Raw genomic sequence first — 56602 nt, 5'->3', positions numbered from 1 at the left:
ATTTATGTGTTTTTTAATTATTTCTAAATCTTGAAGTTTTAGTACCCAACTGCTAAGTGGGTTTTTTCCCTAAATACTGAATTAGACTTTGTTCAATAGAAACAAATGCTCTAATGAATACTTATTATTCAAAGTAAACTTCTTTAATTTCAAATCTAATTAGTTTATCTCATGTTTGCTATGCTTCAGTAAAATACTTTCAAATAGGGGACCATGATCAGTCATCATATGCAGGTTTATTTATTTAAAGATGACACTTTTGGACTGCTTAGTAGCTAACTCTATCATTAATTAACACAATACTTAATGTGACTGCTGTCAGCTTCTACTTTGACTAAAAAGCTATTAGATGCAATATTCCCCTCAGCTGGGTCATAAATATTATATAGACTAATTGATTTACTATTACTCATTTTTATAACAAAATCAGTTTTTACCTTTCATAGAATCACAGAATCAGTAAGATTGGAAAAGCCCTTGAAGATTGAGTCCAAACTATTTGCTTAATTTATTTACCTGCTTAATTTAATTACCAGCTTCTTTATCAGGCTAGTAAGAAATTCTATTTCTGTACACATCTATTGATCTATGATGCCCACAGCCCCAGAAAATTGAATAGATTTCTTGTGAAATAAATAAATAAATATGAATGAATAAATTTATTGTGAAATAAGCTTCCAAATGCATTGCTGGCAAAGGTTACCTTTCTGAAGAGCAGCTGGACAGCACAAAGCCAGGCATTTCTGCCCCTGACAAAAACAACTAGTTCCCAATCCACTTCACAGGCTACTTCTATCAACTACTCAATACTAACCCTTCCCCACATGTACCACTCCAGTTCTGTACACAATGTTAGCAGGCGACACGAAGCTGCTTTTCTAACTATAAAAGGCCTCAATCACACATTCTTAGGCACTGGTGCATCTTCTTCTGCTCCTTAAACAATTCACATTTGTTTTACATGTTAAGGTCTGCAAATACTTCATGGTCTTTTGAAAACTGCGAATGGTCCTACCTTAAAAACTCTGCAAGGAGGTGTTCCCCTGGCTGTGTCACTGCACATGTCAGGAGCCACCCCAATCACCTTTGGTGCCACTCAGGAAGACCCCAGCTGAAACACAGTCATAAATGAACCAGCTTTATCAAGATTGCAGATGGAGAGATGGATCTCACCACCACTTCCTTCGAATTTCCTGGCTGCATTAAAATCCCCACCTTCCCATATACATCTTACCACTATACAGAATCCAGGGGGTTTTCAGCTTGCCTCTGATAAATCAACGCTTCAAAAATCAACGCTTCAAAAGTTTCGAAGATCTATTGTGCAGGACATTTGCCTTTGGTATTCAAACCCTATTTCTTTTCTTGCACACAGTTCACCAGGTCTAACATTAATGTTTTGAATTGGCTGCAAATTTTCCCCTTCTAAAACGTGTGTTCTTCTCAAAAAGAGCCTCATAATGTCCATACATCAGTGTTTGTTTGCTTTTTTATGTCAAATGTAAATTGGGAAGCTGATATACCATGAGTACTTTGGCCATTCCCAACAATTATATTTGTTATTCCTAACATGCCTTTCCAGTGTGTGTAGAATTTGCCTTTCTTTTTTTACAGGTTACTATTTCTTCTATTCTCTCCCTCCTGTCTGTCTTCTCTCAGTTGCCATCCTTGCACTTTTTAGGGCAGAACTTGTTATCTTCAAACCAATCACCTACATGCTTTTTCTTTTGTGTCCTGCTCTGGCTGCCTGTAGCTTTTTCTGATCTAGTGAGCCACAGGGAGAGGGAAGAAACCCCTTGATACTCTCAGAAGCACCACTGCTTATGCTTGCTGCACTGGGACAAGAGGAGGGACACACCTCCCCTTATGCCCCGCACGGTAACACCACCACCTCCACCTCCTTCTGCAACTTAAGCACAGCTCCAAGAACCAGAGAAGGGCAGGCCTCAGTCAGCCTCACTGCCAGGTCACTGAAGGCAAGAAAGCAACCTTCAGCTCAGTACCAATCAAGTCTCTATTTTTTTAAACTGGAAGGCAGAAGGAAAGCCACCCATGGGGCTGTTTCCAGTGAAAGAGAAAACCCATTTTATTATATTAAGTTCAGGAGACGGGCCAAAGAAGGGGACATGGCTCCTAGGCTGCAGCACTCTCACTGACAATGATGTTCTGCAGGAAAAAACACCTTCAAAACTTCTTTTAATTTTTTCTTTCAGAGACTGAGCAAGAGTGTGTGTATGCACAGATACACATACATGGCTAATGAGCAAGTTCAGGGTAGAAAGGACAGTGGGAATTCCTTTATACACTTTTGTCATTTGCATTCTAAATGAGTGCCAACATAGCTCTAACATGCATTGTATGGGTAATCAACTTTTTCAATTATATAAGAGAAGAGTGTGGCTGAATTGTTTTTTGATTTCTAAGAACTAAAGTTTAACTTCTGAGTAAATTTTTTAATAAAAGATCCTAATATTTCCAATTTGGTTAGTTGTATAATTTCTTTTTATACTAATTATTTAATTAAACAAAACCAAATCTAATGCAAAATGGAAAGTTAACTTTTTACAACCCAGATAGGTGGAATTTTCAGAAACAATTTTATCAGAAGTTATGTTCCCAAGACCCTTTAAAGATTTTCATTACCCTTGATCTTAGAAAACATTTGTTGTCCTGCCCTCTAGTGCTCATGTCTATTTAAGTCTTGTATACAAACCTGGTTTTGGAAACCTACCACCATATAAATGGTCCTATTGAAATAAAATTACTTACTGATTGCAATACTACCAGTGATCTAAACAGTTCCTTCTGTTGCTTCTCAGGTATGTATAACACCCATGCAGTTATCTGAAAGTAAGACTCTTCAGGTTACTTTTCATTTTACCAAACCAATGTAAACAAGTTTTCTTTCTCAGTTCTGGACCATATAATGGAGTTTGAAGTGCACAAATTGTAGCTGACTTCCGGGTTTATTACTAAAACATTTTCACTACTAGCTAAAGCTGTTAGTTAGCCACATATAAAATTACAAGTTTTCACAGTATTTACAGGTTTTCATCCACATTAAAAGCTCTTCTACTTAATGTAATTAATTTTGCCTCCAGTGATGCAGTTTGTTACAGCATTGTGCATGCTTACATTTAAAACAATGGGTTAACATACTACATCTGTAATTACTCCCAAGCTACCAGAAAACCAGTGAATTAAATTTATTTAGTGTTAAATGGATATGGAATGTCATACAAGTACATGTAAAGACACTTCAAGATGAGTAAAGCAGAACTAATTGCACAAGGGATTAAAGGTTCACCTCAACAGTCAGTATTATCAAATCATTACAGCTTCCATCTTCAGAGTGCAAGGTATGTCATGCAAAAAAACAGCTCAAAAAATCCCCAAACAGACAAAACCAACATTGTGGTACCACTTAAAATGCTATCATACCACAATATTTTACAAGACATTAGGTGATCAGTCATATAGAATGAAGCATTTTAGCAATAACAAAAAAGTTTTAAACATAATTAACAGATTTTGCATGAACACAAATTCCAGCATTACTATACCTAAGGAACAGGCAACATGCTGGGAGAAAGTACCTAAAAATCAAAGCCTTTTTTATTCATAGCCAATATTACCTTCTGCAAGAATTCTGCAATCTTATTCAGTTTCCTCACATAACTGGGTAAGGTTCAATACATTTTTACATAGAGCATAATCACATAACCACCACATCAGCAAGAGGATTTCATTATCTTGATCAGTTACTACATTTAAAACCATGGTAAGATAACATGCCCTGCAAACAAATTGTCTTCTGGGACAGTGTTCTGTATGTAGAAATATTAAACAACTAAAATATACTCCTACCCACTTTAACCCCAAGTAACTTATAATTGGTATTTACATATTTTTGAAATATGTAGGTAAAAACTGCAGACGGCAGGAAAGCAGAATACACACGAGAGCTATGACAGTGCGGGTGGGTGCAGCCAGGAGCCCCCAGTGACACCTGGGCAGGGGCTGTACCTTCTGCACTCCTCCTCTGCCCAAGGGGCCTCAGCAGGGCTACCAAAGGCAGCTGCTGCTGTGGCAGAGCTGCTCCTCCTCTCCCAGCTGGCTGAGCTGGGAGCAGAAGGTGCAGCCGCAGCAGTTCCACGCAGCTGAAAGCAGACAAACACACTCCTACACACCTGCTTCAACCACAGCTTGAATGTTAACATGGATGAGACACAGGAGATGAGAGGATGCCTTTTAACATTTCCACCTTGCAATGCTCATATTCTGAGGGCACCAACAGGTAGATTAATCTACCAAAAAAAGCATATAAAAAGACTAAGTTGTTTGCCCTCATATTAGGAATAAACTATTTAACTTCCTGGCTTAAATGTAAGCAAGTGAAACTCAAGAAAGAACTTCTTGAGGTTAATTTTCCATCTACATTCAAAGAAAATAATTTACTAAAACTGTAACTTGCAAGGTCTACTAGCCTTGAAGTGAGGATACAAGTTAACTATACCTATAGTTAAATAAAAAACTTCAAAAGGCATTTTACAGAAATAAAATATGCAACTCTAGGAAGTAGGTGGAAAACCACTTTAGTATTTGTCTGGAACATTCTATTTTCATAGCCCATCATTCTCAGGAATGTATATTTCATAAATAAAAATACAGAACAAAAAATTTGTGTATTCAATCTAAATATTGAATATTGGATATTTCTAAGCCTCTTCAGATAAAATTTGCTTTCTCCCCCACAATTAAGTGATAAAACCTGAAAAAAACCTGACTTTTCAAATCTATCTCGCATGAGAAAACACAGATGAACAAACCAACATCTGGAAAGAACATTTTGTACAAGATTGCAATTCTAAAACACCTATATTACAAAGCAATGTAAATAAATACCAGGCTAGTACAAAAGCTCTTATTTACAGTTTTACAAATGAAAACGTTTTCAGTGTAAATGCAGTGTTTTAAAGAACACAATATTAGTAAAATGAGTTCCTGTATAGACCATTACAATTTCTGCTAGGTTTGAATGCAGTATTGTATAAAACCATTGTTTCAAGTTAATTTTTGTTTATAATTTAGTACAGCCAAACCCCAGTTTATGCCTGGAATGGTATCTGTTAAAGTGCTGAAAAAGAGGACATTTCTGAAATTTTAGAAAAACATACTGTACATTATTAAAGCTTTATCAAGTCAAAACTGGTATATTTTGTTCACATTTGCTACCACACCACCTGGGAATGGGAAGTTTTTGTTGAAAAACTTGTTATTATTGGGATGGCAGCCATTGGTATCTTCACATCCAAAGTCTGATGGTTTCCCATGAGTAACTTGTCTTAAGCTTCAGTGGTGGCTTCAGGTTTCATAATCTGGTAAGTAATCAAGTATTCTGGATAAGCCTGGAAAAGTGACACACACATTGTTTATTATTATTTGATTCTCTGGATGAATTAATAATGTTTGTTAAGGAGGAGAAAAAATTAATGCCAAAGGGAAAAAGGGCAAAACACCAAAGGTAAAAATCCCTGGATCATTCAGGAAACATGCATCCTTCACCTGCAACCACAGCTGGAGTTTGTTCAAAAACAAAATCAAGCCCTAGCACCCATAAACCTAGGGAAAAAAACCCCAATGCATGACATGCCTTTGAAAAAGCAAAAGAGAGTCTGTGAAACCAACCCAAAATCTCTTTACCTGCTCTCCTCTGTAAATGACATATTCTGCCAATGCCAATCCATTGACACTGGGCCGCCCGGTCACTGAGTGATGTCCTGGGGGAGAATGAGCCATTTTCATGGCACTGAACTGCAGGAAGGACTTGCCCAATGTTACACGACAGAAGAGCAACTGCCTGTGTTGAAAGGGAAAAAGGACCATGAATGCATAATGCTTATGACTCTGAACCTTGAAGCCACTTCAGTCAGCTTTCATAGCTCAAGTTTCTCAGGTTCTGTTCTGCTGAACAAAAGCTTTCACTTTGGAAAGCTCTAGTCCAAGGAAAGGGTTGGTAGTAATATGGAAAAATGTTTATCTTAGTTACTGGAAACAGCATGCTTAACAATGTACTCAGAGATTGCCACCACCTTTTCTTTGCCTGTTACTTATTTATTTTAAATTTTTTGGGTGTTTTAGGAAGAAGTTTTTTATCCCCTCTACCCATTATTCATCCTGACAACATAATTCACAAGTGTTCTAATGCTAGATTTGTATCCAAAGGCCAAGTCAACATCAAGGCCAAGTGCAAACTCTAGGTCAATGCAAAATACCTCAGACTAGCATTTGTCAGTTTGTCATGCTGTTTTCACTATTAAAAGACTCGACAAGGGCTCTTACTTCTGTATACATGTACCTACTGCAATGACAATGGAATCCTGGCATTTTTATAGACCAAGGTTATGTATCACCCTCACTCTGCCAAAACTTTTGCTTTTATCACTCTTTGCAGAAGACAAACTAAAAATCCCTTCTTATTCAAAACTTTAAAAAGCGTGACAAGACTGACATCCTCTGTAACTCTGGAAGATGATCCCCATTATTTGAGAGTCCCACAGAAGAGTAAGCAACATGAAAAGGGAGAGAGACTCAAAGAAGGATACTGGAAGGATGACTTTACCAATGTAAAACAGCATGCACACAAAAACTAAATATTCTTCTGGTTGAAATGACTGCCACCACCAAAACTGACTCCATGACCTAAGAGTTTATTCTGAACTGATGGTGTTGGTAACAGGTGTTCTTGTTGAAAAGTGGATTCAAGAACTCAGTTAGTGGCAGAATCCACAAATCCACATCTCTGTTTCAGTGTGTGAAAAAGCAGTGATGTGAGTGCTGACTGTACATCCTCCTCAAAGAAATACTGCATCTGAGTATCTCTGAACTTCTCCTTTCCCGGTAACAGACAATGAACTAAACTCTCATATTGCATCTTTCACATAAGCATCTAGCAGATCCTCTTAATTCTCTGGCTTCCTAAGTCTGATTTGTACACTAAGTTAAGGGAAAAGATATGGTAAAATGCATTAAGATGATTGAAGGTTCTTTAGGACTTTGAAATGTCAAAAGTTTTCTGAAAGTTTCTGTTAGGCCCAGCACACAGAGAGTACTGAGAAGGTCTGGTTAGCCAGAAAATCCTTCTTCAGAGAGAGACTGCTGCATTGATAGTCTAGGACACAATATAAAAAAGCAAAACCAGATTCTTTCAAGAGACTTACCTGTGGCAAACATAGCAAGATCTATCTTTGTGGATTGGACATCCAGTGCCACCTCCAATTCCATACACATACTGATTGCTTTTGGAAGAATTTTCAGCAAAATAAATCCCAGCTCCAAACATGCCGCCTATATAGGCATGTCTCTCATCAAAGCCTTTGTGAATGATTGCATTCACAAATGGGGAGCCTAAGAGAAAGAAAGTAAAACACTGAAGAGACAGTACACACATTTTTGTATGTGTCACAATTCAAACACTTGTTCCCAGTGTGTCGGGAACTATGTGGCCTTCCTTGTGAGCATGCACTGTGAACTTCGCTCACCAGGACAAACTCTGTATTTGTGTACAGTAAAGGCTTCAAATGGCTTTACCTTGCTAATGATAAGCTATCTTTGGAATGCTTAACAAAACTAACTTGTCAACTTACAAAACCAAGAAAACAAACAAAAAAAATCCTACCCCAAAACAATCCTTAACAGAATAAAGTCTGACCTTTAATCATTTTGGTCATACAGCTGCCAAAACAGCCTCCTCGAGGAGGCACACTACTTAATCTTCATTCATAATTACTGAAATATTTTCACTTAGACCTTTGAAGTCTCCTTTGGGGAGAGACAAGGAGATGCAAATTTCAGAAGAACAATACAGTACATTGTATCATCCCTTGTGAAATACACAAACACTTGCTCATAAAAAACTCATGTAAAACCTGGAACCTACTTCCACTGAGGAAATTTACTTTGTTTGAGACAGTAGAAACCCTCCAATAAAGAGTGCTGATGATGAAATAAGTTCATTAAGTGCATTTCAAATTCTCACCATGAAACAGCATCCTTTCATTGGCATGGTTATGATTCTCTTCAGAGACCTCTTTCCTTCTGTGTGTGTATCTTTCCCATAGTTTTTTGTTGCACACTTTCTGAATCTGAAACAGTCAAAATAACACCAAAAATCTCAGTTCACTTCACTGGACAGATAATCTATAGCCACTACACTACACTACACTACATTTACACTGCCACTGCAATGAGAATACTTTTCTTAGGCCTCAATGAAACACAAATTGATTGTTGTTTTATGACAAGTAAGTAATAGCTATATACTTAAGAATCAATTCATGTTACAGAGCTCCTTGTTAATAACCCTTAAATTAAATATGCTCTAATTTAAATTTAACAGGCTCAGTCACAATTTTTCTTGATGCTGAATCACTAGTAAAAAGATCAATCCATAAATTAAGAAATGTCTTCCATGAAGATTTGTGAAGCACTTCTAAAAGAAAGTAAATTACATACTCCCTGCAGAGGTATGCTGGGTATTGCAATGTCTTGTGCATGTAGATATAGCATAGCAATTCCACTGTAACTTCAGTTAAGAATTAAACTTAGTAGTACTTACTTGCAAATCAAAATATTTATGATATTAATGAAAATTACCATTACTTCAGAGGGAAAGCCAGATAAATACAAACCAAAATTCCGTTAGATTATTTAAACTCATCTACTGCCTATTTTTTTACACTTGTTTGATGTTAAATCAAGCCAAAATAAGAGTTCAAAAGTTTTGCTTTTTCTTCTTCTCTTTCTTTCCTGCCATTCTCCCTCAAAAGACACCCTCTTCTGTTTCTTATAAAACCTTCTGCCTTTTCCTTCAAAAATTCTCCAGTTTTCAGTGACATCTTTCTATGTCAATTTCTTCCTGACCATTAACCCATAAATAGCTTTTCCATATAAATTAAGTCTTTGAATTTCCCTGGAAAGTGATCTTTATCCTGTGCATGTCTCAGAAAGGCACATCTTGTCACCTTATGGAACTCAAACACGTGTAGAACATTTTATGGATACGTTACTTTAAGACAAAGCTCCAAACATGTAAAACCACTGGCCACAAAAAACTCAAGCACCTTTAAGATGTTGTATCTATTGAAGACTCCACCAGCATGTCCTCCGTCTCTGTGCTCTCGGACAGTACTCTGCATCTGAAAATTGAGAATTTAAAGAGGATGACATTCCCGCACAAGATCTTCAACACGTTTCCCTTTACACAAGTCAAGTAACGAAAATAATGAATCATGTATTATTAACACAATTAAAAATCATAAGAGAAATTTTTAGGTGACTTGTTGTTAAGTAATGCCAGATTTTGTGAATGCACATGAATAGGTTTAATGATTTAAAAAAAATCAAAACAGTATTTTTACTGCTCCATGGTCTAGTCTTCAAACTGGAGAAGATCGTGACTAATCTCTTTAAAATTGTATTTGTTCAGAATTTTGCCTTGTGTGATTACGGCACTTTGAAAGGAAGTGATGTAAAACTGTCTATGACAAACAGGCAATTAATTGGTAGTACAGAATTTATGCTATATTGAAGATATTTGATATATAGTACAGGTTTTAAAAATACTACAAGCAATAATAATGTAAGAAAGAAAAAAGTTACAGACATCATGACCACAGATTATAAGTGGTCCAGTCAAAGTTGGGAGTCTGAAGTATCCTTATGCAGGTTTTACTTAAACTTAGTGACGTTTACTGTACTGTTAAACTGTCCAGCAATGCTTCCTTATCTGATTCTTTAGCAGCAATAGCAAAAATACTGAGAGAATACAAAGAATGGCATTTACCTCTTCTTCTACAGACTGAAATTCCTTGTCTTCGGTGGAAAGGTCTATGAGAATAGTTCCACTAGCAGAAGTATTTAGAGTCAGGTACGGGTTCAGTCCTGTGAATGCAATAAAACACAGCAAAATGCATGTGAATGTAATAAAACACAGTCTCAGAAACCACAGCTGTTTTCTCTGATCTGTGGACACTGATCTTCTCTCGGCAAGAATCATCATTTCAGATGCACTAACCCATTTATTCATGCTTTAGCTCAGTATACTAATACACACAACAGGGGAAATGCTTGTAAACACTTGCTTACTTCAGAGTTCATTTCAACTCTAGGTAAGTGACACAGTGAGCAACCACTCCCTGTACAGAGTCCACAACTACTGGTGGCAGTGGCATCATGAATGGGAAGAGCAACCTGAAGCACTAATTTAGTAGGAGTGTTTTTCCCATGGTCATGCAGAGAGAACTGACAAAGAACTAAGTCTGTCAATCCAAAATGCTTGAGCCTTGTAATGAAAGCTTAAAAGATATGGAATGTTTAAAAGAAAACCTCTCTATCTTTCCAAATATGCAAAAAAATTTGGAATTTTACAAAGAATCCAATGTTAGTTTGCATTGGACAGACTGCACTCTAACTGGCATAACTGGCAAGTAATGGGAGCGTAATTACTGGATATAAGAATATGAAGACTGTGTGCATCAACTAACAGGTGACCAGAATTAAACACTAGGTCTGCCATGAGCTCTTTAAAAGGAATAATCTGGGGAAAGTGGAAATTACAGATTCATGCACAGTCTGGAGCCTCACGTTAGCAGTGTGCAACTGGAACAGTGCTCAGGAGAAACAAAGTGGCAAGAACCAAAATAAAGCTCATCCACTACTAACCTCAAAACAATGGTTATACTTCAGGAAGAGATGCCATATGTACAAATACACATATGTTCAAAAATACATCAGGCCTACTTAAAAGGCAAAGTATACAGTTAGTGGCTATGTAAACTTTGAACTCAAACAAGACACAAGGCTGAAATCACACCTTAAAACTAACTTTTATCCAAATTACTCATGAGTCTGTCCAGAAAGACCTGACAATTACAAGAAAATTATGCAGATTCACTTAAATACTTCATTATCAGGAAAAGAATTATCTTAGGGTTGGTTCTTACTGTTTTAAGGAGCAAAAAGTAATTCAGAGATTGGGATAGTGACTCATTACTATGGAGTGAAAATTTTAGAATGAGATTTCACAAATGGTGAATCAGGAAGGGAAAAAATCCTACCAATTCTAATTTATTTCATTTCTGTGAAACAGAGCAATACAACAGTAAGTGATATTTCAAGGAGTCAAAGAAGAAAAAGAGATTTGGAGGGTTTTATTTGCCTTCTCCACAGCCATAGTTACATGAAGCATACTGAATGATGATGAATTTACAACTGCTGGGACCATGCTGGTATCAACAGTCCTGCACAACTAAAGAGGCTTTAGCAGTAATTTCAATGCAAACTAAAGTTGTTAAACAAAGCAATTAGGTTAATTTTGGTTCACTGAAAGCACACCAATTCTATTTTTAAAGAAAAGTGTAAGAATTTCAGCTGCTCTCTGAGTGAGCAGACAGCATTCTGTGGCAGGACCCAACAAACAGGACGTAACAGGCCTGAACTCATCAACAGAATGTGCTCTGCTTTGATGAAGACAAATATTCCCTATCTCAAAGAGCTTATAAACATTTTGCACTAAGTCAACACTTTACCTAAGTACACAAAAAAAAGTGACCACAGAGGAAAAAAATAAATCAGAGCACTGAAAGTCAAGATTCACAGTAATTCACAACATAAATAAAAGTAAAAAAAATAAAAAAAACCAAGTTTCCAGTCAGAAGACATTCTTACCATTTTCTAGGTCAAGTTTTATTACCCATTCTTTCTAATGAGATACAATTTGGAATAACATAAGTAATTCATAAAAATTGATTATGTAAAGGCAGTATTATGTGATAATTTAAAATAAGCATATACCTTGTTGTCCAGAAATAAGTCTTTCAACTCCTTTGATGATTTTATGCCTATGGCCATAAGCATTAATGCCAATTTCCTTCAATTCTTTGTGTCCCATTTCAACCAATACGTCCAATGTTATCTATAATTAAAGCAAGACCATGGTTTTTGTACCAGAACAAATGCCACTGACAGTGAAAATATACCTCACAATGGCCATGAGAAAAAGCAAGTGTGAAAAGAACAGGAACATTAGAGGCTTCAGTGTATTATTTACATATTTTACTTTTACTCAACTGCTTTCTTCTAACTTTTTGTCTTAAGTAAACATGCTACAAACTACAAATTGTAACTTGCATTGCTTGCACGTGTTATGCATATGTTAATATATATGCATATATTTTAAGATACATTTTTTAATATATCAATTAAAAATCCAGTTACAGTCCTTTCCTTCATCCAACTCATTCTGACTGTCACTCATTGAAAATCTGTCTTATTACATTATACTAACCAGTCACTATTTATTCCATTGCTTTCTAGCCCAGACTATCTGGAAATAAATATAACCACTTACCTGTTCTCTCTCAAATATGTCAATTAGATGTTCAAGGCCCAGGTTCCGCACAAACTGATTAATGCTAAAATCTACACCTGAAACTAAGTAAGAAGAAAAACACAATGTACATTCATACCTGTATTGTAAAATAAGGCATACACATCTGTGGCAGCTATGAGAGAAGCAGAAATTCCTGGTCTTTTGCAGATGTAGATTAAATATTAAATATCACTAACCAGTATAAACTAATCTGCTCTTCTGCATCCCTAAGAGCAGTCTTTGCCACACAACAAGGCAACCAGCTACCAGAAATGTACATTACTACAGAAAATATATTGACAAGTGAAATGTCATAGAAATAACCTTTTTATGATACCTGATCTAAGAACAGCCTCTTAAAAACTAGATAAAGTTTGCAGTAAAATACTGCTTGGTATACAGCCAAATTTCATTTGACTTCTCTTTTAAAACACAATTCACCATATTGGTTCTGTTCAGCAAAAAAACAAATTTAAAGGCTCTGTAAGGGGAAAACAGTATAATCTTATACTGCAAGACTTTCAGACTTCTGTTCCTCATTAATGACATAATAAGGAATCTAACTATTGTGTATGCTATAATACCTCTATGAATGTATGGGAAACTTGACACCTTTGTGTTCACCATTTGTTAAGAAATGCTCCTGAATGCTTCATTTGTTAAGAAATTCACTCCTGAAAAAGCCTCACCTTCTTTTTTCTCCAGAACAGTAGCTCCCTCTGCACAGTTTGTACCAACAACAGAGGGAAGTTCAGAAAAACTACCAGACAAGTTGTCAAGACTACTTGCAGCAGACAGACTGGATGGACTGGATGGAACAGAAGAGAGGGAATCAGCTGCAGAACCTGTAGTCTGAGACACACTTATAACCTGAGGTTTGTAGCAAGTCGGTAAGGCAGAAGGAGGCATTGCCGCAGTCAGTAACGCACTGACATCGTCTGCCTAAAGAGCAGAAAACAACTCATTAAAACAGAGAAACACTTTTGCACAATGTTTTTTCCTAGAATGCACTATCATTATATGAGATTTCTTAAGTACACTGCAAAATAATATTGGGAAAATGCATTTTACAGTGCAGCTTACAAATGGTCTTTTCTGCCAAAAGCATACATCAAATTGCAAAATGTCTATATGTAAAAGCTGTAGAAAGGTAAAGACTTCAGCATTTCTAAAAAAATGTAACGGCAGTTAAACAGAATTAATTTGCTATGAAAAATGAACAGAAGCTTCTACTGGCAACAAGAATTTATGAAACAAAACAGTTTGTCTAAGTGTAGTTTTATTTACATTATAATACTTAGAAAGAACACCCCTAAGAATTTAACAGACAGATAGTTTCTTACATTTATGCTGCTACAAAGTTTGCTTATATTTTATTGTCATAATTTTTGTATTAGTCAAACTATAAGCTCTGAATTCAAAGCATCAGATTAGAGCCATTAATTCACTTTGTTAGCATTCTGAGGTTTTTTTCACCCCTAGTCCATACTGAAATAAGATGCCTAAAGCAAGAAATTATTTAAAGAAAATTTATAAAGCTCTATTGACTTCCCTTGCCAGGCATATACAAACCCCACAGAAACCACAGTATTTTTAATTTTGCAGAAGTGGTTGCATTACTGTTTTTTTAAAGGATAGTTTTAAATGAGGTGTCACACATAAGTAAGTATGGATTTCCCAAGAGGAGCCCCATCACTTACAGTGACCAGGTCCAATGGTGTTTGTCCTTCTTGGTTTTTCAGAGTAGGGTCAGCCCCATGTGCCAGTAACAAGGCACAGAGCTGAGTCCTTCCTTTCTGGGCTGCTTCATGAAGTGGTGTGAAAGCCCATTTGTCTGTAGCATTCACACATGCATTATATTTTATAAGTAAAGCTGCTACATCAACATGCTGGAAAAGTTAAAAACACCTGTTAAATTCCAAGATACCACAGTGTACTAAAATAATTCAGAACTATTACTGTTATTTCTCTGTAATCAGAATAATTCTGAATTTTCTTAGAATGAATTTAATTATTATTTTAGAAAGTATTAAAGCAAGGCGTTTTCTTCCTCATCTATGACATATCAGCAAAAAGATAAGTAAGATTTGTTCTCTTGTGAAAAAAGGATAGAGTAAAACAAAATTCCAAATCCAGAGGAATCTGAAGGAAAAAAAGCCTGATTCTGAACTTCCAGTTTGGAAAGTTCTCCAACTGTTTTGGTTAAAGACTTGATTCAGGGACAAAGATTCAGGAAGTTCACAAAAACAACTGCTGTCTCAACAGCATTCATATAAGTGAAAGTGAGATCTTCTTGATAAAATCTGACTGGCACAGGTAAGGAAAGGCATTTTACAAAACACCTTTCAGCCTGCTGGCTTTTTAGGCATTCATGGTCAGAAAACTCCATTCGTGACTTTACAAATTTATGAGTCTTTACCTACAACATAAGCTGTGATCTAATTATTCATTCTGTGTCTTACAAATAAGATTATACTATAACTCAACAGCAAAAGCATTCTACAGAGGCTCAAAATGCTGTCAATGAAATGTACTTTTAAAAAAAATAAATAAAGTCTTGGAAAGTTTGAGCTATTTACCCCATAAGATGCTGCATTATGCAGAGGAATCAAGCCTCCTTTATCCTGTGCATTCACATCTGCTCCATGCTGCAACAGGTATTCTGCAACCTCCAAATTATTGTAACCAGCTGGAATTGCAGAAGGACAGAATGAATAGAATTAAAATGCCATCCCCAACAGGCTGTGGAGAAGTTAATAATTAACTTAAATTACTTGAAAGTAAATTAAATTGTCAGTCCCAGCGAAGACAGTGCAATACCTACTATGAAGGACAGCATTACCTTAAGAGTATTTGGTTTTAAAACCTGTCAATAAACAATAAAAGACCCCCTCTGGCTAGACAGAACAGGAAAATAATTAAACAGTTTGAAAAGCAACCCAAAATTAATATGCATAAGAATCTAATTTTTTTAAAGAAAAGGTACAGAATCCTCCAGCTTGAGGCTACACTACAACTTGTGTAGACATAGAAAGTTCAGCCACAGTAATTAGTAACCAAGCAAACTAGCTAATTAGAGCACTGACCTGCTAAATGTAGTGGTGTAGAATGCCGTCCTTGTGTGTCCCGACAGTTGACATTGTCAGGTGAACAGAGCTTTTTTACTCGGGCCAAACAACCTTTCTTTGCAGCATCTAGGAGAGCTGCATCTCCTCTAAGCAGGTCTTGAATATCAGTATCACCATCTTTAACAAGGTCTAGAGGAGTATTTCCGTCCCTGTTTTTCTTTGTAGGGTCAGCTCCATGCTGTGCACACCAAAAACAGGTGGTAAGGATGTCAGTAGAATAAACATGATGCATCTTAGGCATCTAATGCCTTGTTGAGCAAGTATTCTGACACATATTGGAATCCTGCAGAGAGCCTTCCAATTGCTGTGTGAAAAAGGCCAACACAGGTACTAACAGTATCCCTTTTACTAAAAACATTTAACTACAATAATTTAGAAACAACAAATCAATTTCTGAAACTTAAATGGACTTTGAAAGTGAACAGGAAAGAAATGTACCTCCCTCCAGCATATGTAATACCTGTAACAGGAGTTTGCAAATCTCGTATTTTCCTTTTGCTGCAGCTTCATGCAAGGGAGTGAATTTCCACAAGTCAGCTACATTGACAACGGCACCATGTTTAACCAACAGCTCTGCAACTTCATAGTGACCATATGAGCAGGCATTATGTAAAGGGACAAGTCCTCTGGAAACAGAAGAAGAGAAAAACTCTCTTTAAAAACAGGGTATTTTTTCAACAACAATATAAACATAAAATAAATGCATCTTTGACCATATCAAACCCTAACAAATTATTTCCCTACCCTCCCCCAACAGTCTAATACAGTAGGAATCCCTACTGCAGTAAAAACTTAATCAGCGAGGCATTAAAGAGAAGTAAGAGCATAAGGTCAGAGAAATTCTTGATGCTCTAATATTAAGTACTGCAAATGCTTTTGGATATTCTTAACATCTTCATTCTAACAGAAGTTTCCATGAAAATAAAAATACGTCTTAAGAAAAACGGGATGCTTATCAGCTAGCAATATTCAAAAGCTGATAGATACAACCAATTACAATTGCCAAGAAAATACATATTCAAGCATTTACCCCTTATCTTTTGCATGTACATCAGCTCCATGCTGAAGAAGATACTCCACAACAGATACTCTGTTGTATCCAGCTGCAAAATGAAGTGGTGTAGACTGACGTCCTTCAATATCTCTGCAGTTCACACTCTGGACTGTACACAGCTTCTGTGAAGTTCCCCAAACAAAACATGTCACTATATGTAGTGTTGACACTTCTAATTTAGTCATAGAATATTGTTATACACATCTAATTTTGCATAACTGTTTTCAATAAAGAAACAGTATTTTTACAGTCTTTACTTTTTACAGATTTCATCCTGAGGAAAAAATCCACCTGCCCCCATATCCACACCTCTAACTTCAATTAATGCTTTTTATATAAGGCATCTGGAGGTGATAAATATTGTATTCTGCAATCTGTAGTAATTGTGCAATACAAAGGTTTTAGGACCAATCATAATTCTAAAGCAGTCAGTGAAGGATTGTTTGATTGCTCGCTTTGAGAAATTATACACTGGCATATAATTCTGTGCTACTTTGGCTGGGGTGGAGTTAATTTTCTTCACAGTGGCTGGTGTGGGGCTGTGTTTTGGATTTGTGCTGCACACAGGGCTGATAATACAGACATGTTGTTGTCATTGCTGAGCAGGGCTCACACAGAGCCAAGGCCTTTTCGTGCTGCTGCACTGGCCAGGAGGCTGGGGGGAGACACAGCCAGGACAGGTGACCCCAACTGACCAAAGGGCTGCTCCAGAGCAGATGGCATCATGCTCAGTACATAAACTGGGGGAACAAGGAGGAAGGAGGGAACATTTGTAGTGATGGAGTTTGTCTTCTGAAGTCACTGTTATCCAAGATGGGGCCCTGCTCTCCTGGGGATGGCTGAACACCTGCCTGCCCAGGGGAAGTAGTGAAATAACTCCTTGTTCTACTTTGCTTGTGCGCGTGGCTTTTGTTTTCTCTATTAAGCTGCCTTAATCACAGCCCACGAGTTTTCCAGCTTTTACCCTTCTGATTCTCTCCTGATCCTGCTGGGGGGAAATTGATCAAGCATCTGTGTGGGGCTCGGTTGCTGGCTGAGGTTAAACCATGACCAATTCCCTCTTCTGTTTAAGGAGAGGTTTAAGCTTACTTTTACGGTATCCACATCTCCAGCCTTTGCAGCCTCCAGCAACTGTCGATCTGCATCAGAATTACCTAATGGGATACCTTCTGCAAAATAAATGAGATTGCATGACAGGTTAAGTGTAGGCAGTTGAAGAAATTTGTTAAGACAGGAAATAACTTGAGCTTTTTTAAAGGGAAATCCTTGAAATAAAGTTAACTAATTACTGACAAGTTTTGTCTCTGTTTACTATCTACAACTATAGCTGCTAGAGCTAATGGTGTTTAACCATTAGCTAATGGGAAGTTAACTTCAGCAGCATGCTTCCTGTATGTTTTGGAATATTGTGGAACCAACAAAGCATTCTTATTTCTGTTTCAGAATTAGACCAGATCAAGTTTATGTATGTATTATAATGTCCAAACCTTACTCTTGAAAATCCACCTAAACTGTTGCCTCCACTCACAAATGTAAATCAAGCATTTTGTGTTTTAGAAACTCATTTTCTAGTTTCAAGATTCCCCCCACCCTATGTCAGGATTTTAATAAAATTATTCCAGGTGACTATACCACAAATCTTCATATCTGATTATTCAGACAAGTAAATGATATTGTTAAGTAGGAAGTAAAACATCACCTAGAACTGTCTTTCATAGAACATTTTTTTTTGTTGACTAGTCTTCACTATTCTTTGGCAGCACTTGGAACAGCAAGTAAAACAAAGCACCTCAGTGGATGCTGAATAACTCAGCATACCTTGTAGTAGCTGTTGCACACTTTCAGTCCCCATTTGTAAGGCTGTAAAGCCTTGCAGAGACACGATGGAAGGATCACATCCAGAACTCAGCAGCAACCTGCATGTCTGAAGATGACCACAATGTGCTGCTCTATGAAGAGAGGTCTGGCCAAGATTATCTAATGCATTAACCTAAAAAATAACACAGACAAGAAATACCACCATCAAGTTGGTATTAAGATGTTTTCATTGCTGACTGGGAACATTTCACGAGTAGCATCCTTACACTAATAAAAATAACATATTTAGTATATTTCCAAAGGTGATGACATTTCAAACAAAAACAGTTCATAAAGTAGCCCCCTTTTAGAAGCATGGGAATAATCCACTGCATTTTTACCACAAACAGGAGTAATTCACTATTTTGCTCCTCGCAATACTAACTTCAATGCTAACGTGTAGAACAGCTTCTACCTTGCATTGGCTTATTGTGGTTTCTCAGCCTGAGGGCTTCCTATCTGTTGGCTCAGTGAAAGTGTATTCAACAATTTAAAACTCTGCACCTAAACCCTACTTTCATTCCCTTCTCTTCCTCTGGTTTTGGAAAACTTCATACAATCAGGCTACAATCAAATTTCTATGAGAGAGATTCAACTCAATCTTGGAGGGTTCAAGCACTACAGAGTCTCTCCACATTTTCTTTCTGCGGAAGTTTGAACTAAACATTGTATTATGAATTAACATTTTGCTTTCATTTTACTTTTTACTGCATACAACACCATGTAAAGTCTGTCACACAGTTCAGTTTAGCTTCTTGCTGTTCATATATACCCCCCACATTTTTTTCTCAGGTATTCCATTATTCCTGCTGGACAATGAAACATTGAATAAGACACTTTGAAAGTTTTCCTTTCCCAGAGAGAACTACGTCCTCACTTCTTAAAAATAGGACCAAACCAATGATGATTTTGTAATGTACAGGGCTGTACTGATGGATTGATGGCCTGTAGCTGAAGTCTCCAAATCTAGAACCTTCCAAAACAAATTATTTTACAAAACCTTCCACTCTCATGGTGTGAACACCTGTACAGTACATGAATGTCAACAAAAGTATGATGCTCATACCTTAGCTTCATGTTTCACAACTACTTCAACAACATCATTATGAGCTTTTTCTGATGCCACATGCAGAGGAGTCAAGAAGCTTAAAAAAAAAAAAAAGAATAATTCAAAATGTATTTTGCAAAATCTTCTAAACAAACAGTTAAGAGCATTCATTTGTAACCACTCACTCTTTTGTTTTTTCATTGATATTGGCTCCTTTCCTCAGCAGCAATTCACATACTTGTTTCCTCTTAGGATATGGAGATGCAGCAGCACAGTGCTGTAAACATGAAAAAGTTTACAATTAACAACCAGCAAGCAATATGCAGGTTTTGCTGATCAGCAGGCAGTTAAGAGCTGGTGGCGTACAAAGACAACAGAAAAAAATCCCCAAAACCCTCAGACGCTTATTAATTTGGAAGATTAATGGGCTTTTGGATTTACTCTGGTATTTTCAAGAACTCCCCTTTCTAATAACTGCTGGAAACCATCAAAACAAAGCTAGCACATATAGCTTGCTGTTGCTTAAGATAAGACTATTCTACAAAACCCAGTCATTTAGACAATCTAAACAGGCCTAAATAATTTATGTTAGTCTTAACATTAAGAACAAAATATCAGTCAGTGTTATTTGCCTAGCTAGACACTGTGTATTCCAGGTTGGTGTGAATTACAACACTTGACACTGCAGTATTTATTGCTAAAGTATTACCTAGTGTGCTTAGGTTAGCCACAATATATACAAAGCCATTAATAAATCCTGAGATATTACCAATGCTGTCTCATGTGTCTGAGGATGTTTGAAGTTCACTGTTTCCAAAGAAAGATGTTTCTTTATACGAGCTACATCTGATTCTCTTGCAGCCTGCAGCAGTGAGTGACCTTTGAATTCATCTTAAAAAACAAAGAAATACATAGCAGAGGGTTACACTCCTTGGCTCAAAAAGGATCAAGAGAATTGCTTCTTTCAGTTAAAAAAAAGAAATTAATTGTATTCAGCAGACCATGGAGCACACATTTCCAAGTCTGACTCAAGCTATTACATCAATTGACAGAACTTGTTAGTTAAGTCAAAACACTACACAACTTTGGCTTTGTTTCTAAACCAAAGCCAGACACATCCAAACTGGCTGCACAAGATCTATTTCACTCACCTCTCTGTAGGTTCTACTGTTCACACAGGTACTAACTCAGGCATATAAAAATCTCTACTTCTGACCTATTTCTGGAAAATAATTTCTAGATGCTTTCATGAATAAATACTACTACTAGTGTAGTATTTACTGACAATTTTTGTAAATATCCCAGAAAGTTATTGTTTCAACCACTCAAAAGACAGAATCTGAGTTCACTCTTTTCACTCTTCCAGTTTGCTGGACAAAAATCAATGCCCTTCAGTTTTTTTCAACTTTCAGTGATTGTGGCACACTCAAATGTATTCAGCATTCTAAACAGGTACTCTTTTCTTCAAAGAAAAAACTGTGGAATAAAAATTAATATTTCAACAATCTTGATGCAATGACAGGAACAAGTATGGGATATGAAAGTGTACTGGCAAGGTCATGAGGGAAAGCATTTAATAGGGAGAAAAGCTACAAAACCCATCACAACCCCTTGACTATAAAATTGACAGTAAAAGTCTTTTAAATCCCTTCATTCAGAAAATACAGCAGTTTCAAATTATAAACAGTGAAATATATACTGTGTATAATTGCACAATTACTGGTAAAGCATAAGCATTTTCCAAATCTGGTTTCTGGCTGGTCACTGTCTAGGGAATCTAATTACACATTACAAGCTGTAACTGCAGAACTGATCCCACTTGATACTCACATGCTAATCGTTCTTTTAATTGGGGTGTTGGAGCCAAATCAATGGTGCTTTTGTTGTGACAGTTCAAGAGTGTTGGGTCAGCACCATAACTTAACAAAAGAGAACATACTTCCACCCTGTTCTTAGAAGCTGCTTCATGCAGAGGGGTGAATTGCCACAGATCCATTGCATTCACACATGCTCCATGCTTGAAAGGGAAAGGGGTAAAAAAAGATGCAATCAAAACCAGGACGTTAGAAAAAGACTATGTTATTAGTTTTAATACAGTAGACTGTTAAAATAAAAATCAATGCTTATATGCAAACTGTTTCCAAGACACTAATTTTCAACCCAACACAACATTTCAGCACATTGTGGTTTTTAATCACCTGGTGTCCCACAGGTACAATCAAAGAATCCAAAGGCTAGCTAGTCTTTTCAGGCTTATTTCAAAAAGGAAAGGAGCTCTGCTACAGGTCAAATCAGAGAAATATTCACATTCTCCAAATCACCTGTGAACAAGCTCTGGTTCTTTGCAGCTCTAGAAAATGTCTAGAGTGACCAGATGCACTAAGATAAATACATGTTCTGTGAATAAACCCCAAGATATGAATGCCACGGTATCTCAACTGAGACCGGCACTCAATTTTAATTCAAAACATTTAAGTACAAGATTCTACAAGTAATACTCCTGGATGAGTAACGTATGTGTAATTCTTCTCCAGTAACATTTTGATTGTATTTCAAGTTCAGTCTATAAGCAAGTACATGCTCTTTCCCACGGCTTCTCTTAAAGATGTATAGCTTTGCAAAAAGTAATTCAGAATTTTCTAGAGCAGAAATCCAATATAGAACACAACTCTAGATAAACAGTTAGACACACAGTAATGTATAGTCAAAAGTTCATTTGTGGGGCTGTGTCTAGTACCACCACTGTAAAAATTCACTTTACAACTGGCCCCTGAAGTAAAAAAAATCATGACTATTTATATTCACTGCAATGTAAGCTTATTTCAATAGGTTCTTTTGCAAAATTTTTTGCTAAACAAGTAGAAAGATACACGGAATTAGTGGGGGACTGAAACACACACAGCAGAACAAGAGCTATTCTCTGAGCAGCCAAATGTCTGGAGTTAGACAACAGAACATTCTCAGTTGTTATAACAATCTTGATTTGCTGTGGCAGCTGAGAATAGGCACAGCTCAAAACTCCTTTGGTGGAGTACACATATTATGCTGCAGCCCACATCTTCAAGCCACTAGTTTAAAGTGTATCATACTTATCTTCAAGACTAACATAATCCAGATACAGTGCTTCAGGTCCAAGAGTTCCCTTTTGTTAGGAAAACTGACAGGTTTCTCTTTCTTTGGGGTAAAGGCTACAATTCAGGGCCAGAACTGATGCTGTAAAGTTAATTTCCTGAAAAGACTGACTGCTCTTTAGTTTTAAAACATTTACTATCTTTACCTTATCTTTATCTTTTTAGTATTCTTTTAAAACATCTCTTATTGCTTCGTCTTCTAAAATATTCTTCTACTGTCAAACTCAAAAAATTACTCAGCTTGTAGGAGTTTTTTTGGTGCTTCATTTTTTATTTGTTGGTGAGTGTAGAAAGACTGAGATAAGCAGTACTTACTTGGTGGTATGAAAATATTCAACTTTGGAGCAGAGAGAGTTAAAAACAGAAAGCACATTTATAAAGAAAAAGCTTCCTTGCAAGCAGAAGATTCTGTAGCTCCAGCTTAATAATCACTATCATGTAGAGCAAAAGCAATTTATTATTGTTTTGTAAATCTACGTACAAAATAAAAAAATATGCAACTTGTATTAGTCTATTATAAACTATTCTTATTTAATAATATGCAATTTGATCTCTTCAAAGACCAACCTTTACTAGAAGCTCTGTTACTTCGTAATGACCATAGGAACAGGCATTGTGAAGTGGTACCAGATCTCTACATAGAAGAAAAAGGAGAAGGATGATTAGTTTAGGATACACATATATTAATTTCAAATGCATCTAACACATTGCAACTGGTACTATGCTTCATATTGAACATTTTACAAAAATTCTATGACAAATGTTCAAATGAAACTATGGGGAAATAAGAAGCTGAAGAAGAAACCAGAAAATCCCATCAGCATTTATCAGAACAGTAAGCATCTAAAACCATCAGAAGATGAGAAGTGAATTGCATTGTCTCAGTGCAGATGAAATTATTCCACTCAGACTTGGAATCCTAAGCAGGAACAACTATCTGCAGGAGATGTTCAGGAGTGACCCTAATTATATCCTTTTTCACAAGAACAATGCTGTAATATCTTCTCTTGTGAAAACTCATCAACTTGCATTTTTGTCACAACAGAAAGGTTAAAGGTTACAGAACAGTCTAAAGTTGGAAATTCTCTGTGGTTAAAACAGTATTACTGCTCTTTACTTCACCTCAAAATGGATTCTGTTTATTCTGAACAAAGGGAAAAAGGAACCTACCCTTTATCCTTAGCGTGCACATCAGCTCCATGCTGCAGTAAGAGCTGGACTATTTTCACACGGTTATACCCAGCTGCTAAATGCAATGGAGTAGACTGAAACAAGAGAATGCAGAATGAGTCAGTAACACAAAATCAAGATTGAGTTTTTATTTATTTTTTCACAACTTGTTAACAGTACTAAATGATGAAGTCCTTCAAGACTTACAAGCTTAAAAAAATCCCAGAGTGCTTGAATCAGACATTTGATAACTATGTTCACTGTTGACTGACTACGCTTGAAGTCAACATGAACACAAATCCCAAATTTACTCCATCACTAATACAAAGGCCACTTTTGGTTTTTTAGCCTACCATAGCTATAAATACTTTGCTGGCACAAACTATATCCTTGTGAAAGGGGAAGTAGGAAGACCATTAGCAACAATGACCATTAGCAACTATGAAGAAGTCTCTCTGCCAATCAGTGAAGTAAGTTTGAAAATTATCAAGAGGGACTGTTATCCACGTTTGTGAATGCAGTGAGCAGGGTGTGGGGGAAATTTCATCTCTTCTAAACTCTCACCCTCCAGAGAGCAGACAGATAACTAACTGCTCTAGGATCTTTTCTAGCAAACGCCTTCAAGCATCAGCAGCACTAAAGGCAGAGCTACAAATTAGTGAGGAGGAATCTTATCCTCTGCATTTACAAACCCATCCACTGAACCAGATTTCTACAGTTCCTAGAGGATGAGCCTCATAACCAGATGAGAAAACAGAGATGCATCAGTGTTTTGGAGATCCCAGTATCTTACCACAAAGCTTCACAAAGGGGAAGTAACTAAATCAAAACTTGGGTGAATGAGTACAAATACTTAATGAGAATAATGATGCCAAAAAGTGATACTCAATAACCTGAACCTTCTGTAGGCTAGGGGCTGAAACCAGAAGACTCAGGACTTTTCAGAATGGAGATTCTGAACGTTTTTATGTCTTTCTTTACCATTACTTACAGCAATGAGCAGCTTGCTCCTGCATCAGGAGCAGCAACTTGCCTAAGGGCTGCTTATGTCAAATAAAGCACCTGTGTATTTCTCCCTGACAGGGACAAAAATCTGTGCAAAGTCCTCGCTTCTTTATCACTGCAGATATGAAGGTCAAGCAGAAGCTTCAACTGAGGAGTTTGTTTATTGATCCTATATAGAATTACTTGCATAGTCCTTTTAAGATTAAAAAACAACAACAAAAAAAAACAACCCCTCGGCTGGCTACTAGAGAGGTGGAATCTTATTTTTCCCACATACAGTGAAGAAAGTAGATTTTATGTTTAACATTTTTAAAATCTGATCAAACAGTAACTGGATCATGTAAGAGATAACTACTTTTAAATCAGTTTTAAACAAAAATACCTTTCTGCCATCACTTGCATGACAGTTAACATTTAATGGTGTAAGAAGAGACATCATCTTTTCCTCATTTCCACTCCTGAAAAACAAGATGTGAAATGAGCAGAAATATTCTTATCCCAATTTTTAGTAGCTTATTCTGGTTTTATATTTTTCACATTCAACAGATCTGACGCAACACATTCCCATCTGCATTGCCAGCATTAAAGAGAGAACAAAAATGCATTTATGGAACTACTTTTGTAGCTTCATTCACAGAAAACAGGCAAAACTTAGCATCTAGATGGAATGCAAGCTCCAAAGACTAAATATCTATATATTAATTACACAAAATTCTGTAAATACAACTAATTCCAGTTATTTTCCAAACATACATACCTGGCACTCTCTAAGAGTTCATCTTTCTTGTATTCACCTAGAAGACAAAAGGGCTTTCTTTAGCTATCAAATAAATATCTGTATGAGCAGTTCACTATTTATCCTCCTCTTCAAAAGTTTTAGAGAACAAAAGTGCTAGAGTACTTACAAATACTCTTTTCAGTTGTTAAAAGAGAGTTTTTAAAAAAGAGGAAGGGTGAGTTTTTACACAGGTGGGTATTGATAGGACAAAGGGAAATGTGCTCAAACTGGAAGAGGAGAGATTTAGACTAAATGTTAGGAGGACATTCTTTACTCAGAGGGTAGTGAGGCACTGGAATAGGATGCCCAGAGAAGTTGTAGATTCCCTGCCCCTGGATGTGTTTAAGGCCATGTTGGATGGGGTCTGGGCAGCCTAGTCTAGTCAATGTTCCTGCCCATGACAGGGGGTTGGAATTATGTGATCTTTAGGGTCCCTTCCAACCTAAGCCATTCTATGACTCTAAAAATTTAACAGTTCATTACTGAACTAGCATGATAAACTATCCAGAACCCATGCCATGACTGAGATGATGAAAGCCATATGGGAATTCTATTTAGAATTATAAATCAGAGACAAGTTAAAGTAGTATCAAAAAGACAAGCTCCAAACTACGGTGTTACATCAGTTCAACATCAGTCACAAAGGAATCTAAAGATTATCACCTACCAGTCAGCACTGCTTTTGCAGACGGGTCTGCTAAATCCAAAGCTGTTCTGCCATCTGTGTTCCGGATGGTTGGTTCAGCACCGTGCTGCAACAGCACTGCAAAAATGCCAAAGTTTTCCATGAGAAAACAATTCTACAAGACAAAGTTTATGAGACATAACATTACTGTAATCTGCAAACAACAAAAGAAACATTCTAACTTCCTTTTTCCCATTTTTAATGTCAGCATTCTGCAATGTCATCTGTGACCAGTGTCTCTGATGAAACACGTCTAGATACATTTTAAGAGAAAAAAGCAGATCAGAAAGAGAACAACTACAGACCGACAAGAGAAAATCTCACTTGAAAGCTTGTGACCGACCCACCACAAAACTCAGCTATTTTCCATCAGCTCCAGAGCATGCTGCCCCATATCCTGTGCTAACCTGCAGACAGCAGTGGCAGTCTGTGCATGCTGAACTCAGGTTAAACAGGCAATGTTATCTGCACAGCTCTCTAGAGTTTTACAGCTCTCTTAAAGTAAATGGCAGCAAACCACACAATCAAGAAATGTGTCTCGACTATGTGTCTAACTTTCTACCTCCTCCTTAAAGAGTTCCTCTTAAGAACTGTGTAGGTAAACAGGTAGTCAATATAATTGAAGATTTCCCATCCTTAACTAATTTAACACAGCTGCTACACATAAGACAGAATGAATCCATTATTAAGATCACTTTTGTTCTTCTCACTGCACTATGACCAGAAGCAAAAGGCAGCATAAGAGTCTAGGCTGAAACAGAAGAGAATTTAGCTCCATCACATCACTTTAAAGCACTTTCCCCATGATGAACCTTAATAGGTAGACTTTATAAAAAAATTATAAAAAAAGATCCAAAAACCTGTATCTTGTAACAGTGACATATGTATTGAAGTTTATGAAAGATGTTTACTTTTAACCCTTGTATCAGCCATAGCTCCACAGAGTTAAAATGGTCTTAAAAGGGTTCTAGATTTTTCACAGTGAAAACAAGTGAGTCAGTCACAGGAAGAGTGGGAGAAAATTACCAATGCAGACATCTGTCTTCCCCTTAATGGCAGCTTCATGAAGGGGAGTGTAATTCCAATTATCTCGAGCATTGGGATCTGCACCGTGCCGCAAGAGCAGATTGACAACTTCAGCATGGCCAAAGGAGCAGGCGTTGTGAAGAGGAATAAGGCCTCCATCATCCCGGGCGTGGACATTGGCACCACTTTGAAGTAAATATTCAACTACATCCTTCCGACCAAAACCTGGAAGAGGAAAGGGCGAAAAGGCTTCAGGGTGGGAGAAGAGAAATTCCTGCCCCAGATGTGCAGATTAAACCAACAAACTTCAGTAACAGTGACCACTCCTAAAGACAATCACAACTGGCGTATTTGCTAAAGAAGCATTTACATACTAAGGATGTTTCTGAAATTCTTTAAAATTTGATTGAATTCAGTAGAAAAGTAATATTAAAGATTACAGAAACAATTAATATCTTGATAGGGTTCCCTCCAATTTCAGCTGTACCTGGCATACTTATATCTTTATTGTACATCTGGCAAATGAGCTAGGACATCAAACTGTATCTATATTTGCTTTACTATCTCCATATGAGGCCAGAACCACAGACTCTACAGCAAATTCACTTTTGAGTCTCACCATGCCACTTACCCACCCTGCCTGTCCTAACAGAGAAGAGAAGTTCAGAATACTTGGGATGAGAACTGGATCAGATACATGGTCCATGCAAAACCAATTTATCTGCACAGGCACAGTAACTCATATTCACTGCACACACAAGCATATTTCCGCTGCCAAAAAAATTATTAGTGGCTATACTCATGCAGTCTTATTGTCTATATTACATTATATGCATAATGTTTCTCATTTTTCAATATGTTCAGCTATTCTAAGTATTATAAATACTGTTATTTTTCTTAAATGTGTCCTGACATTTTTCTTGTTTCCTCAAGCTTTCAAAAAATTCTGTTTATAGTTTGAATATATACTCAAAATGTACTAAATTATTTTGAGGAACCTCTCAGAAGAGAAATTCACATGTGCACGAGTCCTGCAAACACATAATCAAAACTGTAATTTGATGACAGACTGCTTGGTATTTTCTTCTGAGTACCAAAAAATGTTCTCCAGGACTGCTGCAATCATGCTACAAAAGACTCTGATCAAATTCTTTATTACATATCTGGCAGCTAAACCACTCATTCTTGTACAGAACAATTCCCACCCCTCAAGGTATTGATGTAAAGCCACGTTTTTACAGGTAAAATTCCTCACCAGGAATCAACATCATAATTGAAAATCAACATCATAATTGAAAATCAGCTGTAGTAAACCTTATTCTAGGCATAGAGAATTCCCTCTATTTAATACAGACGTTCAATCAGATACAACTCATGAGCAATCCACAGCTTCTCTCTCAGCAAAGCCTGCATCTATTCACAAAGTACCTTCAGTACAGCAACACCCCTGCAGCTAATTTGATGTCCATGAAATGAACTCATTCGTATCAGACCAATTTTTGTAACTTCTCTCCAGCCCTGAGTGCACAGCAGGGACTCCTTACTTCCTTGGGGAAGCATCTGTACAACAGGGCACCATATATGGAAAGGGAATTATTTTCCCATTGCTTTCTAAAGGATGCATGAGTACAGAGGAAGTGGCCAAACTGCACAATGGTCTCTGCCTCTGCTGGTTTTCCTGAGAGTGGAAAGCACGGGAAGGCAGTCACTGCCTACTCCAACAGCTCCTCTTCACCATTAGTTGGCTGCAGTAAAAACTATTTCAACACTTTAAAAAACCCCAACACTGTAATTTTTAAGAGGTAGGTGTTTTCTTTAGCTCTTGGGCTTTTATCAAGAGACCACGTTTCAACTGTGCAAGGTAATGGTCTTATCATCATGAACTCTTTGTTTCAATTGCCAGCAAGAAAGGCTGGCTACTCAGGACCCCGAGCTGATGATCTTCTATCACCTGTGACAGTTGAGCAGCTCAATGCACTTGTTCCCTGGAAAGTTACAAATTTTTAGCTGACAATTTGCAATTGTTAATCATAGACAAAATGTACAACTGTGCATAATTTTAAAAAGGTATTTATTTACAATCACAGTGGGTTATAACCGACATTCAGCTACTTCTGATGGGATAAAAAGCTAACAGAAAGAACTTGGCTCAAATTCTTCTCCCCTACCTTGGGTGTCCATGTATTTTATGAAATTTAGATTGCAGGAAGGGCATTTTAGTACCTGCCAAGTCCTTAAAACCTTGTGATACTTTGATACACACTGTGAAGAAAAAGACTGACTTTGAGGAAATAGATGCAGTTTATGATGGGAGAGGATGGAGTCTCTTTTATTGTGAAGGATGGTGGGCTCTTGACTAAACCTTCAGGATAACTTAACTATCACACACACAGTTGTGTACTACAAAATCCAAAGAGCAACCTCCAGCAAAACTCCAAAATGTATTACTTTTGTTAATGATACATTTCTAGGGAGAGCCTGAAGCTTTTTTCTTTTACTTCAAAATCTGCCTTTACAAACTGACACATGAAAAAAGAGGAATTGGGTTTATTTTTTAAAAAAAATTGTTAAGTAAGATCGGGGAAAAGACTTAAAAAATAGAACCCAAATTCAGACCCAGAATGCCACTAAAAAAGGAAAAAAGGGCAATACAAAACATGGTGACATTATGTATTTCAGCTCCAACTCCTCCATAAAAGAAATCTTGAAACTGAATGAAACTAGTCAGAGAAGTTTTGTAATGTATTTTCTAAGAACACCCAGACAACTAGGATAAACAAAGCCAGAATAAAACAGATTTTTGCTTTTACTTCCTGGAATGTGACTCTTTCAGAGGCAAAGACAAAAGAAGTGAGTATTATTCCAACTGTGAATAATAGGGGAAAGGCAAAAACCAAACAAAACCAGTCAGGCCCAAGTCCAAGAGCTACTTATGTCCACCTTTCACACAGAGCCTAGTGCAGGTGGGCTGACAAGAGCAGAGTTCGACCTGAGGGGTACAGAGAGTTCCTCAGAGAAATCACACAAGTGTTTTCTGTCCCATTTAACCAGAAACTCTCAGCATCTCCTACAGGCCGCTGAGAGGAGCAATTAATTTCTCTGTAGCAAGCTGGAAGAAGACTCGGGATGACAACAGTGTCTCTCATTTACACACCAACATGTTTAACCTCAGAAATCTAACAACTACACGAACCTATGGCTACACATTTTAAAAGAAAAATCTTTCTACAGATCAGGAGTTATTTAAAGTCAAGACAGATCACCCCTGTTCAGAGAGATAAAACAGATCATTATAGTGAATGAGAAACATCTTAGGGAAAAAAACCCCAAACTAACCAAAAACAAATAAATAAATAAAACCTACCCCTCACTTCTCCCAAATGCTCTAAAACATACACAGTTGTTCAGAAGTTCAGAGTCTGTAAGTGCACAGGAAGGATTGCTGCATATAAAAAATTAGCTAAAAAAATTTATTTTTCTCTGACAGGATATTTTAAGTTGTCTCCTGAGCTCTCTTGCCAATTAAGCTTCTTGAATTTATTAAATACTGCTGTCCTGAGAAGACTTTCAAGAACCTAGACCTAAGTCTGAGTCAAGCTCTCTTAACATGAGGAAAGGACACCTGAAGCAGAAACCTTTACCAAAACAATCTAATAAAGAAATAAACATCTCTGCTACTATCCATATTGATTAGCTGAAAAGAAGCTGCTGTTTTCTGCAGCCTGTCAGCCCTGGAGTCCTACATCTAAGGCTGTAATTAAACCAAAACAACCAACATGAAAACAAGAGTCACAGTCAGGTCTTTGTCTGAAAAGGTGGGATACAATCTTCTGGCCAGCTGCCAGTGAAAGCCGTTGTCCTGTGACGTCAGGCGTTTGCTTACCTACGTCCTGAATTAACAAAGTCCATTTGTCAAAGATAAGAACGCAAAAAGCTTAGAAACGGTGTTGTCTGACAAACACCTTCATGCGTTCAATTCTAAAAATGCACAGGCCCGCTGAAATCCATGAGAACTGTACGTGGGACATGTGTCCCTGTCAGAGCTCACGTGTCACAACACGAACAGCAGAAACCCCACTCCAGATCCGTCCTCAAAGCCAGACGAGGTTTGTTTAACAAAAAAAAAAAAAAAAAAAGGAAAAAAAAAGAAAAATGAAATAAGCGAGCGGACACAGCTGTACCGCTCGCTGACCCCTCAGCGCAGGTGACACCGGTTCGGGCCCGAGGCCGATGCTCGGGGCCGGCGGAGCGCTCGGAGCGCTCGGACCCCGGCGCTGCGCCCGGCCCGAGCAGCGAGGCCCGGGCGGCCCGGCGCTGCCGGCGCTCCCCCGCGGCCCAGCCCGGCGCCCCGGGGAGGCGGCACTGCCGCCCGGCTCCCCCTGCCCCGGTACCTGCGGCGAAGTGCAGCGGGCTGGACTTTCTGCCCGCCGTGTCCCGGCTGTTCACGTTCTCGGGCCGCACCAGCCGCTTGACCCGCTCCACGTCCCCGTTCCTGCAGGCCTCGAACAGCTCCCGAGCCGGCTCGGCCGCCGCCGCGCCACAGCCCGGCGCCTCGGCCAGGGCGGCCGCGCCGCCCGCGCACCTTCGCCCCGCCATGGCCGGGCCGGGCCCCGCGCAGCCCCCGCCCGCCGCCCCTCACAGCCCGGGGGGCTCCGCACGCACTCCCGGGCGGGCGCTGCGCCCGGCGGAGGGATCCGGGCACCGCCGGCCTCGTGCGCAGGCGCGCGCGGCGGGAGCCTCCCAGCGCCGGGCCGCGGTGCTGCGGCCAGGCCGGGAGCGGAACCCAGCGCGGCCCCTCACGGGCTGCCCTCAGTGCCCTCTGCTCCTTCGGGAGGGATGGTGAGGAGCAGAAAATAAATACAGCGCCAGCCATTCGTCCCAGAAGAACAAATGTGTCTTTGGTGTTTTCAGTAGTTAAATGTGAGGATTTTTCTGTTCAGGGATTTTTCCCCCCTGCAAGTGTGTAAGGCTGCATTTTGGTGCCAATGGCTTCATGATCCTTGCACAGTTGCTTATATAGGAAAATACTGTGACTCCAAGGAAGTTCAGAGCTTGCATAATAACTATGAAATGGAAATTATACAACTTAAATGACACAGTTCTCTTTATTAATCTCGAAACACAGATATTAAAAAACCTGTTAGTTGACTTTGCCAATTCAAGGTTTTGGAAGAGAATAGGAAGTGTTCTGTTCCTCCCTGCCCCTGCAGTAAGCCTCATCGGCTTGATAGGGAAGCCTGAGCCTCTGGGATTGACTGGAAGAGAATTCAGTTGATCATTCTGAAACGTGTTTTTTTTTTTTCATTCACACCATATTAAAACACTTTGGAAAAAGTAGTTGAATAGGGTCAGTACCTTCCTGTTGCAAATGCAGAGATGAGTAGCTCCAAAGTCAATTCACCTTGCAGACTTCTGTCACATTAGGAAATTAAATTACTTAAGTACAAGGAAAAAGATGTAGCACATTTGTACAGTCTAGTCACTTCCATTCTGTCAAATATCCCTGTCCCTGAAACAAGGCAGTTACATCCAAATTTTCTTTCCCTGATCCATGCTAATGCCTAAACTGAACTCAGGAATTTTTTGGGGGAGATTACAAGCCGTACCAGGCTGTCACCATGCTAGGGACAGAGCAAGGTCTGATGCTCGTGTCAGTGTGTGTTCAGTTTGGTAATTTACACACAGCCACAGCAGCAGAGTGACAGAAGAATGCAGCCAGCACAGGGCAGAAACCACATGCTTTGACAAACGTGCTGCCTTCATCATGTGTGTTTTCTGTAATCCCACTGGCTTCTCTCTGTGTCTCCATTGAAATTTCAAACTGTGCTCAGCAGGCAGGGAATAGCCAAGAGTCCCACACATACATAATTCATCCACTGCTTTGCATGGGGCCATAATGTTCCCAAATAAACTGTCATCAACTGTGGCTCATAGGCCCTCTCAGACCTTCCCAACTCCTCCAAAGTGTGCATGATGAGAGCTTCCCTTCCTGCCTGCAGGCACCACAGACTGAAAACAAGACCTGCAATGCTGCCATTTGTATCTTTTATTATCACCATTAGCATAGCTTGGAAAATGATACAAGCTTTTGAGTTCATAAACCCTTCTCTGCAGAAGCAGAGAAGCAGCAGAATGCACTAACAGCAGAAGCAGCAAATGCATTAACTTGACTGCTTTCATTTCAAAATTAAAGAAGGGACTTTGTATCTAGAAATCTGTGGAAGTGCAAATACTTGTGTAAACACAAACACATCCTGCTCCTCAGTCTTCTAAATAATTTAAAATCCAGAACAATATTTTACTGTTCCACTGGAGCATGATTATAAAGAGCATAGCCTGAAATAAATTCTACATTCTCTCCACATCACTATACCCAAAAGGTACTATTATTCTAAATTATCTGCAGCCTGATTTCCTTTTCCAGCATGCCTTCATGATAGCTTGACTGTGAAACTACAGCAGGTCTTTATGAATGGAAACAATTAAAAAAATTACTCTGTAAGAGCAGGATTCAATTAGCCTTTAATTCAAGAGGCAAAGACTCTCAGCATATTATAGGACTGGTGTGTTAATAGCCTTCTCAGTGACTTTTGAGATTCACCATACATACCCCCCTTTTATATGTTATTTATATGTTTATTTATGAGAAAATAATCTGTAAAATTCAATATTTTTCTTCCTTCTTCTGTACAATACCATGGTTAGAAAAGCATAGCTGAATTATATGCCAAATCCCACTCAATACAGGTGGCAGGCACTTTTCTAGATGCAGCAGGGGGTTTGTAACCCACCTGTTACTAACCCAGCCTAAGAAGCTCAGCCATGAACAGATGAGAAACATTTCACTGTTATTCCTTTTAGTTTAATTTGTGATATAACAATGGCCTCTACCTTTGAAGTATATTTATTCTGGTGGCATAACCTCACAAAACAGAAACATGAAGTATTTTGGAAGTGTGCTCAGTTTGTTTAGGAACATGCTTGGTTGGTCACTAGAGGGCAGGAAAGGAAAGGAGATAAAAAGGAAGGAAAAAATAGAAAAAAATGACGGGGGAAAAAAGAAAACAGAAGAAAAATAAAAATAAATAGAGAAATATATAGAAAAATAAAAGAAAAGAGGGATTGTTGGGCATGGAAAGACTACAGCAGCCTTGCAGCCTTAAGAAGAAATTATTTTCCTTTCTGCTTAGGAGATTAAGGTTTACTTTTGGGGAGAGACACTGTTCATGCCAATCTACAAGGCAGTCCATCAGGTTTAGGATTTTTGGCTGTCAGCCCTTCATGTTATGAGGATTTTCCATTTTTTTCCAATTGGTCCCTGCAGTTCTTTGCCTTGCTCTTGGAAGCAAAGTAAAATGCTGGAATAAATAGAATATTTCAAGAGTTCAGAAATTTAGCGTATTCCAAAAGGAGAATGATTCAAAATTTATTCCATTTGAAGTATTTCCAGATGAGACTTGGAAAAAAAGCCCAAACCAGGGATAATTAATGTGTACATCAGGAAATAATAAAATGTTCCTATAAAGAAAAGAGTTTATTTTGGAGAGAAACAGAAGTGATCTGTTGTTTATTACTATATTTTTATAAGTATAAATAGAAACTTTCTCAGTGCAAGCTTCTTTTTCTAAATTAAAAGATCAATTTATGAAATATAGGCTCACTGCAAAATCAAAGCAGTACAGGCTGTACATTAGTATGTGTAATACTGGATCTTTACAGAAACTTTCTCCCTTCCCCTTATTTCATCCATCAAGTACTTTGGCTATGTCTCTTAAACAAGCAGGAACTGGTTCTTTTCTTCTGCCAGTTACCCATGTGTAGTTAGTGGTGTTTTATATGCAACACCTATATTTAACCAGCAGTTGGGGGTAAAGTGTAATAATTATAACATGTTGTTCTGGAATAACAAAGGAATTAAAAAGAAACAAAACAAAAACGAGGAGACATAGAGATGGTGAAATGTTGAGAGACTGAGCTTTTCAGAGAGGAGCAAGCACAAAGCCAAGAGGTCCCTCTAGGAGATGGGGATATACTGTCAGCTGCTAACAAGCTGTAATGGGAGGCCATTTAGTTATCAAAATACTCTACCTGTGTATGCAGCAACCCAGATAATTGTTCAGCAGCTTCATGACCAGCTGTGGGGACAGCAGTTAGAGAAGATTCTTTTTAGTGCTAGGGAGAAGCTTGTGTTCTGGACACCAGCAGCACAGATAAATGTATAAGAGTTCATGGAAACTAGATTGCACAGAAAAAAAGGAAAGCCATTGGTCCAGGATGCCTGTGATTTGTTTAAAATTGTTCCAGTTTTCTGTCAAAAACTGCTAGACAGAAACATGTCTAGAGGGCTTAAATGGAGCTCTTGTTTGTTTTTCTGTAGTGCCTGGAACATTCTGAGGTGACAGAGAGCTTTTTTAAAAGCGTAGGCTCCTTGCGTGCAAAGCGGAACCACACAGGGTGCCAGCATGAGAACATGGCAGAGGCCTGGGAAGCTGTGATTTTTTATTGGGAAGAAACCACAAGCAGCAGAGGAGCAGTAGGGCCAAAGATCAACATTGACGGGGGATGCCAGCAAAACAGATTAATCTGTACCTCCAATAGGTATAATAATATGAACATGCTGAAAGCAATTGAAGGCAAACCAGAATATCTGTCCAGCCATGAAATTCATTTTTTCTGGAGCAAGTCAAAAAAAAAAAAAATAGTGGGCTAATTAGGTTAAAATCTGTGTAGAACTGACTGAGATAGTAATAGGGAAAGAGCAATTCTCTTGAAAAATCATCCAAAGGGAGAATATTTAGAAGGAGCAAGCAACAAGTAGTGAGAGACTCTCCATGCATTTAAATTGCAATTCAAGGGACATTTTATTAACAAATTTTGTACTTGTTTTCTGTCCCAATTAAAAGCAAAAAATAAAAAAGGCTCTGTGGAGGTTCAGACATCTTCACAATCTGCCCCGGGCCTTTAACAGAAGTGCCCAGGTCCTCCAATAAATTAACAAAGCAGGCAGATTTCTCAGTGTTTTACTCTTAATTGACCTCTGAAGCACTGTTCCTCTTTCCACTGATGGCATAAGAAGCCTATACTTTTAATTTGGATACCTGAATTGGTTGCCTATAGTATGTAAATACGATCCAGAGCAGGCAGTGTGAAGGAAAGCAAAGAAGAAACTAAATGTAATGTTTTTTTAAGGAAGTAGTAGTGTACCACTCCAAATAGTTGCACATAGATTGTCAAGTTGTTATTTCAGGCCAGATCTTTGAGAGGCAATTTCTCAACAATTCAAATGATGGCTTCTTGGAACAACTAGTTCCACAGTCCAGGGAAAGAACAGGAGAATGAACAAGCTATTCTTGACTTCAGCCTAAGAAAAACTTACTTAGTTTAAGAAGTTTTTACAGTTTCACCATGAAGTAATAATTGTCAAATCCAGTGAACTTCAGTATTTATAATGGAAGGCTCCTGCTGAAAAGTAGTCCATGGCAGTGATTCAGAAGAGGAATTGTGATGAAAAGAAGGAATGTCATTACAGTGATATTGAAATCAGACATTAAACCATTAAAATCCTAAGACTTACTGTGAAGAATACATGCAGATTTTTAACTTAGTGACAGAAAGTAGGAAACGTTCAAACGGTTGTTGGTGTCACACTCTAATGGTCAGTAATCTTCAGTAAAAGCCTATAAAAATGAATACAATTTTTTATTTTTAAAAGGAGGATTATGAGAAGTGAACACAATTATGTAAATGTCCTACTAAGCATAAGTTATCGCAGAGCTAAACCAGCATTACAGCTAAAAACTTCTCCTTTGGGAGGATTTTTCCCACACCTTAAAATTCATCGTGACCAGTAATGTCTCAGAAAGGGTAGAGTATATTTTGTGAGGGATATTCTTTGAGGAAAAAAGTGCTCCATTAAGACAATTCTTATGTTCCTGCAGGCAAAGTTTAAAATCTTCATCCAAAGATATTTTTGTCTTTAACAGAAAAGTCTCATAATACTCAGATATTTACCAGATAAAGATATTTGCCTTCCTACCTGAATGCAGACTAGACAGCCACTCTACAAATAAGGGGCTAATCTTCACTTAAGGGATGTATATTTCATTTATTTGTTCCCTGAGTCAGTTGAAGACAGAATCCCTTTATCAGAACTACGAGATCAAAAAAAGCAGCAGAACTGCTGGTTGCACCTTAAATTTATTGAAGGCTTGAGTCTAACAAAAGTTAGAAAAAAATTGAGTAGTCAGAAAGTTCTGAAACAACTATATACTTGAACAGTGTTGAAAGCAAATTAAATTGCAAAAATAAGTTAAAAGCCTTTAGCAAGAGAGAGAAAATTTTAAGCACTTTATTCAGGCAGTTTATTCTAGGATTTTTTCTGTGATCTACTTTTTTTAATCTCTAATTATTATAAGCAACTGAGATTTCTCCTATATAGTTTATATGAAGCCCTAGAGCAGTAATTTATGTCTTTCTTTATCCATGGAAGATAATTTTTCCATTAAGTTTAGAAAATTACTGATTTTCTTCTTTCATCAAACATGCTTGATTGTTGAAATGTTGCCTTATAGTGACTCTCAAGAACATGGGTCCACAGTGCTTTAATCTGACTGCCTCAAAATAGTAAATGGTGCTAAATTTCACCTGGGAATGTGATTATTTAGCACAGCACTGTGTACTTGGCCAGTACAGCCAATGCCTAATACCTGATAAATTCCTCTTTAAATGGCAATAATTTTAGTGTATAGGGTAATGCTATGTAATGAAGATTTTAGCTATCTGGGAAGTATATTTTAAAGTTTTCCTTTTTATATTTTAGAGTTACTGAATACATTTCTTTATAATTAAAAAGTAGGTCATTTTTACTTTGCATGATTACACAAATGCTAACTGTTGCTGCTAAGGTGAAGTTACACAATATTTCATTTCAACAGCAAGGTTACTAAATATATCTTATGTTCTATCTCTCTGGAATGGTTCCAGGAACATGAATGGTCATCCTTCTCTCTTTCCTTTTCAATTCTTGGCCTCATCTGGCCAGGCCCTTTGGTCTTCAAGATGAGAAATACTTAACTGAGTCTCCTACCTCACTTCCCCAGAAAATACCCAGTGGAAGCCTATTTTACTTCCAGATCTGTCTCATAACTTGAACAACTTCAAGACTGGAAACAGAACAGCTGAATGGAAGGTTAGACTGGTGTGGAGAAGAGTAGGCATGATAGAGATCTTAAAACCTTAAAGACAGTTGAAATATTATCTCTGCACACAATATGTGTGCACACAAATCAAAGTTCCACAGGCATCTAACAGTGAAATAGCATTTTTCACATTAGGTTACCAACTGGTTTTCTTCAGAAAGGATCATCAGCGAAATTCTTTCTCTGCTGTCTGGACAGTTCGTGGAGCAGAGCTACTGCTGTCTTCCTCAATACTGTCCTTGCATGGAGACTATTCAGTGTGGGCCAGAATAGCCCTTGTAATCTAGATGACAGGACCCAGATGTTCTTGTGACCCTCTTAGCCTGTAAACAGAAGTCCTCTGCAACAGATAAACATTGGATACAAGTTGGCCTAATTTGTATTTGATCCAAGATAAATGGTATTCCTGGAAAAAATATATGGAATGCATACTAGTTACTAGGGATCCTAAATGGTAGGCAAACAAATTATCATTTGAGTCAGTTTGACACAACCAGCAAAGTCTGCTGTGCATTCAGAGGGGTGCAGAGCACTGTAGAACTGATAAGAGCATATGCACAAATGGCTCAAGGGTTTTCTTCTCCATTCAGGCACTTTACACTGTAACAGTATTTGATAATGCTAGTAGGAATATTAGTTTCCCTTTTATAGCTACATTGAGAGATCCAAAAGCAGTCTGTGCTGTAGCAAAGATCCGAGAAGCCACAGTGCAGATTTACCACAACTACTGATACATGCCTGTGTTCATTTTGTCCAAGACAGAAAAACCACAGCAAGGAAACATCAGGAGGTATTGGGAATCCTCCAATTTAGCCAAAAGAGCTTTTAGCAAAACAAACTTGGAATAAAATAAAGTTGTACTTTTCTGAGCAATTCTTACTTGGCATCTACTCAGGTAACACAGACAGGGAAGTTCTGGGAAATTGGATTTGCCTTATAGACAGTATGAAGTAGAAACTGTCTTTTGCATCTAACAGCACAAGATGTAACACCATCTTCTGGGAGAGAACTGGTCTGCTTTTAGCAGAGATCTCACAGACTCCTGTAGCCCACCTTGGCTAAGAGCTGAATTAGTTTTTTTTCCCCACATGGCCTAGTTCTGTCTAGCAAAATATTGGAATATTTGGAGTAGTCATACTGACTTACATAGAGAGCTTTGATAATTAAGCTGGTCAACTGCCAGTCCCTTTGGGATAGGAAAAGAATCTGAAAGCTTTGCCTCTGCACTGGCAGAAGAGTGGGAGAGAAAGAAATAAATCTACCATAGATTCCCTTAGCTAACATTCCTCAGCACTGTGTTATTTATTTCTGGACAGATTTATAATGTACTTTGATGCTGAGCTCATAACATTCTTAAAAGGAATATTTAATAAATCCCTGAAGAGAAGAATCAGAAATCAGGACATTATGCTTCAGTATAATAAGAAATGAAACAAGTATTCATGCTACTTACATTGTTCAAAAGAGCTATGGGAAACCATCCTTGTCCAGCAGCTGCTGACTTGGAAGCTTGGGTTAAGACATGGTGTGAGCTGGTGCCTTCCTCTGCACAGGGCCACGAAGGCTGCAGGCTGCAAGGGGCTTGAGAGGCAGCAGGATGGATGGAGGATGGGCAGGGAGTGCAACACTGCTGTGTGAAGTGTGCACCACCTTGCACTTCTTGCAAAACAGCATTTGTACAGCTATCTTGTCTTTTTTATTGAGGTAATTACCCAGTTGGGATGGTAGAAGAGTTCACTGTAGGTGTGGTAAGAGTTAATTCGAGAATGAAAAAAGGGTGAAGTAAAAGCAGATGTTCTGCAAAGTGATATTAAACCACCTAAATAGTTCTGCTGGCAGAATGAAGCAGTCATAGCCTTGCTATTATTATTAGTCTGATCAGGAAGGATGAAATTCAAGCTATGCTCCCACACAGGCCAAGGTCACAGAGTTGCTCAAGATTGATATCTGTATGTATGGATAGAAGTCAGCTTGGCACAGCGCTTAAGCTCCTCCTTTAGGAAAGCAGCCTAAGGAATCAGATTTAACCTTTAGTTACTGACTCACTTTGGAAATATACTTCTTCTTGACAAGGAAACAAGGAATCCAAGATTGTGTGTTCGTATTTTGAAATTGCTTGGTTACTGATTCTTTTTAACTTCTAAGTTACACTTTGTCCAAATACTTTAGACAGAAGATTTATGGGCAGTTTGTTTTTTTTTTTCAGGCAAACTGCCAGTGTCCTAGTTTAAACCCCTGCTTCTGCTCTAGCTGTTCCCAGCACAAATGTGAAAGCTTAGGTGACATTATACTTTTTGGACAGGGGTTCCAAATTCAAACTGTGACAAGGCTTAATATAGCCCCTCTGTGGGGCTATAATTGGGAGGAATTATGCAAAGCAGCTGGGCATATGGTTACTGTGAGTAATGGCAAAGTCTGATGGTCTTTTTAATTCTGATGCCAAGCACCCTGATAAATCTTAGAACATGGTGCCATTTGGAAACCCTGCCTTCTGTCCATTGTTTAGGGAAAAAGAAGTTGAATGAAGAGAAACCACCATAAACATAATGTGAATTATGTGTCAAAAAGTTTCAAACCAGAAATTTAAAATCAGTAAAAGACCTCGATTTTTTTAGGCCAAAATGGTACTTCTGTTATGCTAAAAACTGAATTAGAAACATGGCTAACAAATTAAATTGTAATTCTGCACACAGGATATTTTTTACCCTGTTCTTTTGCAAAACACCACAGCACTTAAAATTACTAAATGGAACTATTTACATAAATGTTAACCAAGAATCCCAAACAATAAAAAAATTCATATAAAAAAAAGTCTAAGAAGTTTTTGACTTTTGGGAGGTGAGAGGGAAATATTTTCACCAGTGACTGACAATTATCTGTTCTTTGTGGCAACTTAATAGGAAAAATTATATCCTTCTCCTGCAGGAAAAAGTATGTTTACAAAAAAAGCCCCAAATAGTAACAGCCTTTCCAGGGACAAGTCCCAGAGAAGATCTTCCATAGTTCCTTGGTACCTTGACTGGTGTTCACTTCACATTCTTTCAACTCAGGGATCTCTAAACAACTTCTTAACTAGCAAATTTTCTGTCAGCTATTGGAAGGTTTTAAGTTATCAAGTGATTAAGAAGGAAAAATATGAAAGAGATAGTGGAATTTGTTTTTCTGTTTGAAGCTTAGCTTGGACCAATTCTGTTGTGCTGTGTACAAAACCAGCTTCACATGGGCATGGACCCTCCAGGCTAAATTTGGAAGGAATTCAAAGCAGGCCACAGTGACCTGCAGGGATTTATTTGAATGTTCTTTTCCTTTGCTGTGTACCTTTTATTATCCTATGTCAGTCCTCCAAGTTTATCTATATGAAAGTAACACTCTCCTATTTTTAAATTGCTTCTGCATAAGGTGCAGAGCCTTTCCTTTGAGATAAATGTGAATAGTTGTGCATTTGTGCTACCAAATTGGCACATGTTTGCAGCAGACCCACTGACACACTAACCTTGCTTTTGCACCTGTTGTGTTAGCATATGGTAAGACTAATTCACTGATTCTGTGAGGGATCACTTGGAGCTCACAGGCTGTGCACCTTGGAAGCTGCCTCACCTGCACCTGAGAACAAGACTGCTCTTAGCCATTTTTCAGGACAAAGGAGTTCATCTCAAGTCCTGCTCTGTCTTCAGCAAACACCTGACATGACCCTAAATTTCTTAGAAAGATTCACTGAATCAATTCTTGACTGTTTTCTGTCAGCTACAAGTGGGAGGAGGCAAGGATGAATGTGATCCCTTCACCTTGAGTCCTCTGGGCAAGAATGACACACTGAGTCCCTGTTACATTTCCTCCAGTAACTTGCTTTGCCCCAGTCCAGGGATAAGTTTTCCACTGTGGAGAGTTTGTTGTGCAGATATGTGAGCCCAGCCCCAGGACTGGCACACAGAGCTGTTAGACACTCGTGACTAGCACAGCTCCTCTAACTGCAGGGATGAAAAAAAAGAGGTAGGAGGAGAAACTGGATGTCAGGAAAACGTGCTTCTTAAAATGTCACGTGTCATTTTAGCTGTCACCTTTTCTTAATTTTGTGCTGCATCAATTGAGGCACAAGGTGAAGGAAACAGAGCAAAGGGAGGGCAGTGGCTAGCATCTCCTCTGAATTAGAGACCTCGTGCTTAGCACTGCTCAAAGACACTAAAAGATTTTTGTTTTTTGTTTTTTTTTAAGTAACATCCAAGACTGAATTTCTGTCAGAGTAATGATGTTCAGATAAACTCAAATGTGCCTACAAAACACTTACCTGCAGTGAGAATATAGAATTTATGAAGGCTTAAAATTTCCCTTCATGTTTAGACAATGTATCTAAATTATTTTTGCTTGGGTCTTTCTTGGCACATATTGCATTTAAATGATGACATTTGTGATGGAAGAAAAGGACTGACATGAACTGGCATGATTCCATAAAAATAGGCCTCTGTCACAGCATCTACTTAGAGACAGAAGAAAGCCTCTAGATACAGAGCCTCTAGCCCAATTTTTTCCTAGGCTGACATACATTTTTTTCCATCATGACTTCCTCCTGCTCTCTGCCGCTGCTCCAAGTTAAACCAAATTTAGTAGGCAGTTCCAGATATTCCTATTCAAAAGTGTCCCCTGGCAGGAAATCAGTGCTCTGTTTTTCAGATTAAAAAAGAGCAAGCAAGCTAAGCATTTTCTCAGGATGTATCCTTTTATCTCTCTCACCCACTCTAAATCCATGCACATGCTTTTTGCATCAGCCATCCTATCATCAGCCCTCTGAGCCTGGCTACCAACAGCAAATTTAAGGTGGTTGAGTAGTCAATTATCTGCAGGAGTGAAGTCTCAGTGGGTAATTGAACTCATCTACTCAAAAGACTTAGAAAGGAAGAACACTGGAATTAGATTTGATACTATATGTGACCAATGGAGCCACAATACATTTTGGTAGTAGTTAAAACACTGTGTGACATAGCAGCACCTCAAAGAGCTCTATGGTACTTTGGCTACAGGTTGTTGGAGTGTCTGGTTTATATCTGTAAGTCATGTTTCCTTCCTGCTATAATGTCTTGCTCTAATTCAGATCTTTGACTATCTAACTCTTTTGATAAGGCATGGAAACATCATCATTCCACTGTTAAACTTACACCAGTATGAATCTGCAGAGAAAGAAGGTGTGCTCAGCTGTTCTGCTGAACCACTCCTTCTCCCATAAACAGACAGTATAGAAAGATGAAATCAATGTTAGGCAACACTTCATAAAACTGTAAGCTCTTCTTGGCATTTCTTTTCAGCACTGCAGCAGATTTGAGTTGGTTTTTGCCATTTGATCTGTTTATAGTATACTGAAGTACAGAAACCCACGGATTCAAAGGAACCCCATGCTCTGTTAAATTTCTGCAAACTACTGTGGCTGTGGGAATGATGCACAGTGAAAGTGTAATTGTCCCTAAACTGGGAACACACCCCACTGAATGTGTTTCTAAGCACCATTTTGCCCCATCAAGAAAAGCTTGGCAGGACTTTCAGGTGGGGGTTCCCACCCTTGTTATTAGCTGCATTGTAAGGGTTACACACTGTGTGTGGTAACATTGCTCAGGGAAAGATCTTCAGGAGTATAATTACTCTTTCAAATTCATATGGCTAAAGAACAGAAATGATCCTGAGAACAGAGGACCTCAAAGACCCATGAAAGCAGAGACTGTATCTCTGTTGACTTCGTTGAGAAGGTATCATTAGAAATGTCAGCCAGAGAATCAGGGCAGGGACCTTTTATATTTACATGGTAGATGTTATTCATACTTCACACCAGTCTGATGTGCTTACACTGGAGTTGGTCTCATGCAGTTTCATTAGGAACAGCTGGTTTTTATCCACTTTGCATCCAACTCTCATAGTTTATACAGTTTAAACGAAATAGAGATGAATGTCTTATTTTGATAAAAATGGTAGAAAGAATGTTTTGCTAGCTTCAGCAAACTGATGTAAAAATAAAAACCATAAATGTCAGAGTCCAGGAAGCTCCCTGTCTTGGACAGAATGACTTTTTCCTGCAAGAAGGATTCATTTGCTTTTATTTTTGTATATGGCTATCATAAAAAACAGGGCACAAACATAAGCCTGGAATAAAAAGCCATAGTGTGCTATCAACTATATTATGTATTTTTAAAGTTCCATATGCTGTTTGAAAACACAGAGGTCAAAACAAGTTTGCTGAAAACACAGAGGACAAAACAAGTAATATACAAGTACTATATCACTTGCAAAACTTAAAACAAGGGATGATAGAAGTAGGATATACCAGAAGAGACATTAAATGCTACTGACTCTAAGGCTGATTGAGACCTTTTGATTTAGAGCAACATCAGTGACAGAAAGCATAGCCCATCTCCTTTGCACAGTATCTAGAAAGGTGATTTGACAATAGTCAAGAATACGTTTAGACTTGTGAAGCTTTAGGATGTAGTATGTGAATCAGCATTCTTGGTTTTTGGATGAACAGATAATGAATCATCACTTCTCTTCCTCTATCTGTACTTACACTGTGTTACATAAAAGGGCCAGGTATTCTGTTTTATTTTCTGGTATTGTACCTGCAGGGCATGCCTAACCTGATTTTGAAACTAGCAGCCCTGATAATAGGGTGTAATTTCTAAAACAGAGACATTCCATTGACCAACACCCCATCCTGCTTTCAACATTGTTGTGCTATGACTAGCAGAGAAGTTTCTCCCTAAATACCTTCTTTGTGGGACATTCAAACACTGACTGTATAAATTACGAATATGGCTATTTTCTTGAGAAACCAAATGTGTAATATATGACAGCAGTAATAAAATCAATGCATAATTTCTGTGCTACCTGTTTCATACAGAACTACAGTTTATTTTCTTTCATGTTCACTGTCTTTATTACTGCCCTGAGGAAAAAAGCTACCAAGGGAGCAATTTCTTTTTCTTTTGGGGTACAGAGAAATGAAAAAAGTTAGTAATTTAAATGGGATGGAAAAAGATTTATTGTGTAAATATTTTACTTCCCTCCATTTCCCCACTTGCTCCCAAAGGACAGAACCACAACTTCCTCTCCCATAATAGCCAGTTGATATGGCCAGGCCCTGGCTTGGTGACAGCCAGCTCCTGTCCTATGAATAGGCTGAAAACTGCTTTGGCTGGACTCCATCTCTCTGAGCCTCTCCTGTTAGAGCTATGGATCTTTGCATGCATAAATATACTGCAGAGAAATATATGGGTAAAAAAGGATCAAGTACTTCAGGACAGGTTGTCCTAACCTAGGAGAAGGACATGAATGCCACGCCACCAATGCCATGTGTTATTTTGTGTCCCATCTCATTCTCCACAAAGGGATCCTTGATAGAAATCTTTGCCAAAGGCAAAGAGAAAGGTTGGCATTGTTGAGTTTTGTTTTTTAAATGCTATGTTTCCAAGAAGCACTCTGGTGGATATTTATTCCTTTAAATATCAGAACTTCATTAAAAAGAAAAATTTCTAACTACCTCTGGCTTAAGACAGGCTTTGTTTTCACCTAGTCTGGGAATAAAACCAGAATTCTTTTTCCCCCCAAGACACTCAGTGATTTCTCTTCAGATGAAAGCCCTCAGTCCTCATACCCTTAAAGTGTACATTATGGCTAGGAAGTGCATGTCGGTGTCACCAAGGGGAGATCCATGCCTTTGCAGCAGAGTGAAGGGTAGATGAAGTTAGGGCATGAGATCTGTTTTGCTCAATGAACTAAGTCCATCCCAGTGCCAAAGTGGACAAAAAGAGCTAGCCAGGAAGGATGTAGGGGGGTTAGGTTTGCATTAAGAGCAGTGGAAGGTCACCAGCATGGTTAGTGGCCTGGAATGTGCTGCAGAAGGTGAGACTGAGGGAGCTGACTTTGCTTAACTTGCAAAAGAAAAGCTAAGTTAGAGTAGGTCAGACTGCAGCCTCCCAGTACTGAGAGGAAATCAAGAGAAGATGGAGCCAGACTCTCCCTTGAGAAGTACAGCAAAAGGAAAAGAAGAAGCAGTCATATGTTGCATAAAAGGAATTTCAGACAGATAAACAGAAAAAAATAATAGAGTCGTTAGCACTGGCACAGGTTGTCTAGAGAGGCTGCATCCTTGAAGTTGTTAAAAGCTCAGCTGGAGGAGCAATCTGAGCAGCCAGATCTAACTTTGAAGCTATTCTTGCTTTGAGGAGGAGACTGGATTATGTGACCTCAAAAGGCCTCTTGCAACCTCCACTATTCTTGTGACTGCAATTCTCCAGAGAAGAATGCAAGATTATTCTCACTGATTACAACCATTTTGAATCTTGCAAAACTTACTGTAAGCATTATTGCATATATGGAGCAGCACATTTTGACAGTAAACCATCTGGGTTCTGGGAAGCAGCATCTAAGAATAACCCAAAGAAACCAATTTATTGCAAATATCTTATTTAGGCCACAATCTTTCTACAGTCAGGCCCATAACTAGTTCCCTTTCCACTGCAGGATGAAAGAGGACTGATGATGTTACAGCACTTGGATTGAAGAGCTTCATTCTTTCCAGCAAATCTAAAAATGAAGTGAACGTCTGCATGAAATTTGACCCCCGTGAAACTGGGGAAAAATACATTCATATACATATGTATGCTGCACCCAAAGAGGCATAACTAGGTCAGATCCTGGGAAACTCAAATTTTTAGTCTGAAGCGGTTAGAAATTAAATTAAATCTGGAAGAGAAAAGATTCATTCATTCATCTCTTAGTATGCCATAGGGGAGTTTTTTCCCCGCACAGAAAATCCAAGAAAAACTTGGCACAGAATTTCACTTTACTGATTTGCAAGCCCCATTCTTCCCTGGTGATACACAAGACAAGAAGGACCTTGTAAGAGAACCTAAAATAGGGAAATGGATCATGTCTCTTGGGTGGCAGAACGAGAGAAGGAGTGTTACTCAGACCCTTCAAGGGCTTTGAAACACTCTGTGTGAACATCTTGCAGCTCTCAGTTGGGCTGCTGTCAGATATAGCAATGCTTATTCAGGATGAAGGTTTTAGTCAACATAAATTTTATGGGAATGGTAATCATATTGAATAATCACATGGCTCCTGCAAGTCTGCAGGGAATTGTACACATGTGCATAAAAAAATCACATTTTTCCTTGAGAGATTGCAAAGAACAAGAACACTGCCCACACAGCTGATGGAAGTGTCTGCTAAACCAACATTTGCTTCTTCACACAACATTAAGCATAAACCAAATTGCACAAAGCAGCATTTCACTTACTGTTTTCTTCGGAAAAGACTATTCATCAGCAGAGGTAATTCCTTTATCTGGGCCTAGGAGAAAAAAAGAGAGAAGAGACACTGATTATCTATACACAGCAACATGATTTATATTTATAAAATGTTTGACCACAGGTTATCAAGGTTCAACCATCTTAGGTGTGTGGTTAAAAATAAAACCCACAAAAAATGGAGAAAAAGAATGTTGCGATATTGAAATACTGCTTTTATTTTAGACATCTAGGACAGCTTTTGCATTCTCAAAAGTGAATCTGGTCTGCACTTATAAGCCAGATTTATACTCATGTATAAAACATACGTACATGTTTTGTTTTCTGCACTCTTGTAAGACACTTCATGGAAAGTTCAGGTTATTCCACGAATGAATACCTACATTTATGCTCTTCCTTCTTCTGGTTTTCTTTCCTTTTTCACTCTATATCATAGCAATTAATAAATAATGTGGCATTGTCTTTATTTCATCTTACTACATACTAGCAAAGACTTCTAAAAGACTGCATTTTGCATAAAATCAGTTTAAAGAATTTTGCTCAAAATATCCTGAATTTGATATAATCACATGACATTAAACATTTGAGAAGCTGAGATATATTTTCTTACTTTTCGTATGTCACTTTTTCCAGAAAGCAATGCACTTCTCTGCCACTATACATTTTCAAAGTGATGACTCATCTACAATTGACTAATTTATCATTAATCAGCTTTAGCAAGATTAGACATTTTAAATAAATTTCAAGTTTTTAATTCAGTCCAAAGCTTTCAGTTACAAGGAATTTAAATGTCTTTGAATTTAACCTTAGAGATTTCCAGGAGTGGCAAGAACTTACACTATTGACTGAAATAGAATGAGACCAAGAACCCCTATGAATGCCCAAAGAATTAGACCCATGTCCCGTTGCTGCAAGAAAACAAAAATCCAATCCATTTTTGCATGTGCATTTGGCTGCACGTTGCTTACCCTGCTCTCTAGGGGATGGTTGTGGCAGTATTGCAGTGAGGGCAGTGCAATATTTTTCCCCAGGCTCTCTCTGATTTATTAGCAAGTGATTACAAGGTAATTACTTACACTTTCTTACTTAAAGAACAATTTACAGGTATTTCAGTGAGTGCTTCCCAACAGCTGTAGCATGTTGGATCTGGTTGACACCATGCCCCCCCCCACCAATCATGAAAAATGGGCTAATAAAAATTCTAAAAATATCAAAAATTTGTTTCTTCCTTGTATGGACTGTATCAGTGCTGAAAAAAATCCTAAAACAATAACAGAGTTTCCCAGGACTAGTTTCCTTGGTATATATTTGCAACCATTAGTAATTTTCAAAGTTCACCAAAGGGTTCTGAGAAGCAAGAAAAGAATATAGCCTTCTATTAAGACTTAATAAAACTTCTGCCTACTGTATTTCATCAGATAAACCATTAAAAGTAATTTTAAATTTTCAAAGTCTTACAGGCTCAAGTAACTTGCTATGTATCTGAAAAATCACTATTTGCCTCACAGTCACTTTCATAGAAAACTGAAACCCAACTTCATAGATAATACACTTTACAAAGATTGGTCTTAGTAGCAGAGAACAAATATTGAACAGAAGAGCTCAAAACAAGGGAAAAAAATGCTGCTGTTAATCTTGTGTGACAGAATTATCCCTGTCTATTACCACAGGTGTTCTTTAAAGTCATTAAAGCTCTGTCTCTTTCACAGGTGTTGTGTGATGCTGCAGGAACGTGCCAACCAATAAGGTGGACATACTCTGTTTTCTAATGACACCAGTATAGTGCCCCTGGCCTAGCAATTTGTTTTAGTTTCAAGCCCAAAACCAAATCAAAAGCTTCCCTGCTCAATTGCATACTGTAACTGCATTAAGCTAGCATTGTTCTCCCTTGTAAACAGCAGGGATTTCTCAAGAGATACTATGCAAGTGAAATGGACATATGTTTTTCTCTCTGGACTTTTTTACCTATAAATGCCGTCATGACTTTACTTTGCTCTGAGGAAATATTTGCCTATCTTTGCTTCAAAAGGCTTTAATTCAATGCTCATAGCTCCTCTACTCTTTCTATATCCTCCACTGCAATGTATTTCCTTTCTTCCCTCCTGAAGTTGTGGGGGAGGATAGCAAAGAAGCAGAGACCTGAAAGTAATAAAATCAGAGTAAACACAAAATCCTTGCTTAATTACTCATGCTCAGAACAGAGGCTGAAAAAAAGCAATTTTTTCATTCTCATAAAATGACAAGAGCCAGCAAAGAGATTACCAGAGCAGCCAATTGCAGTGTGATAGCTGACAGGAAGGCACAATCACTCATTATCTGTTCTCAGAACTGCTGATTGAAAGGTCGTGGGTAGTTCAGGTGAGGTGAAGAATGGCAAGACCCAGAGGACCATCTGCATATAAAAAAAGCATTCACTGTGGAGCTAATACCATATATTTGTCTTCGAACAGAACAGCGTGAACCCAATTGCCAGTTTGTCAATGAGCAACCTCAATGAACTCCTTCAAAGTGAGCCTGTGCCTTCCATTGCATCTGGACCATCTAGGCTGAAAAGCGTTTTTAAAAACATACATTTAACGTTTAGTGAAACTATGGTAGCTATGATAGAACTGTGTTTTCTATAGCTAATGTGTTGCAATTAAATTATTAGATCTAATGTGCCACTTTTTCAGGAAAAGACAGAGAACTAGTCTGGCTGATTGATTTGGGTTTCCTTCTTACAGAAGTGGTTGAAGGTACAGCCCCCTGTGATGGGGCTTGATTTTATAATCAGCTGTGCTTTTTCCAGTTACATATTTCTGCCATTGTGCTCCTACAAATGTCAGAAAAGTTGATATGCCACAAAGTGCTGTCAAATGCACAATAAGACAGTAGGTTTTTTTCCTCCAGTGCTCCCATTTTAGCAGCACTATTTGAAAGGTAAGACAGACAGACAGATCTACATTTTAAAATGCCAAACCAAAGTATCTGGAAATCTGAGTCCTCTATAAAAAGCACAGCTAGGGAACCATCACTGACAGGACAAACTGGTGTGCTAACTCAGATAACCCTGTCAGTTTGCCTCAACGCAGGGATGTCTCCCTGGGTGAGGAAAGAGTTACCCTGGCTCTACACAGTGCTCTCTGCTTGTATTGGCAACCAGGAACTGGGACACAAGTCCACGGCCATGAATGTGCTCCAGATTACCAATTAGGCACAAAGTTACCGTATCCAGTCTGTATTTACTGACTTGGGCAATGATCTGCCTGTGAAAGGCTCTGGATCTCACTACTGGCTTTTTGCTAAACATATCGCTTTAAACAATCTTTCAAGATGTTTTCCAAGTTGGGCAAAACAGATATTTTACACAGCAAGAGCAAAATATTTTATAGCACCAACAGGGCAATGAGCTACTACATAGCAACAGAAATATGTGTAGGAAAGCCTTGAGGCAACTCCTTTTTTACAGGAATCAAGCAGCTCGTATTTAGTGTCTGCAGATAGTGGGATAGAGCAGCCCCAGCTGCTGCACGTGATCCCTGATAACACAGCAGCCCAGCTAAGCTGTGTGTGGGGGAAGATCCATGGACAAAGATTCAAGTAGCACAGGCAAACAAACTCCAGGGTTATTTACTCATTTTTTATAATGGGTAAATAGAAGAGATTTGGTAAGTGCCAGCCATGTGGTCAGTCCTCCCTTATACCCTTATGGGTATGTTTGGCCTGGCTTACTGCAGGTGGGGTCTGGGGCTGAAAGTCTTTGTAGCTCCTCCAAAAGAAAAATAAATTTGCTACTAGTAAGACTACTAGCAAGGTTTCCAAAACACAGATGCTGTTTTCTATCACTTTCTGTAGACAAACAACGAGAAAATATCATCTGCCCTTGACAGGGAGCCAGCAGTCACCAAAAGATAAAAGAAGGGAAAGGAGAGGAAGAGCAATGTGAGCAGCAGGGATGCAAGTTGAGAAGTGGAGGACCAGGGAAGGTTGTCCTGAGTAAGTGGCTCCAGGGAATGGAGCAGGACCTTCCAAAGCCTTGTCTGCATTGCCAGTTACTGCTTCAGGCTTCGTCTGGGTGACACTTAATGTCATGTACTGTCACGAAAGGCAGGAACTTCAGTCACCAAGGGGCAGAACTAAGAAACTGAAGTGTTACTGTTTTATGAATACTCTCATTATTTGTGCAGAGGCAGATACTGATCCATGTGCTATGCATCTGTCAGCAGAAGCCTCCAGCCTTTCCTGTTGCTCCCTCTGCTTATATGTAGCTTGAATCCAAGGTGGAAGTGACCTTGTCATCATCTGGTATGCTCACACCCCATCTTCTAGTAACTCCTCACACATAAGCAGAGAGCTTTAAATTTCTTTTCCTCACAAATCAAGAACAGAAAACTTCTTTACTGTTTGTTCATCACTGTAAGCCCCCTTAGCTTCATGTAGAACATAGGACCTCCTGCTGTTCATACAGATGTATGTGGTCTCATCTGCTGGTAAAAGCTGTGAACTCAGAAAAATCTCAGTTCACAGACTCCCTATCACATCTTGTAGGCTGTCTGCAAGTCATCTACTACCCTTGGGACAGAGCAGCTGGGCAGCAAAAAGGTGGCAGTGGAACTGTTGATCCACAGAAGACCCAGAGACAAAGTTAGCAACCAGGACATGGTCTTTGAAGAGCAGTAACTCAGCGATGAACCTTCTCTAGTAGATTTACTCAGCCTGCAGAAGACAGCATGCTGCTTGTCAGCTGTCCACAGCTTCTGTACGGGCTTGTTTGCCACGGGGCCTCTGGGAGGCAGGACACCAGCAGTGCCACAGTATTGCTATGGCTAATGCTGTGGGGACTGCCTTCCACCAGTTTTTGTCCCTTTCCTCTGGAAAAAGGCAGTAGATAAAATGCGGGACCTCTGGCATGGCCTGTCATCCTCAGATAGTGCAGAGATCACCAGGTGTGGGTGGTGAAAAGCTATCGGTGCCATTCACATTAAAAGTTCAAAAGTGCTTTTTCACTGACGACAAAGGCAGTTAGATTCCAGAACGATGGATGTCTAGCCCTGGGAACATTACCTTACCACTCAGAGTCTCAGCTCCTTTCCACGTAGCAGAGAAGTCTATAAGTTAACACGGGTTTAGTTCCACGGGGCAAGGTCCTTTAGCAGCGCCCCTAGCAGCCCCACCCGGGCACCACCTGTTGGCTCTGCCGCAGGCCAGAGGGTCGCGTCCGCTCCCCGCCTGCTGCACAGCCGCGTGCTGCAGCCGGCCCTGCCCGGGCCCTGCGTGCCCGCAGCTGCTGCCGCCCTTCCCGGAGCACGAGGGAGCGGGGGCAGCTCCAGGCACGGACAGGGACGGGGCACCGGGGGCACGTCCGGCCGGCAGCCCCCGGGCACGCGGCAGTCCCGGCCGACAGCGGCGGCCGCGCCCCCCGCACGGCCCGGCCGGGGCCGCCCCTTGGCCGCGGGCCGCGCCCGGCCCCATAAAGGCGGCGGAGCGGCGGGCGCGGCCCGAGCGGCGGTGGCGGCCCCAGCACTGCAGCGCACCAGGTAAGCGCCGCCCGGGCCCCGCTGCCCGCCCGGCTGTGCCAGCGGTGCCCGGGTCCCGCTGCGCTCCGCGGCTGCCGCCGGGCGCTGTCCTCGCTGCTGCCCGAGCGCCCGGCAGCGCCCGCTGCCCCTCCAGCACCCGGCAGCTGCTCCGGCGGTGGCGTGGGGATTGCATGCTTGGTGCTTGTTTGCTATTTCCGTGTTGAGTGAGCTTTTTTCCTTTTTCTTTTTTGTTTGTTTCTTTCTTTTTTTTTTTTTTTCTTTTTCCCTGACACTGAAAAAGCTCGGGTCACCAAAGTTGCAGAGAGAGTATTTCTGAAGCCTTAGTTCTGTTCCTAATAAAGCAAAGCAAAAGTTGATTAATTTGATTTGAGTACTCTCCTCCTACTGCTTATTATGGTAAATACTCCACAATTAAAAAAAGGAAGAAGAGGCCAGTGCAGCTTCTGCTTTAGTTTTGGCAGGGCTCTGGAATACCAGTGAGAACTCTGAGAAGCAGAAAGCCATTCATTTAAGTGACAAAGCAAATGCCTTTCCGTGACTCAACAGAACCCTGCATTTCCTGCAAGGACAGCATTCATCTCAGCAGGGATGTGCTACAGTTGAAGCCCCTTTTTAGAAATAGTCAAGCTATCTGGCATTGCATGGGCCATGGCCTTGCACAGTAATTTTGATATCCATTATCTGAGAGGGAGGGTTATGAGTAATTCTTTACAAAAAAAGCTGTAGCATTCTTATTGAATCCTTGCAGTAGACTTTCAGCATAGCCTTTAGAGATTATGAAAAGTTGTTTTAAAGTCAATTCTTGAAGCCTAATGAGGTGAAAAAATAGTATGTCCTTCTCTTCTCCCACTTTTTTCCACTGCTTCACTCAGCCATTGACATTAACAGTGCAAAGAGCCCTATTACATAGACCTGGGTTCACAGCTCATAAAAATGTTTCTAAAGGTGCTTTAGTATTTTTATTCAACCAAACAAATTCCTAAAAAGATCAACTGACAGTTATTCAGAGCTACAGAATGATGGTTCTGCATAAAGATATGTAGAATCCCATCTGATGCTCTGATGGGATAGGCAACTTGCTTAATATAGTGCTGTCTGTGCTCAGAGATGAAGCAGCTGATCCGGCTTGTTGGAATTTTAAGACCTCACTCAGGGCCTCTAAGAGGGAAGTTCAAGTGGATGAGCACTTCTACTTTAATTAGATCTGTTTTACTTATTACTAGAATGTTATTTTCTCTATTTTCAAGAAAATATGTTCAATTAGCTTTCACTAAAATCTGTTTTTTCAGAGGTTTGGATAAAGAAAGGACAGTAGATTTGAATTGAAGAAGTTTAGGATTGCCAAGAAATGACTGATTAGTTTCACCCTGGTTCTGTAGGTAGGACTGTCAATTTTGATTTAGTCTGCATTGTTTAAAACTGTGCAGAGATGAGGCCATGAATAATTAAGAGAATGATGAAGTAAACACACACTCTTTAGAAGCTTCTTATCTGATGTAATAAATGGTGACATCCTGTGTTTCTTCTCCATTCAGAATGATACAGATCTTGGACCCGAGACCCTTGCCCAGCTCCAGCATGCCTGTGGATATGGCCATGCGAATTTGCATAGCCCATTCTCCTCCACTGAAGAGCCTTCTCAGCCCCCTCGAGGACTGCCAAAGAAACAGCTTTGTGAACAGAATCAAACCTCTCAGGCCATGCCTTCATGTGAAGTGTGACTCAGAAGATCAGAAGAGCGACTGGAGCCCCTCGGCAGCCCGAGCCAAGAAGCGCGTTGTGTTTGCAGACTCCAAGGGGCTGTCCCTGACAGTGATCCACACCTTCTCCGAGTTCCAGGAGCCCCCCGTGTGGGATCTGCCATTTGACCTCTTAGGCATCGAGGACATAACATCTGACTTAAAACTCCATGAGGACAAAAACTTGATTCTGGGTTTCCCTCAGCCCTCAGCTGACTACCTGGACTTCAGGAACCGTCTGCAGACGAACCTGGTCTGCCTGGAGACCTGCACCCTGCAAGAGAAGGTCCTGTCAGGCACTGTGAAAGTAAAAAATGTCAGCTTTGAAAAAAAGGTTCAGGTTCGTATTACTTTTGACACATGGAAGACCTACAAAGATGTTGAGTGTGTGTACATGAACAATGTTTACAGTGATGTTGAAAATGATACCTTCTCATTTGCCATTGATTTTCCTCCTGCCATTTCCTCTGAAGAGAAGATAGAGTTTTGCGTTTCTTACCAAAGTAGAGAACATACCTTCTGGGACAATAACGAGGGGCAGAATTACAAAATTGTACATGCAGAGTGGAAGCCTAATGGTGTTCAGATACCGTCTGCCAAGGAAGGCTATGTAGATCTTCAGACTTCAAGGAGAGGACAAGAGAGAGAACCTGATCAGCTGGGCAGTCCAAGGTTGTCCAGTGGCCTGTTTCCCCAGTGGCACAGCTCAGGTCAGATTGAAAATTCATCACCATATTGGTGATCCAGACTGCTGGGGAAGAATGCTTCCATTTGGCTACAGAACAGTGCTAGGTTTCTGGTTCACATACTGCATGGTGAAACCACCTGGCAGGTTTTGTTTGCTGTCTGAAAAAATCCAAGTTCGTTAGACTGTGGGACTTGTTAAACCATATTATGCTCCTGAAGTTCTTAGCCAAAACTTTATCCTTGGAAGAAAAGAAAACCAAGGTGCAACTCATGTGTATCTTACATACTATAGGAGTAGCTTGCCTGTATCCCAAGTATATGCTGCTTTCTTCCTGCTGTCAGCTCTCCTGGGTCACTAGGAGAGAGACTTGCAAAGTGTATGGAAGGCAAGGGTGTCTCAGCAAGCTGTGGTAACTGTGTGTATGTGTGTGCACAGGGCTGGAAACAGAATGGCACAACTCATTTTGCACCTATCTGGAGTACAGTAGATGCTGTCAGGAGGCTTGCTGTGACCCTCTATGTGCTTGTAGCAAAGGCATGTAGGGGTGCATGGCAAAGATTTGTGGCTTCAATACATCTTAAGAAACTTGGATAGGATAATGGACAAGTGGGAAAAGGGGAAGAGGTAGTATGTGCTACATAACTTGGAGATGTGCAATGTTCTGATTACTTCTTTCCAAAGCTGTTTTTCTAAATCTCAGAGAAAGATCTATGGGATAAAAAGAAGACTAAAGAAAATGATGCAAAGTGAATAGTAGAAGTGACCACTGCTTTAAGAAGTCTACTCTGTCCTTACTGTCTTTGTGAAGCCTTGCATTTGATAACAAATGTAACCTTGACTTCACCATCTTACTTATTTAGCA

The 56602-nt window shown here is 39.1% G+C and overlaps 2 protein-coding genes across 2 annotated transcripts in view; one reads left to right on the top strand and one right to left on the bottom strand.

The window, feature by feature from the left end:
• Positions 1-3182: 3182 nt before the first annotated feature.
• TNKS2 (tankyrase 2) lies at positions 3183-31908 on the bottom strand. Its single transcript, XM_066555152.1, has 27 exons — positions 31704-31908; positions 27313-27537; positions 26269-26364; positions 25581-25617; positions 25206-25281; positions 23819-23913; positions 23216-23282; positions 21348-21534; positions 20287-20408; positions 19703-19794; positions 19536-19614; positions 18431-18602; positions 17702-17781; positions 16589-16734; positions 16019-16184; positions 15517-15736; positions 15010-15119; positions 14131-14319; positions 13120-13372; positions 12410-12492; positions 11854-11974; positions 9845-9942; positions 9123-9197; positions 8039-8144; positions 7221-7407; positions 5704-5860; positions 3183-5408 (listed from the first exon to the last, which is right to left on the bottom strand). Exons 1-27 carry the CDS (start codon positions 31906-31908, stop codon positions 5346-5348), a joined length of 3507 nt encoding a protein of 1168 aa, XP_066411249.1. The 3' UTR covers positions 3183-5345.
• Positions 31909-53279: 21371 nt separating this feature from the next.
• Positions 53280-56602, top strand: part of PPP1R3C (protein phosphatase 1 regulatory subunit 3C) — a 4086-nt gene continuing 763 nt past the window's right edge. Inside the window, exons 1-2 of the mRNA XM_066554490.1 lie at positions 53280-53313; positions 54849-56602. The exon at positions 54849-56602 is cut by the window's right edge and continues 763 nt beyond it. Coding sequence (XP_066410587.1) covers positions 54850-55794 — 945 coding nt within the window. The 5' untranslated portion in view covers positions 53280-53313; position 54849 and the 3' untranslated portion in view covers positions 55795-56602. The remainder of the gene's footprint in view (positions 53314-54848) is intronic.

Source organism: Molothrus aeneus, chromosome 8, assembly GCF_037042795.1.
Source record: "Molothrus aeneus isolate 106 chromosome 8, BPBGC_Maene_1.0, whole genome shotgun sequence".
In the NCBI taxonomy this organism is placed as follows: Eukaryota; Metazoa; Chordata; class Aves; order Passeriformes; family Icteridae; genus Molothrus; species Molothrus aeneus.
This window is presented reverse-complemented; position numbering and strand designations above follow the sequence as displayed.

What these genes read in the sequence shown, in the direction of transcription:
- TNKS2 (XM_066555152.1), bottom strand. Translation starts at nt 31,908, where the DNA reads ATGGCGGGGCGAAGGTGCGCGGGCGGCGCGGCCGCCCTGGCCGAGGCG. An exon ending in ACTTATTTCTGGACAACAAG is followed by an intron (nt 9,943 to 11,853) that starts GTATATGCTTAT and finishes TTGCATTCACAG; the next exon opens with GACTGAACCCGTACCTGACT. An exon ending in ATAGATACAACATCTTAAAG is followed by an intron (nt 8,145 to 9,122) that starts GTGCTTGAGTTT and finishes TGACTGTTTCAG; the next exon opens with ATTCAGAAAGTGTGCAACAA.